The following is a 69,729-nucleotide window of genomic DNA, read 5'->3' as shown; positions in this document are numbered from 1 at the left end:
TTCGTTATATTTTTTTAATTTTGTTTTGGCTATAAATTTGCTTTGTTTATAAATAATTTTTAGCTTTTTATTTACTTATGCACTTTTTATTCTTGTAAATGATGTTTACAATATAAATAATAATAATGTAGTATAAAGGGGGTTAAATTAAGAAGAAATAAATAAATTAAAAAATTATTAATATGGAAAGGAAAATGAAGAAGGGGAAGATAAATGCTCTATTTGTCTAATAGAATACTCTAGTGAATAAATTATTGTAGAAATGCCTTTTTGTAAACATTATTTTCATTAAGAATGTATATAAGTTTGGTTATTAAATAATTAAATATGTCCATTTTGTAGAAATAATATTTTATAAAGTATGTAAAATAATTAATAATAATAATGAAAATATATATATATATATATAATAAAATTTATTTAAATCATTATATTGTATTAATATATTTATCATCTTACCAGATTCCTCTAATTGTATTTGTGTTTTTTTCAACAAAAACACCTTTTCCATTTATTTTATCGAATTTCCAATAGCCTTAAAATTTCTCACCAGAAGACCAAATATATTCTCCTTTACTATGTTTTTAATCACTTAACCAATTTCCTTTATAAATGTCTCCGTTTCTATTATATATATATATGTAATATGTATAATTAATTTTATATATATATATATATTTACTCATATGTCATTTTCCCGAAACCTTTCATTTATCCCAAAACAAAATATCCTTCAAAAACATTACCATTTGCAAAGTAAAGAATTCCATTACCATGCTTTTTATCCATTTTAAATTCACCATCATATTTATCGCCATTAACATAAACATAAACACCTTTTCCTTATCTATACCCTTTACTTACTTATCCTTCATAGACATCTCCATTTTTATATTAAAAAACACCTAAACCTAAAAATATATGAAATATATTTATAAATAAAAATAAAATTATATATAAATATATTAATGTATATAAATATTTATACAAAAAAATATATATATATATATATATATATATATATATATATATTTATTAATAAATATATGATATTTAAATATATCAATTTTTATATTATTTTGTATTTATTTATATATATTTAATGTATAAATTATTATTTATATATATTACCTTCAGGTTCATCTAATTTAAATTTTCCTTAATATGCAGAATTAGCATCTTAATGCAAATAAATTCCATCGTCATTCTTTTATCCAAAACCATAATTTCCTTCATATATATCACCATTTGCATAATTCATTTTACCATTTCCATGAGGATAGTTTTTTTTCCAAAAACCTGTAAAAACACTTCCGTCGGCAAAAAATACTTATCCTCCTCCTTCTTTTAATCCAAAAGCCCATTCTCCATTAAAAACGTCCCCATTCTTGAAATAATAAGAGCCTTATCCATGTCTTAGTCCATCTTTGAAATCTCCGACATATTTTTCTCCAAAAGATGTGAAGTATAAAATTCCATTTCCGCATTTTAAATCATTGACCCAATCTCCCTCATAGACATTCCCGTTTATATAAAAATAAGACCCTCTTCCATTTTTTTAACCCTAATAAAGCTGGCCTTCATATCTATCTCCGGAAGCAAAAAGGTATACTCCATAACCTTCAAATAAGTTATCTTTCCATTCACCGGCATATATTTCTTGGGTTATACCTTCTTTTTTATAATAGTATATTCCACTACCTTATCTTACTCCTTGTTGGTTTAATTCACCTAAATAAATGGAGCCGTCTAGATATTCTTTTCTTACTAGTCCTTCTTTTAGTTTTTGTTCTTGGAAATTCTAGTAGACTAAGTCCTCTTCGAGTTTCCTTATATAATTGGCGAAGAATTCCTTAGAAAATACACACTGATTTAAACTCGTGCGGGAAATACGGTTGTCGTAATAATTTTGAAATTTCTAAGTTTTACATTTAGAAGATTATTAATAACCTTCACTTTAAGGAGTAGTGTAAAAATAATGGCTCTTTTAAGGAATAGCTGCTTGTGTTTTTAAAGGAGTTTAATACTTATTATTATTATTATGGTCGTTTTTTTTGAAAAAAGAACATTTTTTATTACTTAAGCTCTTTATTGGAATGGCTTTTATTTTAACTCTAATATATCTTATTGTATATTTTAGGGAATATTTAAATTTTCAATTTGAACTTTTTAGAAATCTTAATCATCAAAAAGAGTTTCATTTTATTTAAAAACTGTAATATTTTTTAATTTATTATAGACAATTTGCATTTAAATTCTACTTTTTTTATCTTTATTTGTCATTTAAGTCATTAATTCCCAAAATTCCTTAGTATAAGGTATTCTTATATCTATATTATTCTATAATAAAGACTAGAGCATATTTTTATTTGTTTATAGATCTTCCATTTTTCTTTTTGGATGCCTAAAAGAACCTAAAAATAACATTAAAATTCCAAAAGATAAAACATCACAATTTTCCTCGTTTTTAAAAATGTTTAAGTTTACAGAAGAATATGAGGTGCATAAATTAGTTTCTTTGAAATGTGAAAAAATCAGCTTTATTTATTGATTTTCTTTACATATACCTATATTTTCAAGACATATATCACCATGTTTTACACCTTATTACTCCAACCATAATAATCCATAGGATATTTGAGCAAAATACTTTTTACAAGATCCTCCTATACCCTCTTCTTTGATTAAAATAGGCCATTATTTATCTAAAGTATCCGGAAAGTGCTCATAAACTAAATAAAATGTATTTATTTAATCATCATTGTATTAAGGAAGCTCTGTATAGCCTATTAAATGAATCAAATTTGAACATTTGTTCATATTAGTGACTATTTATTGAATTTTTTAGAGTAATTGTTCCCTTTCTTAGACTGAATTTGTGTCAATTTATTTAATTAAAGCTTTCTAATTAGTCTATTATTAAAGATATATTTAGACTTCACCAAATGCATGTGTTTCTATTGTTTCTATAAATGTATAAGTTTTTTTAAATTCAGCTAAATAATGAATTTTATATTTTTATAATTCCATTTAACTTTTTTTTGCTTTGTTTTTTTTTTTTTTGTATATTTATGTATTATTATTTTTTTATTTTTATAAATAAAAATTTAATGTGTTATTTTGTTATTTTATTTAATAATTAATATATTTTTTTGTTTTTTTAATTTTTGTTTTGTTTTATTTTTATATTTTTGTTTTTTTATTTTTTTTTATTTTTTTTTTATTTTTTTTTTTATTATTGTTTAGGTTATTTTTTTTAAACAAAAAATTATTATATATTTGTGTAAAATAAAAATTAATTTTATGAAAAATTATAGTTATAGAATAAATACGGAATCTCCTTTTTTAACCTAAAGATAAAAATCTCCAATAATAAAACTACTATAAGAACATTAAAAATTAGAAAAATGTGTAAAGTCGCCAACAGTATTAAATAAATGGAATTAGTTATTAAAAATACGTATGGTAAATAAAATTGTTTAAAAATTTGAAGAATTTAATATAGTTAGGAGGTTTAAAAATATACCAGAATAATATTTTTAGAGTTTTGGGGACAAGGCTATGAATTTAACTTATGAATTAAATAAAAGTTAAGAAAAAATTAATCTTTTAATTAAAAAAAATGAAACATTTATAATAAATCCAGATAATAAATATTTAATTATTTGGAAAATAATAATTTAAATTTTAAGTTTATTTGAATTAATTTATATTCCATACTCTATAGCCTTTATTAATACCGAAAGTATATTCTTTGAAGAAAAAAGAATGGAAAAATCTATATTAATACCTTTATATACTATTTATTTTATAAATATTTATGTAAATTTTAACTTAGCCTATTTCGAGAAAGGTCATTTAATAAAAGACCGCTTAAAAATAATTAAAAACTACTTGTATACTAAATATTGGGTAAATATAATTTATTTGATTTCAGTTTTATCATTTAAACATAGCATATTAACATTTTTAATTTGTTTATATCTATTTAAAAGTGAAATGAATTTCGTATTTCAATAATTATAAATAGAAGAAAAATATTTTCATAAATATACACTTTTTATGGTTTTTTTTAGAGTTTTTTTACTTTCGCACATTTTAGCATGCTTTTTTTTTGGAGTTTCACGATTAGATTAAGATAACTGGATATAATTTAATTAATTTTAAGATTAAAATAATTTAAAAAAATATATTTAAAGCATTTATTTTATAGTAACAACAATGACAACTATTGGTTATGGAGATATTCATCCTATTTCTTATTATGAAAAAATAGTGTCTTGTATTATTTCTGTTATTTCTAGTGGCATGTTTACTTATTGTATATCAACAGTAAATACTATTGTTTAAAATTATTATAATAAATAAGTTAGTTTAAAGTATATAAATATATAAAATATGTATATATACATTTTGAAATATAATTAAATTTATATATATATATATAAATATAAATATAAATAAATATAAATAAATATAAATATAAATATAAATATAAATATAAAAATAATAAATTATATACTTTAAAATATATAGGAAATAAATTTATAATATATAATAATATATGAGTTAAAGAAATATTAGTAGAGAAATATAAAATAGAATATTATAATAAATATAATATAATAAAAAAATGGAAGAAAAAATATCACAGTTGCCTTAGAATTGTCTTTCTGTATATATATATATATATATATATATATATATATATATATATATATATATATATATATATTATTTTATTATTTATAAGTTTATTTCATGTGATTTAGTAGATTCTTTATTTAAAGAATATTATGGAAACATTCTTAAAACTAATATTTTTTTAAAAAAATATTTTTCTTAATAATTAATTAATAGTTTAGTTTATAAGCTTAAAGAATAATCATATTTTCCTAATAATAATATTTATTAAAAAGGTTAATTTAATAATAAGCTTATGTTTATACGCGAAGGTTAAATTATTGAATATATTCCTAACATATAATAAACTCCTATAATAACTTAAATTAAAGTAAATAATATAAAATAAACAAAATTTTAAATTATTTTTTAAATTATGTTAAAAAAAATATATACATATATATTTATATATAAATATATCTATTTTATTTATATTTATTTTAAATATATATTATTTGTAAAAATTTTATTTTATATCTTATTTAATTTATTTTTAATATCTTTTATTATTTTTTTATTTTTTTAATTAATTATTTTTATAAAAAAATCTTTTTACTTTATATATTAATTAAAACAATTATATTATAAATATAATATCATAAAATTAAAATTTATTTAATAAAAATATTATATATTTATATATAAAAAATATAAATTTTCTTATATTTGTAAAAAATAAATTTTTTAAATATATAAAGTAAAATTAATGGTTTGGTTATTAAGGATTTTTTACTGGTTTACCTTAATAAAATGATAGTAAATGTACAGAATTTACTTTTGTAATATATATAGAAAGAAATGATTTTTTAGAAGTTTTAGAATAATTTCCTTAAGATAAAGAGACATTTTATATGATAAAAGATTAAATTCAATTTTCTAAAAAGAATATTTTTTATTTATAATGTTTTGCATGTAAATCTTTTTAACATTAAATACAGAATTGTTTTTATTTACAGTAAAATAAATATATATATATATGTTTATAATTATATATATATATATATTTATATATATAAAAATATAAATTTATTTATAAATATTTATCATTTTTTTAGTTATCAAAAAAAGAAAGAGTATATTATATCTAGATACAAATATACCTATATTAATTAAAAAAGATAGTTATTTTAAAGAAAAAATTATAAAAAAACTAATACATTATTAATTAGACTAAATATAAGTCAAAAATTAAAATATTTAAGAAAATAGGTCATTTAATAAGTCCTTTAAAGGAAATTTTCTTAAAAAAAAAATATTTATATTAATTAAAATATTAGAAATACATAATAATCTCTTGATTTTATTTAGAATTCTTCAATAACACTTTAAGTAAATCTTTCTTAAGATTCTGAATAAGACATTATATTAGATAACATTTATGAAAAAAATGATCAAATTTTTTATAACTAAAGTGAAAAAATATTATTTTAAAATGGGTAATATGATGTAAAAATGAATAATAAAGAGAAAGTAAATTTTTTGTAAACTTATAATTGTTTAGATGATTAGGTTATTGAAGAAATTTTAGAAGAATCTGAAGATGAAGAAGATGAGGAAAATAAAAGTTTCTATACAGAAAATTTAACTTATTCTATAGAACTAATAAATAAATAATAATAAAATAGTAATTTATAATAATCTCTGTTGTAAGGAATATAAAATTAAATGAATGATATATAAAACAAATTATAATAAATTAAGAATAATAATATTAATAATAATAATAATAATAATAATAATAATAATAATAATAATAATAATAATAATAATAATAATTATAATATAAATTCTATAATTAATAGACAACTTATTAATATATAAAGTTAATAAAATATTTAAGACGAAAAAAATATAATTTCTTCAAATATTTTTAATAAAAATAAGGTTTCATCTATTTTTTAAAATAAGAAATATAATAAGTCACCAAAAATTTAATTTTTAAATAATGATAAAAATATATCTTAATAACAAAAAAATGATGACGTAATTTTATAATAAAAAATTGAGAAAGATAATGTATTTTTATTTTTATTTTTAAATTTTGATAAATTTAATAATTGGAAAAATTATTTCCCTTAATATAATCTTGATTATTAAGTTTATTTATATAAAAAAAAAATTAATAAAATAAAAGCTAATATTCTATTATAAAAATAAAAAAGAATACCTAATTATAAGTATATATTAAATCATTAAATAAAATGATTTTAATATAAAACTAAGATAATATTATTATATATAAAAAAAAATATATATAATAAATTTTTATTTTATTTTAATTTAATTAAAAATTAAATAATATAATATAATATATATATATATATATATATATATATATTATGATATATATATTTTTAAAAAAAAAACTAATAATAAATCAAAAATCTTTAAGTTCCCAAATTTTAACACTTAAATCTACTGATGCACTAGCCAAAACAAAATAAAGTGGATTAAAAATCACACTACTAACAAAATGTGAATGAGCTTCATTAATTTTTCTAATTTACCTAAACTATTCTAAATCCCAAACTCTAATAGTTTTATCATCTGAACACGAATAAATATATTTATTATTACTATGTACACTAATATTTCTAACCCAATTATCATGTCCTAATAAATTTTTTATTAATTATCCATTATTTCCATTCCATATTTTAATACTTTTATCTCTTGAACCAGAAATTATACACTAAAATTGCAAAAAAACATAATTTACGCATTCTACGACATGCTCATGCCCTCTTAAAATTAATATAGGATTATTATTTTCCATATTCCATACCATAACGCACTAATCTGATCCTCCGGAAACAAATTAATTCCCCTAATCGTTTATTTTTAAGCATTTTACCCACTCTTCATGACCCTCAAATGTCTTTTTGCAGTACCCAGATGATATTTCCCACATTTTAATAGTCTTATCTCTAGAAGCACTCAACAGGAAATCACTATTAGGTAAGAATTTTACATCAGAAACATTATGTTCATGTCCATATAGAGTCCTAATGCATTAATACTAATTAAGATCCCAAACCCTTATAGTCAAATCTGATGAACATGAGGCTAAATACTTACCAGAAGAATCAATAGAAACGGAATTTACAGTCCCCATATGTCCTTTTAAAGCCCTTTCGAATTAACCACTTTCAAAATCGCATATCCTAATAGAACCGTCTTCTGAAGAAGAGGCTATTATACTATATGTAGGGTGAAATGCTATATTGGTAACTGAAGATCGATGTCCTTACATTATATGTTTAGGAATTTCTTTAGGTATATAGTTTTCTTCAATTTATTATTATTATTATATATTTTAGGTATTTTTTTAATTTGGGTTGCCTTTTTATTGTCTATGCCTCAGATTTGTGTTTTCTTCTAATAATCGTTAATTATCTTATTCTAATTCCATGACTTTTTTCTATAATCGGATTATACTTAACCATTTTTTTTCTAATATGTCTTTTGTATTTATTTATTAAGATTCATCTTATTTTTGATGTTGCTTTTGAGATATATTTGCTTCTTCTTCGAATTATTTTTATGTAATTGTGTAATTTTACTTTTATAAATATTCTAATATTGCTAAGTTTAATTCTTCTTTCTGTTTTTATGTTAGAACCATTTTATATATTAAATTATATTATATTATATTATATCAATTTTTTTATATTATTTTTCTTTAAATTTTAATTTTATTAATTTTTGTTTAAAAGACTCTATATTTAATATGTTAAATTAAATATATATATATATATATATATATATATATATATATATTTATTTAAATATTTATTTAATAATTTTTTTATATTATTTTTTATATATAATTATAATATCAAAATAATGATTATTAATTTTAAGAATTATAACTTTAGTTTATATTAGATATATTCTACATAACTTTATCATTTTAACTATTTTATTCAAATAATTATTAAAAATCTTAATCACATTATTCACAATCATAACCATTAGATTATTTATTTTAAGAATCAAAATTTTATTCGATAGAATAATTTTATAAATTATTATTCTAGAAATCATATGTAGTTATTAATTCTTTTTATTGATTATTCATTTGATTCTTTTTTTTATTATACTCATTATGGAAGTTGATATTTTAAAACAATTCTATTTATTATGTATCTTCTTATTATTCTTATTTTAAATTAGGAATGTCTTTTAATTATTAAATTTATTTTTCTTAAGTATCGTTTAAAGTACTATTAAAAACTTAAAACTTTTGATTTATTTTAATAATTTGAATCTTATTAATCAAAGATTTATAAAATAAATTAAAATTTTCTTAAAAAATATTAAAATTTTGGTAACTTAAATCTATATTTTATTCAATAAAAACCTTTTAAAAAATAATAAAAATTACATGTTTTATAAAAAAGAATAATAAAAATAAACTTAAATTGAGTTTAAAATTTAATATAGTCTATAATTTTATTAATATAAATTTGCATTTTCTTCTATTTAAACTTCATTTGTTAATTATAAATTAAGGAATTACATTAATACTATCATATTTTATATTCTGAAAATTTTAACATTTTAATTAATATTATCACTGTCAAAAATATTGCCCATTATATTTTAAAATTTAAAAATTAAATCTCTAACTTCAAACTTTAATTCGAAAATTAAAAAATTCCAAATCCAAAAGAAAGAATCTTAATTTTCTTAAAAAAAATTTTAAAAATTAATTAAAATGTCATTAATTTAAATAAAAAATTAGTTTTAATTTAAATAATTTATCTCTTCATAATCAAGGGCATATTAAATTATTAATTCAATATTAAAAAATCTTTATTTATCATCCAAAAATTAATATATTTATCTTAGCTTTGTTTATTATTTATATATATTTAATGTTTTTTGGTAAAAGAAAAAAAAAATTACTTTATTTTAAATATTTTAAGGCCAAAAAATGCTTTCTTTGTAAATTTATTCATTTTCTAAATAAAATTATTACTTAAAAAGTTAAAAATATAAAAATTAAAAATTTTTTCCTATTTTTTATTTTTATAAAAATTTTATTTCTTAAATCATAATTCTGAAATCAAAAAATTCCAATTTTTGAACTATTTCTTTATCTAAATTTTCGATAGTATATACACCATATTCTAAATTAAAAAAACACTTTTTAAACTAAGGCATTATATTTTATTCCAAACCTTAGATTAAATCATGAATTATTGTTTTATAAATTTAACATTTTAATTGTTTTAATATTTCTAAAAATATATAAAAATAAAGATATATATAGATGTATATATATGTATATATATGTATATATACATATATATAGATATATATATGTATATATCTGTTTATTTATGTATATATATGTAAATATAAGTATATTTATGTATATATATTTAATTATTTGTATTTATATGTATATAAATATATGTATAAATATATAAATATAATATATATATATATATATATATATATATATATTTATATATATTATTTTTTTAACATTTATAATTTTTTATTTGATTTTCTTTATTTTTGCAAAATAAAATTAATCTATTTAAGATCAGAGATTATAAAGTTAAAGTTTTTTTACAAGAAATTAATAAAATAAATTATCTTTTATCTATATTTTTTTAATTTAATTTTTATATATTTTTTATTGCAATGTCTATATATTCTAATTTTTGATATAATTATTTTGGGAAATTTTTTGTTGTTGAAAAAGCTAAATTATAATTAATTTATGAAATATTTTAATAATCCTTTTATTATTCTGCTAAAAATAATTGATTTTGTAGTTTGGTTTATGAGTTAACCTATTTCTCTTCTGCTTTAAATTTCTTATAAGAAAACTTATTTATTTTTTGAATGTTTAAAGTTTAAATATATGACCTTAAAGAAATAAAATCTTCATATATCTATTTAAAATCTAATTAAATATAAAAAAGAAAATTACTTTTAAATTATCATTATCAATTCTTTTTAATTCATTTGAAAATCCCAAAGTAAGTTCTTGTTAATTGATTTCAATTTCATTTTTTATTAATTAAAAAATAATATATCCTAAGGACTTTATTATATATTTTTTATAATCTTTATTTAAACTAATGTATTTTTCAATTATATTTTTTTGAATTAATTCTTAGTTTTCTTAAAATAAACAATTTTCGTTATTAAATAATGCATTTCCTAATTTTTTTTATTATTTTAAAAAATATGAATATATATAAAAATAAATAAGTAAATATATATATATATATATATATATATATATATATATATATATATATATATATATAAATTAATTTTAAATTTATATATATATATATATCTATAATAATTCTTTACTAAATTAATTAATAACTATATTCAAATCTTTATAACACTAAATAATACAATAACAAAGCTCAAAAACTTGATTATTTTATTTGAAAATTTTATAAAACTAATAAATTTAGCAAGAAGGTATATAATAGCAATTTTAATGATGTTAATTAGTATATTTTTCAATTTAAATTTTATTTTCTTCTTTATTTTTTTTTAAAAAACATAAATTTAAGTTTTTTTGCATTTCAAGAAGTAATAGAGAATTTTCATCATAAATAAAAGAAAATTTATTAAAAACGTTTTTTTATTTAATAATTTTTTAATATCCGTAATTTATTAAAGTTTTTTTAAAAAAATCATTTTCTAAATAAAGTTTAAAGCTTAAATTATTGATTCCTATATTTTTAAAATCATGTTTTGTTTCTAAATCTTAAATATATTATAATATAAGCTTTTCTATAAAATTTTAATATTGAATTAAACTCAAAATAAATTATTAAATATTCTCAAGAATATATTTTTCGCAAAATTATTCATTTTTTGGTAAAATATTTATAGTTTTTAATATATTTTCGATCATTTAGATTATTTTTTATAATTTTTCAATCAATTACTAGTTATTCTCTTTCAATTTTTCAAACATTCTCTAATTAATATATTAATCTAAGTAATTATTTTTATAAATATTATATATAATTCTGCTCAAATACAATAAAATTCCTTTAGATTTTAAACTTATTTTAGGCTATTGTTTCTCAATAACGCCTCCTATACCTAAATTACAAAAACTTTAATTTTTTATTATTCACAAAGTTTTATATTTCCATACTAAATTTTTTTTTTTATATAATAAATCTTATATATTATTACTTTTTCATATAAAAAATTAATCTTTTATATTATTTATTAATCAACTTCACAAATAAAAATATTCAAAAAGCGTTCTCTCTTAAATTCGACTTCATTTTATTAAATATGCTAGTGTATTTTTTCTAAGAATTAAGAAAAGTTTAAATTTAAAATTTATTCGAAGTATTCTTTATTTGAAATAGTTGACAAAATATTACTTTTTAACATATTATGAGTTTAAACAGTACACTAATAATTTTAAAATTAATAAATAATGAAATAAAATAAAAAATATACATAAAATTGCATTTTTTATTCACATAGAATAACTATTAACATTCCAAAAGTTTCCTAATATCCATACGAAATTAAAAACTCTTCAAAAACATTAAAAAAAAATTATAAATCTTCATTATAGAAATTTAAAAATAAAATCTATTCAGGAATCAATAATATAATCTGAAAAAGAAAATCAATAGGTCTTTATTTAAAGTAAAAAGAAAGTCCATAACATGTTGAAACAATAAAATGTTAAGGGGGACTATACCACTATTTAGTTATTTCATTTAAAAACTAGTGATTAAAATTATTTTTATCATTTATATTTTAATAGAAACAATTATTAATAAACTTTTGTATAAATATATATATATATATAATATATAAATATATATTTATATATTGATATATTATTATATTAAATTTTAATTAATTAATTACATCTTTTGAATTTATAATATAATCAGGAATAAAACTTATTATAATATCTTCTCTTTTTTAATTATTTAATTTTAAACATTTATTATCTTTAAATTGTTTTTTATTTTCTCCCTAACACTAAAATTCAGTATTAATGAATGAAATTTATTCACTTTCAACTATGATATCATGATCAAATTCTTTAATTTAACTTGGTTGAATCGAAAATAAAACAACTTTTTCTTGCTTATTTTATAACATCTATATTTTCTAAAAGATAAAAGTTTAGTTATTAAAATAAAAGAAATCTTATAAATATTCATTATTTATATTTAAATCAATTTTCTTAAATAATAATAATAATATTTATATAATAAATATTAATGTAAATATATATCAAAATAAATAATATTTATTTATATATATATATATTTATTTTTTTACATATATATATTTATTTATTTTTATTTATGTTTACATAGTTCTTTGATAATTAAATGGGTAACTCTTTTATTAATTCAAGCTTAATCTACTTAAATAACCTTACATTATTCTTTTATAGATATGTTTCAACAGAAAGAAAAATTCGAAATCCTTAATCAGTTACAATAAGTAATTGTATTTTTTTACTTTGATATTTTTAGATAGCAGCTATTTTAAAAATATTTTATTAAGAATTTAATTTCTCATCAAAAAGAAGCTTTTAAATATCAGCCTAATAAATACTACATATATACAACAAAGTATCACCTTTAACTCCCAGATCGTATAAATCAATTCTTTTTTCGTAATTTTGACTTGAAATGACAAAAAACTTTTTCTTTTCAAATTATACAAGACTATACAGTAAATTATTACTTTCATCTACACATATTTAATCCACTTTTTATTTATATGAAATAAAAGGAATATTAGAACATATTTTTTAAACAAAAGTAGTATTTAAATTTTCATGTATATAGAAACCGCCTTTGAAATTTAAATTAAATAAGTTACGTGGACTATAGTCTAAATATTTGATTCTGCCAGAATTACCACCAAAAAATATATTTCCGCTTTCAGAAACATTTACCTTTAAAATTATATTTATTTATATATGAATATTATTATTTTTCTTTCTTACACATTATATTTGTTCTTTATTTGTATTTATTGTTATTGATAAATCTCTTATATATATTTCAGAATCTAAAATACTTATTTATTTTAAATAAATTTCAGTTTGAAAAACAATAATAAGAATATCACTAATTTCATTTTATTGAAAAATCATTTATTTAGGCTTTGCATAAGATATTTATAATATTTCATTTTAAAATTATAAAATTTTAAAACTCGTAAAATTTTGTAATTCTTGATTTTCAGAATTATAAACAAAAGTCTAATTATAATGTAAATTTTTTAAATATAAATTTTCGTAAAAATTATAGTTAGTAGGTCCATAAATCCATAAAAAAAAAGTTTTTCCAACAGAAATCCAAGCAATATTAAGGTCAGTTATTAATCCCTATAAATTTGTATATATATGTATAAATAAATAAAAATATAAATATATATATAAATATAAATTAATATATATAAATATATATATATATATTTATATATATACATTTAAATAAAATTATAATTATTTTTATAAAATTTACTTTTTTAACACTCTAATTTTAATTTTAATTTATAAAAGTTTATACTTCTTAAGGTATACATGTATTTCTATACTAAAAGTATTATTAAGGTAAAAACTTGCTATAAGCTTTATTTAATAAATATTTATAATATATAAATATATAAATATATAAATATATATATATATATATATATAAATATATTTTATTTATATATTAAAATATTTATTTATAATTATTTACGATTTAATATTATTTAGTCTAATTAAGATGTAGCTTAATCGTTTTCTTATAATTAGTCAATTAGTTCAATTATTTTTTTATTTATAATTTTTTTTTCTCTTTCAGCTTTTTCTTATAGAATTATTTATTCTAAAATTTTAATTTTGTTAGAATTGTTTTAAATCTATATATCTTTTATTGTTTGTTTTTAGTCTATATTTTTTTGGTTTAGTATCTAATTTTTTAATGTACATTGATCAATTTATTTAAATTTGATAGTTTTGCGTTTTTATATGGTACTATTTTGAATTTGATTAGTTGAATTTTAATATTAGTTTTATTATATTCTAGTTCTTTTTTGAAATTAATTTGAATTGTTTAAATTATTTTATTTCATTTTTTTTTTTGTAATATTTTTTTGTTATATATATATTTTAAGCTTAAATTTACGAAAATTTGCTAACACAACAATTCTAAAATATAGAAAATATAAAATAATTAAAATTATTTATTTTACAAATAATTTTTATTATTAAATTTTTCAAAAATATATAAATAAAATTCATTTTATATATGCCAATTTTTTTTAAATAATATGATAACAGAATTCTCTCAACATATATAATTATCTTCGAACTTTAAACAAAAAAATTTTATTAAAAACCTTAAAAAATTGTCTAAATAATACATTATATATAAATACATTAATATAGTTAATAAATAAAAGAAATATATTAAAAATTTAAATAAAAATAATTACAACTTTTAGAGACATTAATTAAAACTTTAAATTTTAGAATAAAAAAATTATTATATATAAAAGCTTAAAAACTCATAATATGACATATATTATTAAATATAGCTTTTAAATTATAAATACTAATTAATATTAAAATAAAATCTTTTTAAATAGCTATAAATTTGTAATTAAACTCTTTATTAAATTAAAAATTTTGTAATGAAAAAAAAAATGTTACATGCTTGTATAATTAAGCCATATATTACTTTTCTATAGGTATTTAAAAGAAGTTTAAGTTTATATGTTTTTTATCTCCTTTTTTAGTATGTAAAAATGAAGAAAAATATATTTAATTGGCCTTAGTGAATATTTAAATTTAGAAATAATTATTTTCATAAGCATTTTTATTGAAAACTTAGTATTTTTCTTGCTATTTTTTTCATTACTATAATTTTTTTTTTTTTTTTCAGATATTTGTTTAAAGACTAACAAATATTTAGAAAAATTAAATGAATAATTAATATAAAAACACAATTTCTTATGATGTGATATATTTGAACACTTAAAAAAAAAAAATATTTTACTTAATTTAGAAACATAATAATAATTTATTTTAAAGATATTATTAATAGAGAAAAAAGCGGTTATTAAAAAAAAATCTTTTATATTAAATAGATCTTCTTGGATAAAAAATCTAATAATATTCAGCTATATAGAATCGGAAATATTGACTATGAATGGAAATATTTAAATGTTCATATAATAAAGAATTATGCTCTCTCTTGATAATAAGAATAAAATTATGGCTTTATTCAAAATATAATTAATTATGTATTAGAAAAATAATATAAATAAGGTATAAATTCAATGTTTGTAAATAATGCAAATATAATAATAAAGAAAAATAATAAGTAGTATGTATGATCAGAAATATATATTTTTAGTTACCTGTCGAAGAAGAAGTTAATTAAATAGATTTAAATTTAAAAAATTTAAATGGAGTTTGCTATTAGTATAATAATAAAAATATAGTAAAGAATGTATTATAATATTATTTTTAAAAATATATAGAGGAATTTATATTTAAATTTAAAAGATTAGATTAAATCTAATATATATTGATATTTATAATATATAAATTCGATTTTAATATAGTTTATATAATTATAAATATTATATAATTTATATTTATGTAATTATTAACAAATTTTTTTTTTTTTTGAAATATAAAATAAAATTGTTATTATATATAATTAAAAAAAACATTTATTTGAGTAAATCTTTATAATATTTAAATCTATAAAAAAATAAGGCGTTAATTTAAATAATTAAAAAGATTAAACTATAGATTATGTTATAAATATAATATAAAAATACTGATAGTATCTTTTTAAAGTTATTAAAGACAATAATACTTGTATTATCTGTAGAATCAGAAATATAAGTTTCTATAAAAATAAATTGAAAACATTAATTATTTTATAGTTTATGAAAAATGCTAATAAGAATATTTATTATTAGTTATCAATATACAAATATTAGTAAATCTAAGATATAAGAATATAAATAAAATAAAGAATAATAAAATAAATATATTTAATTATATAAATAAATATTTATCTATATTATATTATATTTTATATTTATTAATAATAAAATTATTAAGTTTTTATTTAGAATTAAATAAATATTTATAATATATATATATATATATATATATATATATATATATATATATATATATTATATATGAATTTAGAAGATATAAATAAACTTTATTGAATTAATTTAATATAATAAAATTTTTAATAATAAAATTTTATAAAAAATGCTAAGTAAATAACATGATATTCATAATTCATATTAAATTTAATTTGTGTATTTTTTCTATTGATTTATATATATATAAAAAATTATATATATTAAAATCTTAATTGTATATTATATTATTTTATTTATTTATTTTTTTTTAAAAAAAAAAAATAATTTAAATTTATAAAAAAATAAAAAAAAAAAAACTTACATTTAAAAAAAATCAAATCATTAATTCAAAAAAATTAAGTTTAAAATGGCTGATTTTGATGATGATTTATTAGATGATTTAGATGATATGTAATAAAAAAAAAAAAAAAAAAAAATTATATATAAAAGAGTACCTTATACATAAAATAATTAACCTTAAAAGCAATAACAATAATCTTAAAATTAATAAAAAAAGAAATAATATGACGATTTTTTTAGTGATGATGATGAAGATAATTTTATATAGCCAGTTAAATAGTCAAAATCTAATCTTCCTCCTATAAAAAATAACTTATCACCTTTAAATTATAATAAAAATAATTAAAAAAATGTTTCAAAAGGGAAGTAATAATAAGATGATGATGATATGGAACTAGATGATATAGATAACTTGCCTTAAATATCAAATAGAAATAAAAATTAAGTCAAAAAAGTAGAAAAAGAAGATTATTTGGATGATTTGGATGATTTAGATGATATTGTAAATATTAAATAAGAAGTAAATAATAATAAAAGTGAATAAAATGTAAAAAAATAAGAAAAATAAGAAAAAATTAATATGATGACATTGATCAATATGAAGATAATAATAATTATCAATATGAACATGAAAAAGATGATGATAATAAAACAAATTAGAAATATAAATAAGATGAAGAAAATGAAGATGAAAATGATGATATTTATTAAGATTACGATGATGATTAAGAAAAAGATTAATAATAATAATAATAATAATAATAAAAATAATAATAATAATAATAATAATAATAAATTAAAAATAATAATGATTCAGAATAATATGAAAATAATTATAATTATTAAGAAGATGAAGATGAAGATGAAGAAGAATAAGATTAAAAAGAATATATATAATAAGAATAAGAGGAAATATATGAAGAAAAAATAAGCGAATTATCTGATTTACCAGAATTAGGTATTTATGATAATTCAGGAAAAAAATCTGAAAAAAAGAATAATATTTAAGAAAAAGATAATATTTTTTAATAAGAAAACAATAAAAATATAAGAAATTAATTAAATTAATAATTAAATTAAAATTCTAAAGAAAATATAAAAAAATAAAATTATGAAAAAAAAGAGGAAATTAAAATTTAAAAAAAGAAGAAAAAACTTTAAAAAAAAGAAGAAAATAATTCGAAATTTTTGTCTATTAAAGACTTAGATGATCTTTTATCAGAAAAAAATTACGAAAAAACCACTTTAAAATAATTAAAATAAGAAAATGAAAAATTAAGACAAAAATTAAAAGATTTCAATGAAAAATTAAATTAATAAATTGAAAGTACGAAATTTTAAATGCAAATAAATTTAAATTAATAAAAAAAATTAACCTTTTTTAAAAGATAAAATATAAGAAAATAAATACTCGGAATAAGAAAATAATCAAAAGCAAATCAAATAATATTAAATCGAATTAAATAAATTATAAGATAGATTAAATTTAATTTAAAACCCTCAATATATAGAAGAAGTCGAAAGAAAAATAAAAGCCACGAAAAATTTAATTGAAAAAACAAAAAAGAAATCAAAAGTGTACAATTAGATAACCAAAAATAGGCCAAAAGACTTCAGAATGCAAACGAAGATGAATAATAAAGCAAAGAAATATTTAATTTGAGGAAAGAAATAAATCTATTAGTTTAAAAAAACCATGAAGGTTAAAAAAAAAGGGAAGAAATAGCGAATTAAATAAATGAAATTAACAAAAAAAAATAGTTAATAAACTAAGAATTAAAAAAAAAAATAGAAGAAGCAAAAGATCTTAAAATCGATATATTTTAAAAAAACGAAGAGGAGAAAAATTTAAAGGAAAATAAAGAAAAAATAAATTTATTAAAAAAATAAATTGAAACTTTACAAAAAATGAAAAAAACAAAAGAAAATATATAAAATAGAGAGATTGAAGAATTAAAAAAGAAATATTTACAAAAAATGAAGATATAAATTAAAAATAAATAGAAATTATTACACTTACTCATTAAATTTAAGATAAATTATAAAGAGAAAATATATTAAGTAGGCATTTAAAAGAAGCTTTCGAAAATTAAATATAATAATAAGATAAAAATAAATAAAAATCATAAAGTCCTTAAAAATAATTCAAATCACCATTAAAAAAAAAAATAGTCAGAATTAAAGTATTGATATTACAGAAGAAAATTAGAATAATAATAATAGTAAAAATTTTTAATTAGAATATTAAAATAATGATTCAAGTTAATAATAAAAAGAATCTCTTTAATAAAAAAAAGAATAAGAATAAAATATAAAAGGTGAGTTTAGTAAACCTTTTTCGATTAAAAAATTCAAAAAATTAGAAGAAAATATTTAAGTTGAAGATAATAAAGAAGAAAAATAAGAAGATACAAATATGCCTATTTCTGGCGGAGACTAATTTAAACCAAAATTATTTAATTTTAAAAATAAAATAATAATAATAATAATAATAATAATAATAATAATGATAATAATAATAATAATGATAATAATTATGTTTAATAAAAAAAGAAATAATAGATGATGATTTTATTAATAATATTAAACCTCAAAAAATGTTTAAGTTTAAATTAAATGAATAATAAGAAAATATGTATTAGGATAAATAAGAAAATTAATAATAAGAAAAATAAAATGAATAATAATAAAATTAAAAAAAGAAGATTAAAATTAAAATAATTAAAACACTCAACCTAATGATAACTAATATTAATTTTAATATAATTCTCGTGTAGGAAGAAATAGAAATATAAAAAAATAATAAGATGAAGGTTATTCTTTCACTCATAATTAAGATTAAGAAGAAAAAAAATAAGAAGAATAACAAAAACAAGCAAATTAATAAATACAGGAAACTTAGTAATCTTAAAAAAATGTGAAAAAAAAATTTGATATAAATAATTTATTTGATGACGAAGATTAAAATAAAGATAAATTTAATAAAAATGAAAATACCAATTACAATTAATAAAAAAATGAATAAAATAATTAATAATAACAATAACAATAAAATTAAGTTTAAGAAGAAAATACATATAACTTTAATTAAGGAGTTTCAAGAAGAAACAGAAATTTAGTAAAATAAAATAATGACGAAAACTAAAAAAGTGAAGAATTTAAAATTAATAATAATTAAAATATTAATATTAATAACTATAATAGTAATAATAATAATAATAATAATAATAATAATAATAATAATAATAATACCATTAATAATAATAACAATTTTAATGATAATACAAATTCTTAATAATAAAATAATGGAGGTAAATCATTTAATTTTAAAGCAAATTTATAAAAATAAGAAAATACAAAATTAGAAATTAACAATAATTATAATAATATTAATAATTAAGCATAGAATGAATAATAATAATAATAATAATAAAACATAAATACAACTAATAATAACTAAGATGATAATTTTATGGGTCCAAATAATCGTAATAGAAGAAATAATAAGAAAAATAATTTAAATAATAATTAAAATATAACAAAAGTTGTTAATAGAGATATTTTTACAAACGATTAACCTGCTTATTCTGTATAAATTCCACAAGATGTTTCTTAAAATAATGTTTAAAATAAATAAGAAAATTAATAATATGTATAAAAATAAAAAAATTCTCTTTTAGATGATGATTTGGATGACGGACTTAGTTTTTTGAAAGATAACAATTAAAAAAAAATCAACTATGATGATGATGATTGCTTTAATTTTGGTAAAAAACCTAGTAATAATAATAACAATAGCAATAAAAATACTTAAGCGAAAAAATAATAAGAAAATATATAAGCAAAAGTAATCTTTTTTATCAATAAATAGATATTATTATAAAAAAATAGGAAAAAGCACTAATAGAAAAGGCAAAAAATAATGACTTTTTTGGAGAATTAGACTTTTGATATAAAATTTATTTTTATTTATAATCTTTTTTTTTATAATTTAATATTTTTTTTCATTTAAATAAAGTGAAAATATTTTTCTTTATTGTTTTATAAGAAATAAATATTGAAATTAAAAGAAAATAAATACAAATTAAAATAGATTTTTTTGTTTTATTTGAAAAAAAATATGTTATAAAAAATATTTATTTTAATTATTATAAATTATTTATATATAAAAGAAAAATCTTTTATATAAAGAATTTTTTGATATTATGAATATAAATAAAATATTATTTTAAAATTATATTTATATTAAATAAATTATATAATAAATATTAATATAAATAATGTATTTTCATATATAATTGATTTTAAAAATTTTAAATGTAAATTAAAGTAAAAATAAAATTACATATATAATAAATAAATAAAAATTATAATTACAATATAAAGTTTATTTATATTTAAATTTGCATTAATTTTTTCCATTTTTTTTTTTAAAAAGTATATTATTATGTCAAATTAAAAAAAAATCTATATATGATCATTAATAAAAATAAAAACATAATATCTAAATTTTTTTGATAAATGTATATAAAATTTTATATAAAAAATTATGAATAAAATATATTCTTATTTAGGCTGTTTAAAAATACTTTTAATTCATAAAACTAAATAAATATTTATAAGAAATACATATAAATTAAATCTATAAAAAATTATTTTTTAAATAAATATAAAAATATATAAAATAATATATAAATATATAAATAAATATATATTTTAATATTTTAATAAATGATTGAATAATTTAATTAATTATAGAATTAATGAATTATTTAATGAAATAATGAATTAAGTGAATGAGTATTAATCTATTTAATATATTTATGTATATTATTTTAATTATGATTTTTTTTTTTATTTTTATTTTAAATATAAATATATTTTTTTCATATTATACAAATTTTTTTATTTTTATATTAGTTTTATTTATTTATATTTTATTCTTAGATATTCAAATATTAATTTTATTTTTTATTTATATTTTTTTTTATTTAAATAAAAAAACTTTTATTTTATAAATATAATTATTTTTAATAATGATTATACAAATACTATATATTTTTTGGTTTTTATATTATATTTATATAAATTTATTAATAAACTTTTTTAATATATAAATTTATATATAATCTGAATATTTATACTTTTTATACTATAAACATCTTAACAATTATATAAATTTATATTTAATTGTATAATTATACAATATGTAACATTAATATTCTTATAAATATAACTTTAAGATCTTTTTTATAATTTTTCATTTTTATTAATATTAATTTTATATTAGATATTGATTAACAATTATATTTTTTTTTTTATTTTTTACATTATATTAATATTTAAACATTAAATATTATTTTTTAAATATGTTTTTTTCTTTTTTTTTCTTATATATATATTTATTTACATTAATATATATATATTTTATTTTTTTCTTTTAAGTAAAAATTAATTAAAATTTTAATAAAGATAATTTTTTTTTTTTAACTTATTTTTTTTTTTTTCATTTACATATTTCATATTTTTTTTATTATAATAAACATTATAATTAAATATAAAAAAATGTTAAATATTAATTATTAATAAACCCATAAAAAAAATAGTTTTTATTAAAAATATTCAATTAATCCTTAGTCTTTTCAATTAAATATTAATAATGATTCTATTATATAATAAAAAGAAATATAAAATAATTAAATAAAATAAATTTATAAAAGCAACAGTCTTTAATTAACTAAACAAAACATTAATATAAAATAAAAAAAATCGATTTATTTACCTGAAACTAATTCATTAATTTAAATTAAAATGAGACTTTAATAAAATGTCAATAAAAAAATGATATAAGTAATGATTTTTACTAAGAAGAGGATTTAGCAACAGTCTTTAATTAACTAAACAAAACATTAATATAAAATAAAAAAAATCGATTTATTTACCTGAAACTAATTCATTAATTTTAAATTAAAATGAGACTTTAATAAAATGTCAATAAAAATGATATAAGTAATGATTTTTACTAAGAAGAGGATTTAAATTCTATTTAAAATATAAACAATTTAATTATTAACGATTTAAATGTCAGCAATTATAATAATAACCTATAATCAAATTAGAATATTTAATTTTAAAGTGTTCAAAATACAAGTTTGTACAAAAAAATGTTCGAAAATAGCGAAATTTATAGTTCTATATTTAATGAAAATAACCTAACAAATAGAAAAAGTTAAAAGTAAATATATGATGTTTAAAAAATAGAAAATGAATATAAACAATTGATGAGATAAGGTTTTAATTAAAATAATTGTTAGAAATATGATGGTATTTATGTAAGAAAAGTAAAATTAAATTATGAAAATGACCCTTCTATGTATTATACAGATTAAAAGTTAGTTTTTTAAAAAAACTTAAATAATTAAAATGAAGATATTGAAAAAAAAAAAATTAGGAAGTTTAATAAATATAGTAAAATATTTTATTATATTTTTGTAAAATAAATAAAAAAAGAAATTCATAAAATAATAATTTTTAAGAAAATTTATAAATTTAATAATCTAAAAATGAAATTAAATAAAGTTTAATTAAAAACAAATCTTAGTAGGTTTTTTTGCCTTAATAAAATATTTAAAATTAATACTAAATAAAAAATAACTTTAAAAATAATAATAATATAAGATAAAAAAGGTATATAAAATAAAAAATAAATATTTATAAAATATTAGTAAGAATATGTATTAAAGTATAAATGAAGGAAATAAAAAAAGTTATAATTATTTTTTAATGTAAATTATATTAAAAAAAAAAATAGCTAATTAGTTTAAGTATTTAGAATTAAAATAAATGGAAAAATAAAAAGTAGCATTAACTTAATAGTTAAAAAAATATATAAATGTAAATGAGTAAAAACAACGAAATATAAGTCAATCATTATATAAAGAAAATAAAAGTAAAATATTAAATTATTAAAATTATTTAAATTATTATAAAAAGTAAATGAATAATCTAATAAAACAGATAAATTATTAAATTAAACAGTTGTAAATATATTAAAAAATGTTTAAAACTGTTTTGATAATATAATATATGATACATAAAATATTATATAAAAATAATAATGATATAAAATAAATAGTCTAAAATATACAATAATATAAAAATATAAATATATATATATATATATATATATATATATATATATATATATATATCTATATATATTTTTTTTTTATATTTATAAATATTAAATTAAAAAAAAAAATGTGTTTTTAAAAAAATACATATGAAATAAAATAATAAATATAAAAAGAAGAATATTAATTATAAATAAGAAATAAATTCTTAGAATAATAAAAATAAAATTATAAATAGCTAAATGAACAATAAGAAATTAAATAAAAACATTAATTTTATAGTATTTAAAAAAATCAAACAAATAAATACAATAATTATAAAAAGTCAGATAATAAAAAATCATATAGTTTATAGGAATAAAAATTTTCCAAAAGTAGTCTATAAAATATAAACAATGAATAAAATTGTTCAAAAAAACTATAAAAAAAATACACATTAAATACGACATTTTTAAAACTTCAAAAAATGAATATAAATAAATCATATTTAAACAAAAGTCGATTTTTTCAATAAAATGTAGGTAGCATAATGAGTTTAATACCGAATAAAAGCTAAGCAGATTATAGTTCTTTAATTAGTAATGAAAGTAGAGATATTTTATATGATTTTAATGTAAATAATATATAATAAATGAAAGATTCGGATATGATAGATCCTAAGTTTTCTATATTTATGAAAAAGATAAAAGAGGGAAATTTAATTTATGAAAATGAAAATTAAGGAAAAAAAAGAGAGAAATAATTAAAACAAATAAAAGTAAAATACAATATTTATAATAATACAACTTTTAAAAAATAAGTTATTAATTCATTAAAGCCTAATGTTTAAGAAAATCAAAAAAATATTGAAAATTAGGCATCTTTATATAATTAAAAATTAAAAAATAAGGAAATTGTCTATATTACAAAAAGAGATATATTCTAAGGAAAAAATATAGAAAATTCATATGATAAAAAAGTCTTTTTATATAAAACAACTAAAAATAAAGAAAACTAAGGTTGTATAAAAAGAAATAAACTAGAAAATTAATGGCCACATTCGGAAGATATAGAATTAGATTATTCATTTTAATCATTTACAGAAACTTAATTAGATAATTATTATTAAAAAAGTATTTATATATAAAAATAAATACAAAATTAAAATAATCCGTAAAAATCATTAAAAGGAATTCTTAGATTAGAAAATATATATAAGTAAAAAAAAATAAAAAAAATAATATATATACTTATTTATATATATACATATATATATATATATATTATAATATATGTATATTAATTTTTAATTTTTATTTTTAAATATATATATATATTAAAATTATATTTAATTTTATTTTATATAATATTTAGAAAAGCAAATAAACTTACATTATTTAAAATTTGTTATAAGAAAAAATAGTAAAAAATAGACTGAATAAAAAATTAATGAATACAAAACATTATGTTTTACACATATAATTAAAATAATTTTAAATATACATTAAATTAAACTAATTTTAAATATATAAATATTTTTTAAATAAGATATATATACAAGAAAAAAAACAGAATATTCTAAAAATATAAATAATTCAAAAACTTTTAATAAAAAAAAAAATAAAAAAAAAAAATTATCATTCATTATTTAAATTAATTCCATATATACTCTTAAAATGATCATAAATAGGCATCCATAAAACCGAATTCACACAAGCAATAATTAATCTAGCCGAAAGTCCTTTAAAAAATGCAATATAACCTTCATTATATACTAAATCTTTAATAATTTATATTGTAGATAATTATTTTATATTAGAATCTATTAATTAATATCTAGTAAGTATTAAATCAAATGGGTTTACTAAAAAAGTTGCAAAAAGACTTGAAGTAAAACTTACAAAAAGCTTTTCTTTAAGATTGAGTTGGTTTTAATTTTTATTGTATTTAATTAAATAATATCTTTAAATTTCATATGCCCAAAATAAAAGACCTGTATATAGGATATTTGTGGTGATATAAATATGGGAAGCTCTAAATAGGCGCAAAAATCCTTCGTTTTTCTGCACTTCTTTTAATCCTTGGAACCAGTTTTTGTATTGGAAATGTGAATCATTTACTTATAAACGTGTTCTGACAGTGTCAAAAGGCATCTAAGGAAGTAAACATATAAGTTAAGCGAAGGAAGAGGTAAAAAATGGCATTAAGAGCTTAAAATATAATTAAAATTGTTCATTTTGTATTTTTTTTAGCTATAGTAAGCATTTTTTGTTTAAATTTTCGTAAGTATAAAAATAAATAATTTATGGGAATATATTTTATGGAAAAGTGATACTAAAACCACGATAAAGCTTTTTATATCCTTCCTCTTTTATTATTTATTAAAAACATTTAAAAAATGGCTAAAATTCATTTTAATTAGAAGCAGTTCTGACAGTTACTGTGTCTAAAGGATAAACTAACATATCAGCTACCCAACTACTTATGCTACTAAATAAAGCTATTTTAACTATATATTAATTAATAATTTAGATATTTAATAATTATATTTTTTATTTAGTTTAGTTATTGTTTTTTTTTATTAATATAAATGTTTTTATATTACATGGATTAAAGTTGTTTTAACTTGCTTATTCCATTAACTATTTTATTTTTTAATTATATTTTAATTGTATTTAAAAAAAAAAAAAAAAAAAAAATTAAAATAAATACTTTTATGGTTTTTAATTTATATAGGTTTTTTTTTTAGTATCAAAAAATTTTTATAATTTTTTTTAATATTTATATTTATATTCAAGTTTTTAAGTTTATTTTTGTTTTTATTAATTGAAAAAAATACATAAATATATAAAAATTATTTAAATTTAAAAATATAAATAAATTTATAAAATTGCATATATTATAAAATTTAAATTATTAAATTATATATAAATATATTTAATAAAAAAAATATTACATATATTTATATATATATATATTCATATAAATTTTATTTTAATATTATTTCTATGTATGTTTAGTTTTTTTTTTTATATAAATTTTCTTCATTATAATTTAAAATATAAATGCATATTTTTTTTACTTTCTATATAAAAATTTAAGTAATATAATAAAGGATAATAAACATAATTGCTTTACATACATTAATTTAATAATATTTAATTTATATTTTTATTCAAAAACTTTTTTAATTTACATAACTTTTATATATTTTATAATTATAAAAACAATATTTTAATTAAAACTTTTAAAAATGACGAATAAATAAATTTTCATATTTTTTACATTTGAAAATGCTTAAAAAATATAAAAATAATAATAAAAAATACAAAATAATGAACATACATATTTATATATTATTAACTTAATAAATAAAAAAAAATATAAAATTCATATTAAATTACAGCATTTTTGAAATATAGATTTTTATTCAATATTATATTTTTTCCAATTTTCTACTATAAAAATTTCTTATATATCTTATTTAAATTATAATTTATGTATTTTTGTATTTCCTCTTTGTATTTTATTTCCAAATCCATCTTTTCTATCACTTTCTTGATTACAATTTACGTTACTTTGTTTTTTATATAAATTATTATGATTTTTATCAGGATTATATAAAATGCTTTTCATACTTTTAAGGCTTTTGGCTTTATCTAATTATTCATTTTATTAAGATAATATTGTTTATTAGAGAGGATTAAAATTAGCTATTTTATTAGACATTTTTTATGTTATGTGTGTTTTTAAATTATAAAATAAAACCTATTGAAATTTTTATTCAATAAAAAAAAATATTTACTAAAAAAAAATAGTAATAAAAAAACAAAAGAATCAATGATATTATATTGAATCAGTTTTATTTATTTAATATATATAAAAATAGTAATTTTAAGTATTTATAAATATTTTAAAAATTACATTTAACTATAATATATAAAAAATATATATATAAATATAATAAAATTTAATATATATTAAAGATAATTGAATAAAAAATTTATATATAAATAATTATTTATAAATATATATATATATATATATTTAAATATGATTATATGTATATGAATTTATTTATATATCTATTTATCTAAATATATATACAATTACACATATTTTTATATTTTTTATAGAGTTTCATTTTACTAATTATTTTTATACTAATAATTTTTAAATCAAAAAAGTTTTATTTTTAAAAACTTATTTTTATTGTATTAATTAATATTATAAAAAAATTATTATATAGATTAAATTTTAATAATATTTTTTTTTTCATTCATAAAAAACTAACACTACATTCATTTTTTTAATAAAATATATTTTAAAAATGGAAGAAAGTAAAATATAATTATTTTTGATAATTAAATTTATTAATTATTTTTTATTACTAAAAACGAATAAAGATTTATTTGATAAAGCCTTATGTTTTATATAAGAAAAAACGTAACCAATAGATTTTATTGATTATTTTTATTAACATGAACGAAAAAAGATTTTAAATATTTAAAATGAAATCAATTAAGAAAAGTAAAAAACAAATAAAAATTATGATGATAATTAATATACATATGATAAGAGCTTTCTTAAAACAAAAAGTAATTTTATTTTTCGCAAACTAAAACTTTATAGTTATAAATATTTCTAAAATAAAGATTCAGATTTTTATTTTGGAAATTCAAAAAGAGAAAATTTGAAATAAAACAAAATCAATTTGGAAAAAATAAACTTTATTAAATAAACTTATAATTATAAAAATGAACATTTGTCTTGTTTTGAAAAAAAGAAAGAAATATAAATTGCAGATAATTGTATGCAAAATATAGACGATATTTTTAAAACTAGTAATAATAATATTTTATTGTTTGGAATACCAAGAGTTAACTAATTTATTGATTTAAATAATTTAATTAGTTCTATAGATATTTCTAAATAGATTTAACCAAAATCTTAACGATAAATAAAAAATGTTTAAAGTATTTTCAAAAAACAGGATAATAAAGATAATAAAAGTAATGATAATTATAAATAAAATCATATTTGAGTGTGTTTTTATTTATAAAATATACATAAAATTAATTAGTAAAGGAAAGAAAATAATTATATATTAATAAAAAAAATATTTGTAAATTTTATTTAAAAAGAAAAAAGAAAATATATTTTTTATATATTGAAAATTTAATAATTTTATTTATATGTGTAATTAAATATAAATAAATTTGATTTAATATAAATATTTATTTTATTAGTTTTTCATAAATATTATAAATATTTTTTTTAAGGATGAATTTATATATACTTATTATATCCCTAGTTTATTAATAAATATTTTTTTTAAAAAAAGATATATATTAATATATAATTTTTTTAAAAATATAAATGATTTAAATTAATAAAATTTAATTAATAGAAAATATTTAAGTTTAATAATGTTTATTATATTTAGATAAATATTATATTGTGCTTTTTAAAAATAGTAATGTTTTAGAATTTTATTCAATAAATAATATTAAAAAGAAGCATTATAAAATAAAAGAAAAATAAAAAATATTAAATTTTTATGTAAATAAAGGTTTATTAATGGTAGTTCTTTAAATGGAAATATATTTATATAATAAACAATTAAAAAGGATAAAAATAATAAAGTAAAGTGATTTTTTTTAAGAGTTTGTTTTATTTAAAAATATATTAATAAAAATTAATTAAAATGGATTAATATGTATGGATATATTCAATTAAATATAAATAAATGTATAAAAAAATATTAAAATAAATACCTTTAAAATAACAGAATCAAAAAGGATATTTTTTGGGTTAAAAAATTAATTATTATTATATAATTAAGAAAATTAATTCTAAAAAATAGATTTGAAAAATAATTTCGGATAAATAAAAGAAATAACAAAATTTTAAAAAAATATTTATTTATTAGGTACTTTTTAAAATGTATATATTTTTAATTTAGAAACAAATGAGGAAATTATAAATTAATTTGAAAAAAATATTCATGTTGGTAGTATATTTTGTATTCATAAAATTAATTAAAATTAATTGTTTTCTATATGTGATAGTGGATTGTTAGTAGAATGGAGAATAAATTAAAAAAAATATGTTTAAGTATAGGATTTAGGAAAAACTAATCAAAAGGCTAAGTTTTTATGTAAATAAAATAAAATATGTATTATATTTAGTAATAAATGAAATATAAATAAAATAAATATAAATATACATAATAATATTTATATGAATTTTAATTAATATAATTTTTTTTTTTATATTATTATTAATTTTAAAGAATCAAAAATAATATATATATATATACTCAATTTTATTTTTATAAAATTTATTTAATATTAATTTTTATAAAATAGATTATAGTTTTAATACATTATATACATTTTTTTTTTAAATAAAAATATATATTAAAATTTTTTAATATATAAATATTTTTTTAATTTTTTTTTTTATATTTAATTTATTTTATAAATTGATAACATATTTTTTAAATTATAAATATATATTTTGATGTCGAATATTAAATAAATTATTTTATAAAATAATATTAATAAGTTATAAATATATTTAATTTTAAATATATAAAAATGAAAGAAAATAGAAACTTAATATTATAAATATCATTAAAAAAATAAAATTAATCTTAATAATATATTCAATTAGTTAAAAAAATTTGAATTTTTATAATAATAAAAAACAAATAAATAATAATATTTAGTATATGAAAAAATATAATAATTATAATATTAATATTAAGAAAAAATATAAATAAATAATATATATTTATATATTTATATATAAAATATATTTTTTATATTATAAATATATTTTATATATATTTATATTTTTATATTTAATTAATAACATATTATAGTTTTTATACTATTATAAAATTTTTATAAAATAAAATATATAATTTTGTCAAATTATAGTTTTTTATTTTAAAATGTTAATATTAGAATTTATATACAAAATATATTAGAAATATATATATCGACTATATAATAATATTAATTAAAGTTTCTTTTTATGTAAAATTATTGCGAATTTCAATAAAAAATTTCCTAAAATACACAGTCTAATTAAAATACTTCTAATAAAACTTTATAAGAGTATTATTTTTCACCATAAAAAAAATTCCTTTTTTAAAATTAATATAAAATCTCCTCAAATTTTAGAATCAGAAAACTCAATATTTAATAAACTCTAGAATAACAAAAAAACAATACAGATTAAGTTTCTTTAAAATAACCAACCAAAATTACATCCAGAAAAACTTTTTAACATATACAATATGTATAGAAATAAAAAAAGGACTAAAATTTTCCATAAAATGATATATTGGATATTAATATAAGCAACATAATTGCAGAAAGCATTTAAAATGATACACTTTCAAGTATTGAATTATTGGATATTAGTATTCCCTAATAAAAAGAACTTAATATGGAAGCTATATTAGGCGAAAAAGATGATGAGGACAAATTAAAAGAAATAAAAAGACATTTTTCACTTACTTTTAAGAGGAATTTGATAATAACTCCTTAAAATAAAAAATTGGTAAATAAATAATTTATAAAAGAATAATTAAAAAATCAATCTTAAAATAATTAAAATATTAATATATTGATTTGAAAAAAACAAATATATATATATACATATATAGAAAAAAATAAATCCACAATTTAAAAAACCGAAATCATATTTTGTTGTTAATTTTATATTTATTTTTTTAATTTTTCTTTTAAAAAAAAATCTCGAAAATTATATATTTTTAATGTTTTTTCTCATTTATTTATTTTCTCTAAAATCTTCTTTTATTATTTCTTTCTTTATTATAAATTTTTATTCAAAATAATAAGGTCGCTTTTTTAGACTTTTTAAGCCTAATAGAACCTTTTTTATCACTAAAAAGGAAAAATTAAAGAGTTCTAATAATCTTAGAAGTTATTTTAAGTATTTATATTAGCTAAATAAGATTAATAACTCTAATTTAATAGATTAAAATCTATAAGTGATACTTCATTAAAGGTTCTATACTTGTTCAAAATAATGTTTTTTTTATATATTCATTTTAATCGTATATTTATATATATTTTATATTTATTTATATTCACTTTTTGTTTTTATTTACTCTCTTGATTTATATATAATCTTTATTTAAAGAAAAAACATTATCTTATTTTTTTGATTTTGATTAATCTAATATTTGTTTTATTTTATTTGTTTCTTGTATTTTTTTATTTGACTTATTTTAATTAATTTCAGTTTGTTTTTGGAGTTTTTATAGAGTATTTTTATACGATTTCTTATATATATTTTTAGCTTTTTTATATATTAAATTGTTTCTGTTTTTTAATTGATCCACTTCTAATTTTTAAATTGATTTCAGTTTTTTTTTAAGAATTATCTTTTATATTTTTTGGATTTACTTTAAGTATTTTTTTATATTATTTTCATTTTTTTTTTTTTTTTAGTATTATTTTATATATTATCTTAATTTAATTATTTTTTAAATATTACTTTATTTATATATTTTCTATATTTTTTAGGCTTTTATTTATATTTTTTGTATTTTTCTAATTATTTTTATATTTTGTTCTTTTTATAAAAATTATATAGAATTTTCTTTATAATAAATAAATAATTGAAATATTAATATTTCATTTATATTATTTTAAGTATTATATATACTGTCTTTTTTTATATATACTATTATATATTTATAATGATTTCTAGATTATTTTGTGTATTATTATTACTTTCTTTTATGAATCTTTTTATTAAATATTCTTAATACTATTTCTATATTTTTCTATGTTATTGATATTATTTATATTATGTTATTGATTTATTTTACTTATTTCTTTATTATTTATGTTTCTTTTTTATTTATATTCTATTATTTTAACATTATAATATATTTAAGTAATCTATTTTTATTACTATTATCCATATTAATAAAATTTTCTTTTATATTATGATAAAATTCATTCATTAGTTATGATTATTTTCGATTAACTTTATTGATTTTTTCTTCTCCCCAATCTTGAAAAATTTTCCTTAAAATTCTTTTTTTTAAATTTCTATTTTTATTCTTTATTTTTTTATTAATAAAATAAATGGTTTTATTTTTTAATTTTTCCAATTAATATTCTATTTCGGCAATTTTTATTTAAAGACTGACTTTTTTTTATATTTTTTATCATTTATTAGAGTTCTTAGTGTAGTATTATTAATTAAAGTACTTTCTATATACTTAAATAATTATTTTTATTCTATTATTTTTTCTTCTTCTATGTTATTATATTCTTTATTTTTTATAAAAATATAATTGTTTTCATTCATTTTTCCAAAAACATAATTAGTTCCTTATTTTTTTAAATTTATGTATACTTAAACTATTTTATATATTTACTTTAAAATAAAATATAAACCAATATATGTGCTTTCCTTTTTCTTTTTCTTTTTTTTTTCATCGGAATTTTTTTTTAAAAGTTAAAGATTTTTCAATCTCCATTTCATCTATTTTTCAATAACTTAATATATATGACACTTTTAAATAAAATGTTAAGAATAATCTTATTTTAAGACTTTTTTTATTTAGAGAATCGCTTATATTAAAATTAGAAAGAAATTAATTTAAATTTTATTAAGGGAGATTACTTCTTTTCCTGTTCCTTTTTTATTTATTTTGAAATGGAAAACATGTTTAAGTTAAAAACTATTCATATGATATCTATTTATCTATAATAATCATTTGTTTTTAAATTAAAATAGTAATTAATATGCTATCTAATAAAGAATGTTATAATTAATTCTAATATATAGAAGAATTCCTATAAGATACTAATTTAAAATATACCTTAATTAGCTATTAAAAAATAATTTATTGAAATGTTTCAGAAAAAAGGACTTTATTATAATTTAAAAGTATATGTTATAGAAAAAAACTAAATTACTTTGAGTCTATTTATTCGTTTCCCAATTCAATTATACAAGTCATTATTTAAGATAAACTAATCAATAGATAATAATTAATTTAACTTAGTACTAATTAGAAAAAGGATTATTTAGTTTTTTGTTATTTTGAATTGATGGATAAAATTCAATTGGTTAAAATAAATAATAATATCATTTTTGAAAAAAAATTTTAAGGTATTTTAATATATAAGAAAATTTTTGTATTATAATTCAACTTTTTTTTTTACTAAAATATATAATATTTGAAATATATTAGTTATGAAATTAAGATGTATCATTTATTATTTATTTTTTAATAATCAAAATGAAAATAAATTTAATAATTGCTATATTTTTTCAAATAAGTTATATAATTATTTTTTATTATGAATATTTATAAAGATCATTATTTTTTATATTATATTTGATGGGGGGAAAAGGTAGGGGAAAAGATCTGACTATCGTTTTGATAAATTGTTTATTCAATAGAAGAATATAAATATGTTTAAATCCCATACTAGGTAGATTTTTCATATTAAATGATTCGATTTGAAAAAGGCCCCTTTTATTTAGAGAAACTTTCTCAGATTAAATATAAATTAAGTTGGTTTTTTTATTTTTCATCATATATAACAAAAAATATAAATGAATTTATTTATTTTAAAACTGAATTTAAATGTTTTTAAAACATATTTGTTTTTAGGAATTTTAAGAAAGTCGTTTTATAATATTGTATAGTCTTTATAATTTTTTTTATTTAAAAAAAAACAAAGAAAAAATAAAAATATATAGTTTATATATAAGTAAAATATAGAGTAATAAATATTTAGTTGTTTTTTGTAGAAATAATACTATTTTTCAAAATAATCTGGCGTAATTATATAAATTAAAAATATAATATTAAAATTAGTTATATGTTATTTATAAATGATATTATTTAATTTATATAAAAAGATATATATTTATATATATATATATATATATATATTAATATACATATCTATTTAGAGAAGTGTTCTAACAGTATATATTTTATTTTTTTATTATTTAAAATTTAATATTTTATTTTATTTTTATCAATATAAAATGAATTATATATGTAATATTTATTCACTTTTAAAAACTAGTCTATGAATAAATTATAAAGGCACCTAAATGGGCTTTAAAAATTAAAAACCTCAACATCCTTATTAAATTTTTTTTTTTTATAAAAAAAATATAAAACCAAAAACAATATTTTTAAAAAAAAAAAATTATTTAAATTAATATATGTAAAAAAGATTAAATATCAAATAATAAATGATATCCACAAAAAAAATATTAAACTCAAATTATTTCACATAAATACACTAATTATAACATAAAACTTCTTAAAAAACTACCGAATACATTTGTATATCATTCTCTAACATTTATTACATCCAAAAAACAAAAGAAAACTTCTATTTAAAATCATAAATGGACCTATGTGAGTAAATAATATGCTCTATATTAATAAATATATACGAAAAAGTCTACATTTTAATAGGCAGTGATTAATAGAATTTATTTTTAGTTGAATATGAATTTAATTAATTAAATATTATATCAATAATCTCATATTTATAATATAATAATATTAATTAGAATTTTCCTTTAAAAAATATAGGAAAAAATATTGTTTTATATAAAATTGGAAAAAATAATGAATTTTAATTTATTTTAACTTCTTATTATTAAAAATATGTAAATTTTATATATAAAAATGGACAATTTCATTTTTTGGGAGAAAAAGAATTAGATTTTGAGGGTATTTTTTTAGTTTGGAAATTTTTTTAGTGTTAAAAAAAACCTTTTAAAGTTATTTTTGGATAAAAAGAAGGCTTTTTGGGTATTTTGGAGTTTTCTTTTGAATAATAAGATTTTAGTCTTTTTTTAAGAATAGAGAGTTTATAAAATGAATTAGGGGTAGATTTTGAATTTTTAGATGAAAAAAATTACTTTTTATTAACTAATTTTAGACTATTTTATAATTAAAAAGTTTTTACATTACCTGAAGGGTGCTTAGGGAGGTCTTTGAGGAATTTGAAAGGGAAAAAAAGTATTATTTGTGAAAAAGAAAAAGTATTATATGTAGATTAGGATGGTTTTTTGGAAGAAAAAGTGAGTATAGGGGAAGTTTTGGATGTTTAGGAAGATTATAATGGGGATTTGGTGGTTTTCGAGAATTAAGGAGTATGTGTTTAGGGTAAATAAGGTCTTTTTGAGATTTTTTGGGAAATAACTTTTTCGTGTTTTGATTTTGAAAGTGAAAGAATTTTTTCGGTTTTGAAAAATTAGAAATTTTTAAGAGTTTTCGAAGAAGGTTTAGAAGTTTAAAATGTGGAATTTGTATAAAAAAACGAAATTAAAGACTTTAAGGATGTTTTTTTTTGGGAAGAAAATAGATTTTGTTTTTTATGTTTAAATTAAATATATTTTTTTGATAAAAAAAATGATATTTTTAATGAAAATGAAGAATTTTTAATAGAAACATTAGGAAAAAATGAAGGGAAAATTGAGGAAAAAAATATAGGAAAAAATCCATAATTTTAAGAAAAAAACATAGGAAATAGAGATATTTATAAAGAAAATAATATATATAATGATAATTATATATACAAAGGAATATTTAAAAATAATAATAATAAAGAAATATGGATAATATATGAAAATAAAATTTAATGTATTTAAGATAAGAGAGTTATTTTTTAAAAAAATATATAAAATTTAGGAATTTTTAAAGCATTTTTTTTTTAATTATAAGAAAAAATCATTTTTTGGTAAAAAAATAATTAAATTAGTTTTTTTTGTGTGAAAAAATATGAATTTTTATTAAATAAAATTACTTTTTAAGACTAAATATCCTCTATTTTTTTACCAGAAAATCAACCCAAAATCATTATCGGATTTTTCAATTAAAAAGTAGAAATTTATAACATTTTTTTGGTGCAAAAAGACCTAAATATATACGAAAAAGTTCAAGAATTTAATTTTTAAGATTTCGGTTGTGTCCATGATCTTTTTTGGGACGAAAAAAAACTTATTGTAGTAAACAGAAATGGCTATTTATTATAAGTAGATGAAAAAAATGAATAATTTAGGCTTTTTTTAAACTAAAAATGCCCTTTTTAGATATAAAAAGGTAGTAATTATTTAATAATACATTCTAGAGACCTCATATATATATATTAGAACAATAAAAAATATAAATTAAGGGGTTTTTCTTCATAAAATATATATAAAATAATCGAAAAATGCAATAATAATTTATATTTAATTGAAAAAAATGGTAGAATTTTTGACTTGAAATTTTAGGCTTAGAATAAAGTTGGAATTTAATAAAAATTGGATATTTTTGAAGAATTTTTAGAAAAAAATTCCGAGTTTTTATTAAAGATTTTTTTTTCTAAAAAAATCCAAAAATTAATCTTAATTTCAAATTTTGGTCAAATTTTCACTTTTTAAGGCTTTTTTCCATTCTAAATTTAAAATAAAAAATTGCAAATTTAAATTATTAATTGCAAATTAATCAAAAATACCAAAAATACAGAAATCTTGGTCTTTTTTACAGAAAATTAAGGCACTTTTTTCATCAAAATTAAAAAAAAATAACCTTATTTTGTCATTTAAGAGTGTTTTTAAGGAAAATATATAGATGTGGCTTTTTGTAAGGAAAATTAGATTATTTTTCTCGCCGATTTGGAAGGTGTTTAGTGTTTTAAATATTAGTATAAAGGCAGTTTTAGGTCTTTTTTTTTAGAAAAAATTATATTGAGTAACAGAGTAATGTGTATAGAGGTTAAAAATGAAATTTTATTGATAGGGGATAGTGTAAATAGTGTACTTTTGTATAAATATGAGTGTAAATAATTAGAAAAAAGAAAATTTCAGTTAAATATTTAGCTTGAGATGTGTGAAAAAAAACAAAGGTTTCTGTTTTAGGCTGTTTTTTGGGGAAAAGATAAAATTTTAGGCATAGATAAGTTCGGAAATGTATTTTTAAGTTTTTTTATGGATGAAAATTGGAAGGATTTTAATGGTAATTTAAGTAATTTTTAAGTTTGGGATTTTAATGAATGTGGATATTTGACTAAATATAAAAAAAATGTATATTTATGCGGATTTGGGGGTAATATAAGAAAATTTGAGATTGATAAATGAAAAAAATAAATATTTTAAATTAATTTTATTTTTTTATTTTTATTTTCTTAATATTATTTGGAATATAAAAAAATAATTTTTTCTATTTTTTTCATTATTCGCCTTCTTCTTCAGCTTATTTTTTTTTTTAATAAGCTTTTTCTTTCTTGAAAGCGTAATCATAGGTTCTCTAAAATATATACAAATATATATATACATATATGATTAAATAAATATATATAATTATATATATATATATATAAATATATATATTTTACATTAGCATTATTTGCTTTATATAATTACAACCAAGGATCATAAACAATATGGAACCATGTAAATGAAACTAAAAATTATTTATTTATTTATTTATTAAATATATTTACTTCCTAATAAGAACATTTGCCATAACCAAGGATAATATTATACATTTTGTTGTAAAAATCTCCACATTCTTTTAACTTTAGGATCTGCATTCATTATTCCTACTCTTTAAGGAAGCCTGGCTATATATAATATTATTTTATAAACTATTTTTTATATTTTTTACTAAAAGTTGGTTTAACTGTTTATGAATAAGGAATAGTTTTAATCCAAGACGGAGTATATTCTTTTATATTGTTAAATATGATTTTTCCGTAAGTCATTTTTTTATTTATATATAAATATTTTTATATAATAACTATATATTTTTTATCTTTTTTAATTATTTTTTTTGTTAAGTTTTTTTTTAAAAAAAAAATAAAATAAAAAAAATAAAATTTCTATTTTTCATTTTATTTAATTTTTTTTTTTTTTTTCCCTTTATTTTTAAATAAATATTTATTTTGATTAAAAATATCATATATATATATATAATATTATTTTTTTAAAAAAAAAATCAATTAAATTTTAAATAAAAAACATGCTTATAAAAAAAATATTAAATAATAAAATACATAATATTATTTCAAAACCATATTTAAATAAAAATTTGACTTTCATAACTATTGTTCAAGTCCTTTACTCTAAAATACAATAATCACTATACTAAATACCTTTAAAATCATGGAAATTCTACCTCTTTTTAATCTTAAAAAAGCCTATAAGAGAAATAACCAAAACAATTTTTTTTTAAATAAAGAAAGATGAAAATATTATATATAAAAAATTTAAAAAAATCGGATAAAATAGTCCAAAATTTCACAAAAACTGGTTTCTTTTTTATTATATTAACTAACGTATTTAAATAAAATAAATAAAAAAAAAGTAAAAAAAAGTACAAAATATTATAAAAATCAAAAAAAATAATAACACTAATACTATAATAATAATATAAATGAAAAAATATTTAACATAGATTAAAAAAGATTAAATCTATAATAAATATATATAAGAATATCTTATAAAAAAAAAGCCCTTAAAATATAATAAATAAATATAAGAAAAAAAGACTAAATATATGAATCAAAATGCAACATATATGAAAAAATCCTAAAAATATAATAGTATTATGAACATAAAGTCCGATATTTTTTTAATAAAGAATAATATTTTTTATACTAGTTTTTTTTTTTTTAAAAAAAAAAAAAAAACACCGAAATTATTATTTAGGTAAAAAAACCTTAAAATTATATATATAATTCAAATCCATTATATTCAAAAAAACTCTAACCATCAATTTTATTTTTCGCCCTATTATTAATAAGATTATAATAGAAATAAAGCAAAAAAATAAACTTTATATATTTTCTTTAAAGTAAATATAGCCAAATTTAACCAAAAAATACTCGATTTTTTGCTTAAAGTATCCGAAATAAGCTTCCAATCAATAAAATAATTTCGCAACTAATCTCAATAAGACATAGCAGTCCCATAAATTAAAATAATTCACTCTAAAAAATAGCGACTATAGCTATTTTAAAACTAAAAATAAGATATTTAATATCTACTATTATATTAAAAGGTTTTTTTTTTTTTTTCCAAGAACTTAATTTTTTTCTGAAAAAAGCTCCTTTAATTTTTTTTTTTCTATATAATTATTTTACAAAAAAATCCTATATGTGTATAAATATATAAAAAAAATATTTTATTAACTAATATACTGGTTAATTTTTATACTTATTTCATTTTTTTTATAAGAAATATATACCCAATATACTTATAAAAAGACTCGGATATATTAAAAGATCAACATTTAGGTATATTTGAATAAAATGTTAATAATTTCGAGTCTTTTTTATGTATTTATAATTGATATTATCAACTAAAAAGTGCCTTTATTATCTAATAATAGTTAAATATATAGTATTTGATACACATAATGTAAATTTTTGACTTTATTAGAGAAACCTTATTAGTAAAAAATAAATTAAAGCTTATTCTTAGCTAAAAGTTGAACTAAGAATAATCTTTTGACAGGTTTTTTTAGAAAATAAGATATATATTTATTCCTCTAATAGGAAAAAAAAATATGGATAGAGTGTTTTAAATACTCAATATGTCTATGATTAAATGTTAATTATAAAATATTTTTCATTAATGCTTGAAAAAAAAAAAAAAAACAAAAAAAAACAAAAAAAGATATTTAAAAATTAAATAAAAAAAAATTAAAAAAAAAATATATATACATATATATATAATGTCTGAAGACGAAGAAAATTAATTCATACCATCAAACCTTCATAAAAAAGATAATTAAGACCTTCCTAAAATTCTCGAATAACAAGAAATAAAAAAAGGTCGAAAAAGAAAACAATAAAAGCTCCAAATAGAGCTCCATAGTGATGGTTATGACTCCGAAGGGTATAAAGATGATGAAGAATATATACTTTTGGAACAAATGGACGAAATTAAGCGTCTAGAAATACTTCGGCCGCGTCTAGAAGCTCGAGAAACGCGTAGATTAGATCGAGAAATAGCCGAGAAAGCCAAAAATAGGTAGAATTTGGCATAAACATAATTACTTAATACTAAAGATTCTATAAAAATATAGAATTTTTAATAAGAAATAAAGTTAAGGTAACTAGACTATGAAAAGAAGAAAGAATAACTAAAAGAAAGCAGCAAAAATACACAATAATAAGAAATATAATCATAATATTAACCTTAACATTTATAATAAGTAAACGCAGCCCAAAGAAAAAACTAAGAAAGTGAGGAAATTCAAAAATTAATTAAGTCTTTGTGTTTAAAAAGAGATTTTCTTGAGAAAATAATACTAAGATCGAATTTTAAATAATTAGTTAAAGGTGCTTTTGTTAGAGTTTCTATAGGTAAAACATATGAAATATATAAAATAGAGGAAGTTTAAGTAATTGCAAATATATATATATATATATATATATATATATATATATATATATATATATATATATATAATATATATTGTTTTTAAATGTTTTTTTTTTATATATATGTATTCTTATTTATATACATATATTTATTACTATATTTTTTCTTTTTATTATTTTTAGGTTATTAATAATGGCATTAATTAATAAAGTTAATGTTTTTTTGAATTATATAATGGAGTAAAAAGAAGAAAAATACCTTTAACTAATATTTCTAAAGGAGAAGCTTAGTCTAATGAATTAGTAAATTATGATTTAAAGAATTTGTAGGAAGATATAAATAATTTAAGAATGAAAAAGAAAGAATTCGATTAATTACTTTCTTTTAAAGTAGAGAAGAATTTATAGGATTTTAAATAATAAACTGAATAATAGATTAATAGTAGAATCGAGAGTAAATATTTCGAAGATAAGAAAAATTTAGATATAAATGAATTAAATAAATATGCCGATTTTTTAAAGGAGAGAATCTATGAACTGGAAATGAAAGAATAATAATTTGGGAAATCTGAACATATTGTAAAAATTTAAGAAAAGAAAAAAAACTATAATAGTATACTAGAATATATATAATCAAAATTTAAATAAGTAGAACATCTTTTTGTCCCTATAGATACTAGAAATGTACTCGAAATAGGATAAAAAATTAGCGAATAATCACTTAATAGGAGAGATTAGAAAATTATAGATAAAAATTTAATTAAGAAGGAAAAATTAATTAAATTGGAATATCCTTATATTAATTACGAAAAATAATTCAAAAAATTATTAAGTTATTAAACTGCTTAGTAGTTTAAAGAAGATATTAAAAATATTCATTTAGGTCTTAAGTTAGATAAGAATATTTAGAATTTTATTAACTAATTATAACCTTTGGAAGTAAATATTAGTAGTGTTCTTTTAGGTAAAAAATGATTTTATTATATTTTATTTTATAATTTAGAACAAAAAAAAGAAATCTAAAATTATATATATATTTTAAATAGATATGTATATATATATATTCTACATTTTGTTATTTAAAATTATTCAATTAATACATTAATTAGATATATATATATAATAATTATTCATTTTTTTTTTTAAAAAAAAATATATATATTTTAATAAATTATAAAAAAAATAAAAAAAAATATTTTTCTATTTTTTTTAACATTTTAATAAATAAATAACTTTTCATATTTTTATTTTTTTATCAAAAAATGAATGCTAATAATTAATAACAAGTATAAGAAAAAGTTATTGGCCATTATATAATAGGTTATTATCATATTTTATTTTTTTGATAAAAACATTAAAAACACATATAACTTTACAAATTTTGATAAAAATAATCAATGTTATAAGCATTTAAACTTACTTTTTTTTTATCTTTAAAGGAAAATCAATTGGCTAAGGAACTTTTGGAAAAGTAAAAATAGGAACACATATAGAAACATAAGAAAAAGTGCATTAAAAAAAAAAAAAATATTACAAAATTATAATAAATTGCATAAACATATAAATATTTAAAAAATTAAGGTCGCTGTAAAAATATTAGAAAAGGATAAAATTACGGAATAAGCTGATGTAGAAAGAGTAGCTCGAGAAATTCATATATTAAAAATATTAAGGCATCCACATATAATATAATTATATGAAGTAAATAATAATAAATATATAAAAATAAAATTACAATATAAAAATAAAGATTATTGAAACATCTAAATATCTATATTTAATAATGGAATATGCAATAGGAGGCGAATTATTTGATTATATAGTTACAAATTAAAGGTATATAAATATGAGCAAAATACATAAAAAAAAATAAAAGAGTAAACGAAAAAGAATCATGTAAATTCATGTAATAAATAATTTCTGGCGTAGAATATTTACATAAATTAAACATAGCCCATCGGTATAAATATAAAAATAAATAAAAATTATATATATATATATATATATATATATATATATATATATATATATATATATATATATATATATATATATAAATATATATATTTATAATATTTATAGTGATCTTAAACCCGAAAATCTCCTTTTGGATCACGAAAAGAATCTAAGAATAGTCGATTTCGGTTTATCAAATTTATATAAAAAAGACGAATTATTAAAAACTGCTTGCGGTTCTCCCTGTTATGCAGCCCCGGAAATGATTGCTGGGTAAAAATATGAAGGTTTACGTGTAGATATATGGAGTTCTGGTATTATAATGTTCGCTTTAATATGCGGTTATTTGCCTTTTGAGGATCCTAATACTTCTTTACTATATAAAAAGATAATTAGTGGTGAATTTTAGATACCAAAATATGTATCAGATGAGGCGAGAGATCTATTAAAAAAATACTGAATGTGGATCCTTCTAAAAGGTATTTAATAAATGATATAAGGTAGCATTCTTGGTTTTAAATTCATAAATAGGAAATTAAAGAGGGTATTTTTGTGGGAAAAACGGAAATAGAAATCAATGAAGAAGTTTTGTTTTATTTATAAAATTATGAAATAGATCTTGAATATGGGAGAAAATGTATTTAAATAAATAAACATAACTAGGCGACTACTATATATTATTTATTACTGAATAAATATATCTTAGATTAAAAAAATAATAAAAAAATAATGTTTTCTAAATAGGTAAATAAACCTTTAGCAATGGAAGATAAGGATATTAAAAAATAAGAGGATTAAAATAAAAGTAAGACAAATAAATTATTAGAAAATGGAACATATGATAAAAAAAAAGATTTAGATAAAATCTTAGAGGAGGGTAAATACGAGGAAGAAAAAATAGAGACATATATAAAACAAAATAGTAATAATAAAATAAATATAATAACAGATATAAATAATAAAAATGAAAAATTAACTAAAGTTTAAAACGATATAAAATAATAAACTAAAAATAAATAAAATGAAATTGAAAAATTAAAAAATTAATAATTTTAAAATAATTAATAATAATAGTATAATAAAAATGAATAATCTTCATATGAATAATAAAAATATTAAATATTTTAATAAGAATAATAATAATAATAATAATAATAATAATAATAATAATAATAATAATAATAATAATAATAGTAATAGTAATAGTAATAGTAATAGTAATAGTAATAGTAATAGTAATAGTAATAATAATAATAATAGTAATAGTAATAGTAATAGTCATAGTAATAGTAATAGTAATAATAGTAATAATTATAATATTAATAATTTTAAGAGTTATAATAATTATAATAAGCTTAACAATAAATGTAATAATAAATATAATAAAAAAATAATAATAATTTTAGTAATAATAAATAAATAATTTTACATAATAAAAATAAATATTTACATAGCCTTATCATTTACTTAATATTTAAAATTAAATTTAAAATTAATTAAATGATTAATATCAATAATAAACTAATTTTAATATTCAAAAAAATATTTTAAATGAAAATAATTAACAATAAGATGATCAAGTATAATAAAAATAATTAATATAACAAAATGAATATAATTATTATTAAAAGACACAATTTTAATAATAAAATTAAATAGAAGATACCATCTTATAATAAAAAAATGAATAAATTTTAAAGTAATAAAAATAATAATAATAATTTATTTCTTTTAAACAACGACAATAATAATTTTAATAAGAATATGAATTATTATAACAATAAATTTTACAATAATAATAACAATTTGAATAATAATAAAAAATAGTAAATGGACATATAAATAATTTCTAAGAAATAATGCCTGTAGATAAGATATAAATTTAGTAAGAATAAAAATATTAAATAGAATAAAATTAATTTTATACTTAATAAAACGAAAAATAATTAAATTAATAATTAGATTAAAAAATAAAATAAATAAATCTATAAAAAAACTCTCTTTCTACTAACTATATAAAAAGCAATTATGAAAACAAAATAAATAAATATAAAAAATAATAAATGTATATTACAGAAAACAATGTTAATATTTCATAATAATCAGTTAATATGAAAAAAAATAACAAACCTGTTTAAATAAAAAAAGATTTTCTTGATAAAAATACAATAAAAAATACAAGCAACTTAAAAAGATATACTTCGCATGCATATAGTATAAAATAAATAAATAAATAAATATTTATATATATATATTTATATATATATATAAAAATATTATATATATAAATTTATAATATTTTTAAAAAAGCGGGTATTTAAATATATAAAGGACCCTTCCATATAAGATGTTTAACCAATCGAGATCCTAAATTTTTAATTAAAGAAATAATAAAAGTAGTTGAAATTAATAAAATGAATTACAAACCGGTAAATATTTATTAAAAAATATATCAAAATTTTATTTTTTATTTAAGATTTCTAAATTTGATATTAAAGTCGAAAAAGATTTAATTAAATTTGAAATAGGTGTTTGTATGCTTTAAAATGTAGAGAATTTATATATTATTCGGTTTACAAAAGAATTAGGAGATAATGGTAAATATAATGATATTTGTAATTATATTTTAAATTAAATATAATCATATATAAATTAACCTTTATTAATTAATACACAAAAAATATGAAAATATTTAAATATTATTTATTTTAAAGTTAATTTAAATCTATAAAATATATCAATTTTTAATAAAATATAAATAATTTCTATATATATTTATTTATTAATAAACCTTTTTTTTATTTATATATTTAATAATTAAAATCCTTAAATAATTTATATTTTTAATATATACTAAATAAAATTTATATAATTTTAAAAATGAATTTAATGATTATTTTTTTTTTAATAAAAATTAATATTTTTAATGTAAATTATTAATTATTTATATAATATAAATATCTTTATTAAAAATAATATTATCTTTTATAAAAAAATATAATAAAAAAAAATGGATTCTTAATAAAACGTAAAAGCTGAACTTCTCGAATTAGGTTTCGAAGAAAATTATATAAATTAAGCTTTATAAATAACTTAAGATAAGCAAAAAATAATCGAATTAATAATGCAATATTAAACCGAATGTTTAAATCCTTAATATTTATTAAAAAATAATTCCAGAGGAAGTTCTAAAAACATTTAAATATGCGTTCAAAATATGAGTTATCCATTAGGTGAAGATTGTCATAATTACGTTTATAAAATGGTAGATTACTTTATTTTTTTTTTTAATTAAAAGTAATAATTTAGGTATTTTTAGTAAGAATGGATTTGAAAATGGGCGTTGGAAAAATTGCAGCTTAAACTGGACATGCAGGTATTTATTTTTTTTAATAAAAAATAGTATATATTTTTATATATATGTGTATTTAGTATTAGGTGCATACTAATAATTAGAATAAACATAAGAAACAGAGAGTTTATTAAGTGGTTGGGAAGAAAGTGGATGTCCGAAAATAGTTTATAAAGTAAATTCTAAAGAATAATTACTTGAATTAGAAAAAAAAGCCACATAATAAGGACTAAATTCTTATGTAGTATGTGATGCAGGAAAAACATAGGTATAAATTAGATTAATCAATTTTTTTTTATAATTTTTTGTAAGGTTGAACCTGGAAGTATTACTGTTTGTGCAATTGGACCTGGAAAATCAGAATTAATAGATAAAATAGTAGGGGGACTATAAGAATTATGAAACTTTTATTATTTAGAAATATAAATAGAATTTTTATTTTATTTTTATAAAAAATAAAATAATAATATTTAATATACAATACAAGTATATTTTTTATTATCATATATATATATATAAATATATATATATATAACTAAGTATATATATTATTTTATTTATTCCTATTATTTATTTTTCAGAAGGTTTTTATTATATTAAAAAAAAAATAAAAAAATTTCATCATAAAAATCTTGAAGATTTTAATATTTCTTTAATTTAAAATTCTTCTTATAAATATTCTCTTACATCATCTAAACTACTTAAATAATTTAAACTTTCTTATATTTCTTTAAAAGATTAATCATCATTATTTAATTCTCCAAAATAAGGAGGAATCGGAAAAGCTAATATTTAAATTATTAAAAATTATTATAAATTTTATTTATTTTATATTTAATATATATTTACCATTATCAGGAGCTGTCCAAAAATTGATTGGTTAATTATCTATATAAACGACTTTTTTCATATCTCTACCAAGTCTTTATAAATCTTTTACATATTCATCCATATCTTCCGGTTCGTAAATAACTCTATCGCAATCTTCATTTGTAAGTATATGTGCGAAACTCTTTTCCGGGTCTATTAATTCTAAAACTTTACTACAATATTCTTTAACGCCTCTCGTAAATAATATCGCTTCATGATTTTCTCTTATATATTTCAAAAAATCATCTAAATAAGGTCTTTTATATACGCTTACATATGTATCATATTCTTTTAATTCGAAATAAAAATCATGATCTCTTTTTTTTTTATTATTTATTCTTATTTTTTATAAAAAATACCTTAAAGGGGCATTTAAATATGCTTCATGCTCGTCTGGTTAAAATGTATGCACAAGAATATCATCTAATTCTATTACTAAAGTTAGTTTTCCTTAATATTTGGGGTCTTAAGGGGGTAATAATAGATTTTTATGCTTATTTTTTTCTCTTAATTCTTCTATTAAAAAACCTAAATTATCCCATTATGAAGGATTTTTATTGGCCTCTTTTTATTTTTATTCTTCTTCTTTTTTGTTTATGGGCTTCTTATTAAAAAAAAAATTGTATGAAATTCTCATGTTTTTTAGGCTTTTTATGCCTGGTTTTTAATTTATAAACCTAATGAATTTACTCAGTTTTATCATGTATATTTTTTTTTATTATTTTTATATATATCTTTTAAATTTGATAAAAAATAAAAAAAATATTTTTTTTTGCTAAAAAGGAATTTTAATAATAAACAAAAAACAAAAAAAGTAAAAAAAAAAATTGTAATTTGGAAATTTCCAAAAATAAATAAAAAAAAATTATATAAAAAAAAACTAAACTTATTTTTATTAAGAAATAAATATTATTATATAGTTATTATAAAACATTTATCAAAAGTAGTATTATTATATTTAGGAAAATATAGAAAAAAGTTCACATTAAATACATAATCATATTTATTATTTGTAATTTTAATATTGCAAGAAATACTAAAATTATAAACTATTTCTAAAAATTTAAGTTTAAAAGATTCGATTTCTCATATTAAATTAAATCTGATAATTTTATCTATAACTTATTTTATGATATCCTTTATAAGAAAAAAACAATGTTTCGAAAATAAATTTCTATAATTATTCTTAAGACAAATAAATTAATTTGAATAAACTGAAAAAATTAATTCGATAAAATAAAACAAATCACTAAATAAAATAAATAAAAGAAAAAAATTACAATTATCTAGTTTTAAATACTATAAAAAAAATTTATATAAATATTTTTAAAGTAATTACATTAATATAAAATAAAGAAATGAAAAAAAACTTATTTATTTTATAATTATACTTAAAAGATAAATAAAGAAGGGGGACAAGTATAAATTAAAAAAATTTATAAATAAGTTATATTTATTTATTTTTATTTGATTTTTTTATATCATTCAAAATTTTTTTTGTATATAAGCTTAATAATAATAATTAACTTTAATAAGTTAACAAAAAATTAAAAAATAGAATATATTAATTTTAATATTAAATAGAAAAATAAGTAATTTATTTTTTTTAAAAATAAATTGATTTTAAAAATGTTTTTCTTTATAAAAAAATAATATATTTTTAAATTAAAAATCTTATAAATAATATTTAATAATTATATAAATGAAAATATAAAAATAAAAATTATATTGTATTAAAAATATAAGTATATATTTATTAATATATATAAATATATATATATTTATTTATATATATATATATGTATTTATAAATATATATATATATATTTATAAATACATATATATTGATTTTTAATATATATTTTACAATTTTTTTTTTTTTATTTAATACTAAAAATAAATTCATAATTGATATAATTATAAATAAATTTTTTAATTGCAATTTATTCATATTAAATAAAAAAAACAGTCAAATTTTAATTTTATATAAATTCATCTTTATAATAAGAAATTAATTTTATAAAAAAAAATAAGATAAAAAATAAAATAATATTTTTAATATATTTACAATTAGATTTGATTTAAATATATTATTAAATATTGAATTTTTAATATAAAAATAAAAACATTAATAAATATAATATATATATATATATATATATATATTATATATATATATATATATATATTTTCATAAAATAGATTTTTTCTAATAATTATAAGAATTATTATTTCTATTTTCTTATTTAGATATATAAATTTGACTTTCATTTAATTTTCCTTTCGCTTTTAGTAGTTTATTTATTAGAAATTTTATTTCATTTTTTAAAATTAAAGAACATTCTTCTTATTCTTCATTTTATATAACAGTGTTCATATGTGATTTTTTTAATTCGAATTGTGTTTTTTCTAATTATTATTGAATTTCTTGATACTCATACTAATTTTAATTATCCTCATAATAATCCTATATACAACCTTATCCTTATTTATTAGGGCTTTATAAATTATGACTTTAATAATTTTATTAAGGCAAAAAAGAAGATAAACATTATTAATGAAATATTTCATTGTCTACTTCATCTTGAATATTTGGGTATATTTCGTATTTAAAATGACTTTTTTCTTATAGTTATTATATTAAATTTTCCTGTTCCTTTATTTTTTGAATATTTAGATTATTTTCTAGTAAAAGCTCCTAATATTAAACAAGAAGTTTTTAATATTAATTATTTATTTTAAAATTTTTCTAATTAAAAATCATATATTTTTTAATATATATATAAATATTTTTTACTTATTCATAACTATTAGTAATGTCTTAAATTTATTAATCAAAAAATTCTTTTTATTAATGAATTTTTTAATTCAATGTTTAATTATTTAATATATCTATATTATTTCTTTCAGATTTTTTTTCTTTTTCCACAAGCATTATCTAAAGGTTTTTTATTAAAGCTTTTCCTTATTTATTTAATCTTTTAAACTCCATATTTCTATTTATAAATTTTAAATTGTTTATTTTTATTTGCTTATTTATTCATTTAAATCTTTACAATTTTGTTCATAATTTAATTATATTTCTTTTAACAATTTTCCCTTTTTTTTGAATATTATTATATTTAAATAATTTTTATATTATAATTAACATTTATGCTTGAATTTGATAAATCATTTAAATAGTTCATTATTGTTTCATTAGTTTTAGTAAGATTTTCATCACGCTTTTTTTATTCTTAAAGTTCTAATTTTAATAATTAAATACTTTATTCGAAAATTGCTTTTTCTTTTTTATATTAACATTCTTTTTGAAAAATCTTATTTATTTTTTGTTAATATTATTTATTTTATTTTTTACTAATTTTTCATAATCTTAATTTTAAATCATTTTTTTTTATAAAAAAAAAAATTAAATATTTTAAAATATAAATAATATATTTAAATTTTATTTTATTTAATAATAATTACTATTATTACTAAAAATTTATTAAATAAATAATCTTTTTCAAGAATAATTAATATAATATAATATTTTATTTTTTTTAAAGTTAAAATTGTTTCATTTTAGAAAATATATATTTTATTTTAAAATATTTATTAATTAATTTTAAATATATAATAAATAAAATAACATTATTTAAATATATTAAAACTTTTATTTATAATATTTATATATATATATTATTTTATTTAGATTTATATTTTATTCAAAATAATTAAAACAAAATATTTTTATTATTATTATTATTCAAAAACAAAAAATATTATAAAACAATTGTCTATAAAAATATATATAATGTCTATAAAAATCGATTTATTAAATTAATTTTTAAATTATTTTTAATAATAATAGTATGTCTGCCTCTTTATCATTATCAATATTTTCTTTTAATATTACTGATTTTAAAAAATATAAGGACAATTTACCTGCCCATAGTTTTTAGTATAGTCTAAATATATAAAACTTTAAGATAATCGTTAAAAAAAATGTCTTTTTAATGTAAATTTAAAAAGCAACAAAATTCTTAGTTATTCAATTATAAATATATTATAGTTTAGTTCCTTATTTTAGTTAAAAAATAACTATTCTGGAATAAGTAAATACCGAATTCGAAAAAACAATTTATTAATAATTATCTTTATTACAAAAATAAATTTAAAATCAAAAAGAAATTCAAACAAAAACTTACAAAAAAATAAAAAAATTAACAAAAAATAAAAAAAAAGTTCTTTAAAGATAAATTTTTATTAAATTTTAAAAAAAAGGATAATATTTATTATTTAAATAATTTAAAAAATAATAATATATGTCATTAAATTAATGTTTTTCTAATATTAAGTAAGATAATATTAATATTTAATTATAAGTCTAATATTATCAAGTATATAATTGGAAAATATATGATTAATTATTATGGTCTTTCGAGAATATATGAATATTTGAAACAAATATATTTATATAAATATTTTTTTTATTTTTTTAATATTTTTGGTTTATTATAAATTTATTTTATTTTTTTAAAAAATTAAAAATTAAAAAAAAAATTAATAAATGGAATAAGTAAATAAGGAAAATGCGCTTTCATATACTTATTGGGTTAGAGATTAACCGGATAATAAAAATAAAAGAGAACCTTAAAAAATAGAACAATATTAAAAAGAAAATGCTTAGTACAAATTATATTTATTATTCAACATTAATTTTTTTTTTTTATAAAATAAATAAAAGAAAGCAAATATCTTCTAACTGGAATTAAGTAGGAACATGGTTAATACTTTTATTTTTAATTAAAATAGCAAATAATTGATTAATATATAAATAGGGAAGAAAAAAATTAGAATTATAACCATTAAAAGATATAATTGAATAAAATATTAAATAAAATCCAATTCTAAATGATGATGAAACAATATAATTTTATGCATTATCTAAATTATCTGGAGAAGTATAAATTATTTAAAAAAATACATTCGATTTGTAAATATTTTTTTTATAGATTTCATTAGTTCTTGTAAGAAATAAAAAAAAATAGGTTATAATCTTTAAATAAATTTCAAATATAGAGGTATATAAATATAAAAATGTTTTTAAATTATAAACTATTGGAACTGTAAAAAAAAAAAATAAGGTTAAAATGATTTTAAAGGGGCAAAAGGAGTTTTTAGATTTTAAATTTATTAAGATGATGGAGAAAGAAAAGTGAATAAAAATTTAAAAAAAGTTCTTTTTTTAAAAAAAATAAATTAAAAATAGTTTTAAGTAGAAGGTGCAGGAGATATTTTAAAAGAAGAAAGTAAGAAAAAAGCAGAATAATCTGCAGAAAAACTGGATAATTTTATTAAAGAAAGTTTATAAAAACTACAATATTGATTTTAGGAAAAAACTAAATATATTTATAATTATATATGTCTTTATTTATTAATAAAAGAAAGAAAAAAATATTATGTGCCTTTTAAAACAATTACAATTAAAAAAAAAAAAAAATAGGCAAAAACTTAATATAAAATTTATTTATTTTCTTTCATACATAAACTAATTTAATATTTTAAAAAGAACTAGGAAATTATTGTATTTATTAAGAAATTTTTTAATCGGAAATATTAAATTAAATTTAAGTACTTTTTTATTAAATTGATTAGTATTTCTCATCATTTTTATTCTCATTTATTTCTCTTATTTATTATGATAAATCTTCCAAAACTTAATCTTGTTCATTTTCATCATGTTTTTCAGGACATATTATATGTGAATCAGATAAATTAAAATAAATTATCTAATTTTAAATATATATTTATTTTTTTAATATTAGTATTTTTATTACATTTTCATTTATTGATTATAAAGATTTAGATAATGTAAACTCGTCAGTGTTTTATTCTTATAAATTATATTATTCGCTATTGTAATTTAATAATTTCATAATTTAATTTTTTTTTATTTTATTATGTTTATATTGCTTATTTATATCTAAAACTTTTGTTCCTTTTTTTATTATAAAAATATTTTTTTAATTTTTATATAGCTAATACAACCTTTATTATCTCTCATTTCACAACAATTTCCCATTTTTTTTTGAATAATTTAAAAAAAAATAAAAAAAATAAAAAACGAAAAAAATAATTATAGAAATTAAGAATTTTAATATAATTTTATTTTTAAAATTAAAATAATTATTTTTATGAAAAAAATAAAAATCTTTATATATATATTATATTATTATACCACAAACTTTTAAACATAAACTTTATTTTAATACAATAAAAAGAAAGAAAAAATTATATTAAATTAATTTTTGTACATTTATTTTTAAATCATATATATATTATAGAGTGTTTAATGCAAAAAGTTAAAGCATTTATAATATGATAATAAAAACTAAATTATTATTCAAATTAAAAGAATCTAGTAAAATAAAAAATTAAAATTTTTGATATTATCTGTATAATATATATATTATTTATTTGCATTTCCATATACTAAAATAAAAATTATAGGTAAAAGAATATTGTTTATTTAAAAAATGAATTAAAAGGATTAGAAAAATAATAATATATAAAATTAATTAGAAAATTAAAAATAAATTGAATAATAATATTTCGCTTATATTCCTTTGTAAATAATTATTATAAATATATTTTTTATTATGAAAAATGATACTTATATATATATATATATATATATATATATAATTATATATATATATATTTAATATATTTATAAAATTCTTTTAAGTTAAATATATTTAAAAAATTTATTTTATAAAAAATAAAATGACAAAAGTTCCTAATTTATAAACATTATAATTTTATAGAAGAATGATTCATACAATGATGAAATCATTTTAAGGAGATTATTATATGTTTCATAAATGCAGAATTGAATGCAGGAAAAAAATATTAGAAAATAAAGATGAAACTGATCCAATAAAAATATAAGATCATATATTTTTCGGAGAAGAAGCAAGAGATATGTTAGAAAATAATTTAATGCAAGTTTTTAAAAATTTATTTTTTTTAATTTACTTTTTATTTTTAAGGGAAAATTATAAGATAATGGAAGATATAGGTTTATTGCGAGACCTGAACATGCAATGGGAGAACATGTTAAAAATTGATATTGTTTTTATATTAATATTAAAAATAAATATAAATTAAATATTTTTTAATTTAAAAAATAAAATATTCTTATTTTTATATAATTATTAACAAAATATTAAAATTATTCAATTAAAATAAAAGATTTTCTTAAATTTTCATAAAGAAATATAATTATTTATTTATTTTAATTTTATATATTATAAAGAAATTTAATTTAATAATATTTGTTTTAAATGAAAAATAGTTTTTATTATAATTTTGCTTAATTTATTTATTATAATTAATATCTTTTTTAATAAAATTGTATATTTAAAATAAATAAAATTTTTTGAATAAAAAATAAAGTTTAAACCAATTTATTAATTTAATTATAAAATAAGGTTTTATAATATAAATTCCTCATGAAAATTAACAAATAATATATAAGAATTATTTTTTTAATACATAGAGATAAAAATTCATTATATTTTTATAATAGAGAAATTAAATTTAAATTTAATATATGATTTGAATGGTTTTATGAGAAAATTTAGCAAATAAAATATATTATTAATTTTATTTTTAAAATTATTACTTAATATAATTATATCAATTAGATTAGATTAAAAATAATGCTATTATAAATTATATTTTGATGAAATATTATTTTTAGTATTTTTATTTTATTTTTTCTCTAATATTTTTAAAAACATAATAAAGAAATAAATAGGTCATAAACAATTTTTTATATTTTCTTGCATTTTTAATTGTTGATTAAGTTTTTAAATAAAATCAGAGAAAACATAAAAATAATAAAAATGCTTAAAATTAATATATTTACAATTATAAAATAAAAATTATTTTAAGAATTTTTAATAAATTAATAATTTTAGAAAGTTTAATTTGTAAAATGTGTATATACAAATTTTAATTTTATTAATCTTAAAAAATAATTAAGAAAAAGATAAAAAATTTATTAAAAAGAAAATATTTAAAAAATCAAATAAATATTGAAACATTTAGAAAAATAATATTTATATTTTATAATTTTAATTTTTTAAAAAATTAATTTATTTTTACTGAATAGTGAATTTCTATTTTTTAAATTAAAAAAATATGATTTAAATAAATTAATAAAAAAATTTTATATATAATTTAAAAAATTGCATTAATTTTTTTTTTAATGTATTAATATAAATAAAATCAAATAAAATCAAAAATTAAATTTCAATTTAATTTTTTTTTAACTTCAATTCTGTTTTAGTACTATTTCGAATTTAAAATATATTTGTAAATTATGTAAAAGGTAAAAATATAATTTTTCTTTTAAAAAAAATAAATTAAATAATTTAAATAATTTTTTCTTTAATAATCAAAATTATTATATTTAGTCAATTTAAATTACATAATTAAAATATTATATATTAAAAAGAAATATATAAGAAAAAACAAATTTATGTTTTATTTTTAAATTTCAAGTATAAGAAATAGATTATTTTAAAAATATTTTTTTTAAGAATTTCAATAATTTACATTTTATTTTTTAAATATGAAAATAAATAAATAAATATCTATATTCAAGAAATTTGATTTTACTATTTTTATATTTAAAAATTATCTTATATGTTTTTCTTAATATATTTTTTATTTTATTTTTCTAAATAATTATAATTAAAATATTACATTTTTTTTATAGAAAAAAACTTCTATAAAAATATATAAAAATTAAAGATTTATTTTATTATAATAAAATTTAAGTTTGATTTTTGCTTTAAAATTTAAAATTTAAAATATTGTTATTTTTAATTTTTATAATATTATAAAAACTAAAAAGGAAAATTCTATATATAGATATTTATTTCAATTTAATCTTTTTAAATATAAGTATTATAAATATATATTTAAAAATATTCTTAATTATTTAAAATATAATAAAATTTTCATAAATAAGAAAAAATTAATTAATTACTTTATTTATTAAATTCAAAATAATATTATATTTTATCGATTAAATACCACCAAATAAAAGAAATTAAGTAGTTTATAAACCATAATATAAAAAATTTGGAATTATATAACAAATATAAAAAGCATTGTTAAATAAATAGAATCTTTAATAAAAATATATAATAAAAAGAATAAATAATATTAAATAAAAAAATGGAAGAAAAAAGGAAAGAATTAAAAAAATTATGGAAATAAAAAACATTTAAGTACGAAAAAAAGAAAAATAAAAAAACACGAGAAGAATAAATATAATATTTTATAAATTTTATAAATATATTATTAATATATATTTATTTATATATTTGTAAAATAAATATAATATAATAATATAATATTTTTATAATTGAATATTTAATCTACATTTTATAGTTATTATTTATAATTAAAAACAAAATTATAAAATTAAAATAGATGCTTCTTAAAAATAAAATTGTTTTAAAAAAATTGCTCTATAATGTTATAAAACTAAATTTTAAGTATTATATTGTTATAACTAAGGACTTTAAGTTTTTGAATAATATTAACATCAAAAATTATCTTTAAAAGATTTCTAATAAAAAATAATTAATAAAAAAACATTGAGTTATAACAATTATATATACGAAAATACGAAAAAGGTTTACAGTTTATAAAAATAAAATCCTTTAGAAATAAGAAAATATTAATAAATAACTATTTATTCTAATTCTTTAAATATATTAATACAATTTCAAAGAAATAATAAGTAATTAAAGGATTAAATATAAAAAATAATAATATCAATAATTGATATTAAACATTAAAAATATAATTATCAAACAATAATTATATTAAGTAATTTAAATATATAAAATATTAATTAAATTAAATTTTCATTTTTTTATTTATATACTTTGCTTTAAATATAAGTAAATATTATCAAAATATTTATTTATTATCTATAAATATTAATAAAATTTTACATAATAAATTACTTATTTAATCTCTAATAAAAAAGATACAACTTATTTATAAAAGTCAATTTTATAAAACAACATGTAATAAAGTAATAAAATAATAATAAATGAAAACTTTTTTAATTATCAAAAAGCTTAATATTTTAGAGTTTAACTTTTTGAAGAAAATTATAAATTTGAAATTCACTTATAATCGATTCGAAATAAATATTGGCTCAAATAATTATAAATATTTTTTTTTTGCTAAATTTTTTATTTAAATATAATACAAAATTTTCTATTTCTTAAAATTAGAAAAATTATATAATTTATTATTATCAAAAATATAAAATTTTAAGTTATTTTTATATTTTTTTTTAGTTTATAATTTTTATTTTGGAGATAAAATTAATTTTTAAAATAATCATTATTTTATTTTTTAAAAAAGATATATATATAATTATTTTGGTTAAATCAAAATATTTAAAAAATATCAAATTTAAATATAAATTAATTTTTTTTGATGATTTTTGTTTGTTTTTTAGGATAAAAATATAAAGTTATTAAAATTATTTTGTATATTGTAAGATTTAAAATAATTTATATATGTAATAATGTATATTTATAATCTATTTATACGTTTATACATATTTTTTTATTTTTATCTTTCTTTTATTTTTATAATTAATAAAATATTTTTTACTTATTAATTATTTATTCAACAAAATAAATATATTCAATAATTAAAATAATAAAAAATTATTTTAATTATTTTAAAATTGATAATAAATTATATTTTTTAAATATAATAAAAAATATGGATTATATTTTTATATAAAGATTAAATTAATTAATTAAAATAAATAAATTATTTAGAATAATAAAGCATATATTTTCAAATAAGCCACATTGAATTTCATAAAATATGATATATGTATTTGCCCATTAAAATTTATATTAATTTTATTTAATGCTTTTTAATAAGTCAAATATCATGGTTCTATTTATATAATTTTTAAATATATTTAGATTTGTGAATCAAATAATATTAAACAAATTATATAACAAAATATACAGTAGGTATTTATAATTATTTAAAAAAAATAAGATTATTAAAAAAAAAATGCTTTAAATTTATATTTATAATTTTATTGCAAAATAAAATAATTTTTATTATAATTATCTAGAAAATAAATAAAATTTAATTTATATTTAGATATTTAAATATTAAATATATCTATAGATATTAATTAAAATTTTTTAAAAAAATTATTATAATATTTTTTAATAATGTTTGTATATGTTAGATTATATAAGTTAGTATTAATTACATTCTATATAATAAAAATGAGAATTATTTAAAAATTAAAAATTTTTAAATTAATTTTAAATAAATATATAAATATATACATATATACATATATACATATATACATATATATATATATATTTATATTCGTATATATATATATATATTTAAATATATATTATTTAAATAAATTTATAATTCATTATTAATACTGTATTTTTATAATTTATAAGGTTAAATTTTTATTTTAAATAAATCTAAATATTTTTAATTTATTTAAATTGAAATAATAAATTTTATTATAAATAATTCATATTTATTTATTAATTTATATTTCATATTATTTATTTTTATATATAATATTTTAATATTTTTTATATCTAAAACTTATAATTATTTCTTTTTTTATTTTATTGAATTAATATTTTATATAAAAAATATAAGCATTTATTTAATAATTTTTTAAATTTTTTTTATTTACTTACTTAAGTTATTTTAATTAAAATTATATGATAATATTTATATTTTAAAAATTTATATATACTATTATAATCAAATTAATAATTTTAAACTATTTAAAAACTACATTTTACATTTTTATTTTTAAATAAACTGAATAAAATTAATTTTTTTCTAATTATTATTAATATTAAAAAAACTAAATAATAAGATGGCATATCCCTCAATATAATAATAAATATATATTATTTCTTAAAACTTAAAGGTTGTTTAATGGATAATATATTAATTATAATAATAAAATAATTACTTTTTGATTCCAATAATTCGTAAATATAAAAACAATAAAAAAACAATTATAAAATGTAATGATAATAAATGTAAATTTTCTTTTGTATTAGAAAAAGATTAAAATTAAATTTTATAAATAATACATAAAAACAAAAAACATAACCATAATCAATACACAAACAAATATTAATAAGAAAAAAATATTCATTACTAAATCTAATAATATGAAGACTTAATTAATTAGATTTTTATTTTAAATTAAATCAATTTATAAATAAACTACTCTCCAGTTTAAATTCTTAAAATCTTAGCTTAAGATTATTCAATTGAAGTGTTTTAAAAAGACCTTAGCAAAAAGTAAAAAAAATGTTTGATAATCTAATAAATTAATTAAAAGATAAATAGAATAAAGAAATAAAAACTATAAATAAAATTTGTTAATAAGATGAAAAAACTACATAGTAATGCTAAACTTAATATTTTGTATAATAAAACTTTTAAATAAATAATACTTAATTATTATTAAATACTTAATACTTAATTAATTTACAAAAAGAGGTTAATAATTATTAAATCGAGTAAAAAAAAGTATGCAAACATACTAAATATTAATAAATATAAAATAGTACTTTTGAAAAAAAATTAATTTTTAATGATTAATATTAATAAAATATATTAGTATGATATATAAAAACAATTAAATCAAATAAATTAGAAAAAAAGATAAAAAATATTTTATATCAAAAAAAAAATGAAGTAATTATTTATAATATTAAAAATTATGTAATATTTTTATAATTAATAAATATATATAAATATATATATATATATATATTATTAATATATATATATATATCTGTTATTATAATTTTAAAAATATTAATATTTAAAGATACTATTTATAAATTTTTAAATAAAATATATTATATACCTATTTAATTATATTATAAAATTATATAAATAAAAGTTTGATTTAATAAACATTTATAATTCTTTATAAAATTACTATATTATATAATAATTAATAATTAATAATTATTTATTTTATTTTTATATATATTTAAATTAATTTTTTTTTTATATATAAATAATAAAATAATTTAATTATTTATTTTATATTTAACATATTTTATTTTTAGAAGTAATTATTTAAAATAAAAAATAAAATTAATCATTTTTTTATTTTGATAATTGAATTTCTATTTATTTTGTTAATATAAAACAATTACTAATATTATAGCTCTAAAATTATAATTTTTGTAAAATAAATTTTGGAATACATTCCAAATTATTATAATGATTAATAAAATAAAACAATAATTTTTACCAACTAAAATAATACATAATTGAAAAATAATATATATCTAAATTTACTAAAACTAAATTCTTATTTTCTTAAGTTTAATTAAAACTATATTCTTTTTTTATATTAAACTAGAATCCATAAATTTTTATGAATAAATTTCAAACACATCTTATTTTATATAGAATAACATTAAATACAAATATTTTGTATTATTATATTATTTTCCTATTTTAAAATTAAAATTTTTGGTAATATAGTAAAATAATCTAATAATAAAAATATTTAGATAAATTCTAATATTTTAAAAATGATTAGTAAAATAAATTACTTTAAGAATATATTATGATTTTTTTATTTTTTTTAATCTAATATTTAATTAAATGATTTAAAAAATAAAAATATGTACAGTATATATTTTTATAATATAAATTTTTAATATATAATTAAAAGAATAATATTTTTAATACAAAAAAATGAATTAAAATTTTTAAAAATATTAATTTATAAAAACAAATTATTAAACCTTTTTTTTAAATTATTTAGCTTTTTTATAAAAAAATCTTTTTTAATTATTTTTTAAAAAATTTTGGTAAGTCTTTAATTTTTTGCTATTTTTAATTTTATTCATTAATAAAAACTAATAAATAAAATATATGAAAAAAAAATATTTTAATTTTAAAATTCAGTTAATTTTTAAATTTATAATTCATTGATTCTTTTGTTTAATAGTTAATAAATTAATTATTTATATTTGTTTTTATTAGATAGAATTAATTAAATTAAAAAATAATATATAAATATTTTAAAAATATCAACCAAATAATCTGTTAACAAAAAAATAGTAATTCATGAAAGATTATTATCATAATTATTAAATAATTTAATAATATTAAGAAAATAAAGAATTTTTGACAAAAAGAATTTCTCCAAGTAAAAATCAATAAAAATAATCATTAAAAATATAAAAAAGCATAAATAGCAAAACAATAAAAAATAAAATCTTTTACTCTTTAAAATTCTCCAATAAAATAAAATAGAACTCGTGTAACAAAATGAACAAGCAAAAAAATTATAAAATATTTATAAAAATAAAGGCAAATACACATTATGATATATATAAATAATCCTAAAATAATAATGAAGGGTTTGAATTAAAATATTTAAAATAAAAATACAAAAAATTTAACACATTAAAAGTCGAAACAATAAAAAAAATTGAAAATCAAGTAAATTTTAAACATTCAAATGGCTTAAAAATTGATTAAAAATAAATAAACATCTAAGCAAAAGTTTCTCCGCATAAATTATAGATATAAGAATCAAAAAAGGCAAATAAACAATAATTAAAAAAAAATTTTGAATAAATATAATATTAATGCTTAAAAAAAAAAATATACTAGTTATTTAACAGGATATGATTAATAAAAAAAATAAGAAAGAAACATTTTTATAGATGAAAATAGAAAATAACATTTTGAAGATATTTTTAGTCTTATAAAAAGTCAATTTCAAAACAAAACTAAGCAAAATTAATACGAAAATAAATATCATTTTGATGTGTTTTCAAGTAAAGAAGGTATTTTAAATAAAACTTGTATAAATAATTTATTAGAAGATTAAAATAATTCGCCATATAAGGAAAATTTATATTAAGAATAATTAATAAAATATGAAAACTTAATACATAATATTATATAGGAATTAGAATTTTATAGTAAAAACAAAAAATATTTAAACTTTTTTTATATAAAAAATAAGAATTAAGATTATAAAAAAATCAATAATAAAAAAAATAAATGGATTATGAAATAAAAAATTAAACAAAGAAATAAAATAATTGGAATTAAAAAACGAAATTTTAAATGAAGAAATTAAACTTTATTAAAAACAGGAATATTAATTTTAAGAAAATTTAAATATAATAAAAAATATTAATTATCTAAATAGTAACAATAAAACATTGGAAGAAAAAGATGAAGAAATTAATTATTTTAGATAAAATAATGAAGTTTTAGAAATACAATTAGAAGAATAAAAAAAAGAAATTTTATAATTTTAAAAAGAAATTATTGATATAAAAAATATATATTATAAAAATATAGAAACAGAAGTAAATAGAATATAAAAATATTATGAAAACATTATTCAATAATAAAATGAACTTTTGGAATAATAAAGCAAAAAAAATAATTAATCTTTCGAAGAAACATGTATATTTTTAATATATTATATATTCAAATATATTTAATATAAGATATAGAATTTGAAAGAAGCATTATAGATTAACAAAGTAGATATATAAATATATATAGATATATATTTATATATTTTTATAATTATTTTTAGATTAGTTTAATAAGTAAATATGTAATTTAGAATTATCAATCAATGAAAACTTTTCAAATAGATACTAAAGTTAATAAGCATTAAAAGTTTAAAATCAGAAATATAATGATAATATAATATGATAGAATATAAATTTATTTTTATATTATATATTTTTATTGTAAATATTCATTCATCTTTTATATATATATTAATTATTATAAAAATTAATCTTAAATATTTTTTTTATAATATTTTATATAATAATTTATTATATTATTAATTGTAAATATCTTTGTATCTTTAATTTTATTATTATTTTTTATTTTTTAAATCAATAAGTTATAATTTTTTTTTTCATTTATCAATTTTCGACTTATTAAAATCATAAATCTAATTAAGTTAGAATATGATAAAATATATATATTTTATACAAATTATTAATGCTTATATACTTTTTTTTAAGTTTTTTTCATATTTACTATAAACATTTACTTTAAATACTTTTTAATAAAATAAAATTACCTTAAAATTAAAATCTATATTTTATATTAATTAATTGTAAATTAAAAATATTAATTTTTCTTATTATTATTAATTTATGATATTTTACTTTTATATTATTTTTTATTTTTAAAGTTTTTATTTTCACTATTATTTATTAATAATTTATTATATTCCAATATTTTTTTTGTTAGTTTTGTTCATTTATTATGATTTAATTAAAATTAATATTTTTTTATCAATTTATAAAAAATCACTTCATTTTTCTTTTTTGAATAAAACTTGTATATAATAATGTTAATCTTAATTTTAATTTTATTTTTTATATATATTGTTTATAAATATCTAATTATTTATACTTTAAATAATATTAACTTAATATAATCTGTATAAAACTTTAAAATAATAAATTTTTGTATATAATCAATTATTTTTTGATAAAAAAAATCGATTGTATTATAAAAATAAAAATAAAAAAATAGCAAGAATAAATAAAATATTTCATATAAATTTATTATTATATATATTAATAATAAATGATATTATAATAAAAAAAAAGAGATATTAAATAAAATAAAATAAATATATTTATATAATATAAATATATATATATATATTTATTTATATATATTTATATATATATATTTTTTTTTTTTTTTTCCTAGACGATTCATTTATTTAATTACATATATTTTTATTTAAATCTTTTAAACAGTTATAAGATTCTTATTTAACTATAAAATAAAAAAACTTATATATATTTTTTTATTTAGAGTTTCTAAAACTTTATCTAGTTTCTTAAAAATTCTTATAAATTTTCATTTTGAATATTTTAAGTTTTAGTACATATTACTTTTATTTATAATTTTTTCAAATTTTTATTCATTTTTATATCTTCTTTTATCATTTTAATTCCTTTTTTATCCGATTTTTTTTAAATAGATTTATTTAAAATTGGATTTTATATTTTTCTTTATATTTCTTGCGATTCAAATGTATTTTATTTTGAAGCTTAATCGTAATAAACTTTAGGAAATCTAGATTATAAAATAAATTTAGTATTATTTGGTAAATTTTAAATTTCTTTTTGTATACACTGAGTATTTAGTCATATAAACCGCAATTAATTAATTGATAAAATAAGATATCAATTTATGAAAAATCTAGATGTATTGCTTATAAAAAATTTTAAATGTTAGATGTAATTTAATTTAATGTAAATTTTTAATTGTTTAAAATTTATATATAGGATATTTAAAAAAAATTCACTGAGGATTATATCAAGATTTTTATATATATTATTTAAGAATTAATTTATAATAATACCTTCTATATACTTTTGTATTAATAAATACAATTTTATTGGTTTAAATTTTATAAAAAGATATATATACCCAAAAAACTAATTAACTGTAAAAATAAATATCTGAATATAAATATTTATTTCTAATATAGTGTAAATTAGACTATTATTTGTTTAAAATTTCTTCTTTTTAATTTTTAAAAGAAGTGGGTTTGCTTTTATTTAAATAAACAATAAAATCAGTTTTTTTCTTCGACTTTAATTTGCTTTTATTAATTAAGAATTTTCTAATTTTCTTTTAATTATAAAAAAAGAATATTTAATTTAATTTTTTTAAAAATCATCTTTTTTAAGTCCTTAAAAAATGAGAGTTTTATTGAAAAATCCATATTTTTAATTTTATTTTTAATATAATTGTTAATATATATAAATTTTTTAAATTTATCCATATTTTTTTTAAAAAAAAAAACATTTATTTATTTTTACATATATTAAATAAAAAATCACATTATTCTTTTAAAAAGCAACCCGAAAAAAAATCCATAAAAAATAGCTGATATATGTGCAGCATGACATAAATTATTATTTTTTTCAGAATTTTTTAATTAATAACTTTCATACATCAAAAATGAAGTCACAATTGTATATAAAGGAACTTTTAAAACATTCGCTTTAGGCTAAAAAGCCAAAAAACAAGAAAGAAAAGATAAACTTGTACACCCTCCGTTATTTTTGGGATATAAAAAGTTTAAATTTCCAAATTATTTATCAAAAAGAAAAGTTATAAGTGCTGTAAAAACAGAATTCGTTATAAATAAATAAAACATATGTCTTTATTTCATAAAAAATCCAATCATATTTATTGCATAAAAAAATGGAATTCCATATAAGGCAAGATTTTCCCAATTTTTATGAGAAAGTGCGCCTATTAAAATATATATTATGAAGTATTATTATATATTTACCTGTAAAAATAGCATGTACATTATATTTAGTTTTAATTGTTTCATTTATAGTTGCGTGTGGATAAATTACTTTAAAAGGAATTGATTGCCATTAATAAAATATAAAAATTGTAAAAAAAATCAATAAAAAAGGAAATTTTAAGCCATCTTATACTGATTTTAAAGGCTTTTGTTAAAGTTCTAATTTTATTATTTTTGAAAGGAATTTTTCGTTATTTATTATTTAAAATGCAGGAAGATTATATATGTATTTCCCTTGGAATTCTTATAATGGGTTCTTTTTTGTTTCTGATACTATATCTTTTATTTAAGAACGGGTTTATTTGAATATAGGGAATGTTAATTTGGTTTAAAAATTTTTTAAGGAATGTAAAGAATTTAATTTTGTTGGAGTTAAAAACATTTTTTTATTAATTTTTTTTTTAATATATATATATATTAAATTATTAATATTTTTTTTTTATAAATCTTTTTATTTATTTTTTTATAACAAAAAATAATAATAATAAAATAAAATTACTTTTATTGAAAATAAAATAAAAGAAAATTAATAAATATGATTCATTGTTTATTTTTAATAAGTCGATAAGGAAAAACACGCTTAACAAAATGGTTTTCTTAAACTTTTACGAATAAAGAGAAAATAAAATACTTAAAAGAAGTATACTTTTTATATAAATAAATATGTTAAAAAAAAAAAGATAAATTCAATTGTATTAACAAGAAGTAATAAATTATGTAATTTTTTAGAATGGAATGATTATAAAATAGTATATAAAAGGTAATAAAATACTTATATATACTTTTTTATGTTAAAAATAATATAATATATATATATATATATTTATATATATATATATATATAAATATATATATATAGATATGCCAGTTTATATTTTATAACTATTGTCGACAAAGAAGAAAACGAATTAAACGTACTAGAAATAATTCATCAATATGTTGAATGCTTAGATAAATATTTCATGAACGTATGTGAATTGGATATAATATTTAATTTCCATAAAGCTTATTTTATATTAGACGAAATGATGTTTTCGGGACATTTGATGGAATCAAGCCAAAAAGTAGTTTTAAAATGTGTTTAAAATTAAGAATATATAGAAGACGAAAATTAATTATAATGAAAAATATATATATATGTATATAAATATATATATATAAATTATCAATATTAAATATGTATATATATATTTATATACATGTATATATATAATATAAATACATTTATATATATATTATAATTTCATTTTTTTCTTAATTAATTTATATATTATCTTCTTATTTCTTCATATACTTCATTTTCTCTATAGTCCTGACATTTTATCCATTAATTTTTTAGTTAAATGCATGATGATAATGTATTTAAAACAGGAATCCTATAAATTAAATCATTTTCTTTTATTAGTGGATTCTGTCTTTTACATATTTAATAATTCATATAATCCTCTACACATGAATCTCTATATATATAAGGGACTTCGTATAAATTTAATATTTCTTCATGATATTTTTTTATATTTTAATAATCTTTTTCCATTAATCAATATTTTTATTTTTTAAAAAAAATATAATTAAATAATTAATATATATTTATAATAATTATTTATAATTTTCTTTATATCAAAAATATAAAATTTATTTTATTTCTTTGTAATATAATTAATTCATTTATAACTTAAATAAAATAAAAATATATATTATTTTATAAAAATAATCTAATTTATTTTATTTTAACAATTTGTCTTTAAAAACATGTATTTATAGTTTTTATAGCTTTAATTTAGATTTTCTTAAATTTCAAAGTATGATTTTAAATATAATGGACCATATATGTAAAAACCAATATAAAAAAATAAATGCACTTCCAGACTTAAATAATTATCCCTAAAAATGTAAATTATTTAATGATTATTTTGTTTATCTTATATATATTTTAAAAATTAACAAAGTAATTATATGGTTTATACAAAAAATAGACTAACAAGAAATACTTAAATGTTGAAATTTTAGTTATTTATTGTTTTTTTTATAATTAGAAAAATTTATTAAATTTAAAAAAAAATTGATTTTGAGATATTTTTATTTTTATGAAAAAATAAAAAAAAATCAAAATTTATAAATTATTAAAAAAAATGTAAAAATATTCAATAAAAAATGCATTAAAAAATATGAAAAATCTTCATCTTTTATTACTTATTTTATACCAAATTCCACCAAAAAATTCCACAATGAAAATTATTCCCCTTAATAAGTAAATACAATATTAAATTTTAATAAAATATAAATTTCGCTAACTAATAAAGCAAATAAAATCCATTTTTTACCAAATTTTTAAATTTTCTTTGTAAATTTAACCACATAATCATCCCAAAAATGTAATAAAAACATTAAAACCAGTCCATTAATTCCACCAGCTATAAAAACAAACCCTGGACTTGAGTATATTCTATTAAAATTACACAGAAATAGTGATATTAATGCTATAATAATCAACAAAATGGCCTAAAACGCTAAAAAAAAGCTCCTTTAATTCCTATTAATAGTATTTTTAATTATATATGAATAAAAAGTGCCTAAAAAACAGGTTAAATATGCAGAAAAAGTTGAAAAAATGCCTTCTGAATCAAAAAAAGGGTTTTCCATATAATTTTTGGTGAGTATTTTTTAATCTATAAAAGAAGAGAAATTATCATCTAGTGTATTTTTTTTTTAGAAGAAATATTAAAAAAAAACAAAGAAAAGTAAAATAAATGCAAAAAACATAAACTAATAAAAGATTTTCGCTAAAAAAAACTAATACTAAATTTCATTCAAAATTAAAAAAAAAGCTTGTCTTTAATAAAAACCAAAAACTCTAAAATTTCTCCAAAAAAAATTAGCCTTTTGTAAATTCAAAAAAATTCCAGAAAAAAAAAGTATAAAAAAATTCCTTTTTATTATTGTTTTTTTATTATTTATAATATTCATTTAATTCAATAAATAAAATTAAGGAATTATTATATCAGCAATATTAAATTAGTCCCATATAGATAATTTAAAAGGGAAAAAAATATGAGATTCATTTTATATATTTAGGACTATTATTAAAAAAAATATAGAAATGCCTTTATAAAAATATATAAAGGACTTTAGGGTTTTTAATCTTTTTTTTACTTATAAGAGATTTTTTTCCATTTTTAATTATTATTTTAATTCTATGTTTTTCTTTTCTTTTCTTTTATTTTCTTTTTTCCTTTATTTTTTTTTTGTAAACAGAATTTTTTATTTTTTTTCCAAAAATATATATATATATAATACTTGCTGATAGGTTTAAATATTTTCTGTATTTTTTTAAAAAAAACCCGATTAGAATAAAAATAGGAAATTATCCATTTTTCTTTGCTTTATTTTTGTCGTTGTTTGAGTTTT

At 14.6% G+C, this 69,729-nt stretch overlaps 9 protein-coding genes across 9 annotated transcripts, besides 147 other annotated features; 3 read left to right on the top strand and 6 right to left on the bottom strand. All coding sequences in view use genetic code 6, as the record gives it.

Annotated features, from left to right (window-relative positions):
* Nucleotides 1-425: 425 nt before the first annotated feature.
* Nucleotides 426-2,388, bottom strand: IMG5_176520 (morn domain repeat protein; the record flags this gene model as incomplete). The annotated part of the gene is made up of 4 exons (XM_004027692.1): nt 426-624; nt 683-911; nt 1,132-1,829; nt 2,354-2,388. The coding sequence occupies 4 exons, from the start codon at nt 2,386-2,388 to the stop codon at nt 426-428; spliced, it is 1,161 nt and encodes a 386-aa protein (XP_004027741.1).
* Nucleotides 925-1,027: a microsatellite.
* Nucleotides 995-1,063: a microsatellite.
* Nucleotides 995-1,129: a microsatellite.
* Nucleotides 2,389-3,147: 759 nt separating the features above from the next.
* Nucleotides 3,148-3,233: a microsatellite.
* Nucleotides 3,148-3,234: a microsatellite.
* Nucleotides 3,148-3,237: a microsatellite.
* Nucleotides 3,148-3,258: a microsatellite.
* A 1,117-nt stretch (nt 3,259-4,375) lies between these two features.
* Nucleotides 4,376-4,521: a microsatellite.
* Nucleotides 4,417-4,519: a microsatellite.
* Nucleotides 4,432-4,510: a microsatellite.
* Nucleotides 4,451-4,505: a microsatellite.
* Nucleotides 4,522-4,676: 155 nt separating the features above from the next.
* Nucleotides 4,677-4,735: a microsatellite.
* Nucleotides 4,736-4,805: 70 nt separating this feature from the next.
* Nucleotides 4,806-4,846: a microsatellite.
* Nucleotides 4,847-5,148: 302 nt separating this feature from the next.
* Nucleotides 5,149-5,199: a microsatellite.
* Nucleotides 5,200-5,317: 118 nt separating this feature from the next.
* Nucleotides 5,318-5,380: a microsatellite.
* A 267-nt stretch (nt 5,381-5,647) lies between these two features.
* Nucleotides 5,648-5,698: a microsatellite.
* Nucleotides 5,699-6,371: 673 nt separating this feature from the next.
* Nucleotides 6,372-6,466: a microsatellite.
* Nucleotides 6,467-6,981: 515 nt separating this feature from the next.
* Nucleotides 6,982-7,035: a microsatellite.
* Nucleotides 7,036-7,060: 25 nt separating this feature from the next.
* Nucleotides 7,061-7,936, bottom strand: IMG5_176510 (platelet-activating factor isoform subunit 1, putative; the record flags this gene model as incomplete). Its single annotated transcript, XM_004027691.1, has 1 exon — nt 7,061-7,936. The coding sequence occupies one exon, from the start codon at nt 7,934-7,936 to the stop codon at nt 7,061-7,063; it is 876 nt and encodes a 291-aa protein (XP_004027740.1).
* A 376-nt stretch (nt 7,937-8,312) lies between these two features.
* Nucleotides 8,313-8,342: a microsatellite.
* Nucleotides 8,343-8,425: 83 nt separating this feature from the next.
* Nucleotides 8,426-8,463: a microsatellite.
* Nucleotides 8,455-8,515: a microsatellite.
* A 457-nt stretch (nt 8,516-8,972) lies between these two features.
* Nucleotides 8,973-9,012: a microsatellite.
* A 656-nt stretch (nt 9,013-9,668) lies between these two features.
* Nucleotides 9,669-9,698: a microsatellite.
* Nucleotides 9,699-9,951: 253 nt separating this feature from the next.
* Nucleotides 9,952-10,168: a microsatellite.
* Nucleotides 9,955-10,168: a microsatellite.
* A 753-nt stretch (nt 10,169-10,921) lies between these two features.
* Nucleotides 10,922-11,013: a microsatellite.
* Nucleotides 11,014-12,489: 1,476 nt separating this feature from the next.
* Nucleotides 12,490-12,551: a microsatellite.
* Nucleotides 12,497-12,535: a microsatellite.
* Nucleotides 12,552-12,961: 410 nt separating the features above from the next.
* Nucleotides 12,962-13,017: a microsatellite.
* Nucleotides 12,962-13,018: a microsatellite.
* Nucleotides 12,979-13,013: a microsatellite.
* A 1,042-nt stretch (nt 13,019-14,060) lies between the features above and the next one.
* Nucleotides 14,061-14,160: a microsatellite.
* Nucleotides 14,071-14,160: a microsatellite.
* Nucleotides 14,096-14,166: a microsatellite.
* Nucleotides 14,167-14,314: 148 nt separating this feature from the next.
* Nucleotides 14,315-14,381: a microsatellite.
* Nucleotides 14,319-14,394: a microsatellite.
* Nucleotides 14,344-14,415: a microsatellite.
* Nucleotides 14,416-16,287: 1,872 nt separating this feature from the next.
* Nucleotides 16,288-16,338: a microsatellite.
* Nucleotides 16,339-16,825: 487 nt separating this feature from the next.
* Nucleotides 16,826-16,889: a microsatellite.
* Nucleotides 16,890-17,110: 221 nt separating this feature from the next.
* Nucleotides 17,111-17,174: a microsatellite.
* Nucleotides 17,175-17,877: 703 nt separating this feature from the next.
* Nucleotides 17,878-17,949: a microsatellite.
* Nucleotides 17,950-18,253: 304 nt separating this feature from the next.
* Nucleotides 18,254-18,314: a microsatellite.
* Nucleotides 18,315-18,519: 205 nt separating this feature from the next.
* On the bottom strand, nt 18,520-19,295 carry IMG5_176500 (hypothetical protein). The gene has a single exon (XM_004027690.1). The coding sequence runs from the start codon at nt 19,264-19,266 to the stop codon at nt 18,640-18,642; it is 627 nt and encodes a 208-aa protein (XP_004027739.1). The 5' UTR covers nt 19,267-19,295; the 3' UTR covers nt 18,520-18,639.
* Nucleotides 18,873-18,931: a microsatellite.
* Nucleotides 19,113-19,149: a microsatellite.
* A 311-nt stretch (nt 19,296-19,606) lies between the features above and the next one.
* Nucleotides 19,607-19,674: a microsatellite.
* Nucleotides 19,675-19,782: 108 nt separating this feature from the next.
* Nucleotides 19,783-19,837: a microsatellite.
* A 465-nt stretch (nt 19,838-20,302) lies between these two features.
* Nucleotides 20,303-20,444: a microsatellite.
* Nucleotides 20,305-20,406: a microsatellite.
* A 61-nt stretch (nt 20,445-20,505) lies between the features above and the next one.
* Nucleotides 20,506-20,567: a microsatellite.
* Nucleotides 20,513-20,572: a microsatellite.
* Nucleotides 20,573-21,101: 529 nt separating this feature from the next.
* Nucleotides 21,102-21,144: a microsatellite.
* A 315-nt stretch (nt 21,145-21,459) lies between these two features.
* Nucleotides 21,460-21,523: a microsatellite.
* Nucleotides 21,524-21,799: 276 nt separating this feature from the next.
* Nucleotides 21,800-21,853: a microsatellite.
* Nucleotides 21,807-21,854: a microsatellite.
* A 3-nt stretch (nt 21,855-21,857) lies between these two features.
* Nucleotides 21,858-21,900: a microsatellite.
* Nucleotides 21,886-21,931: a microsatellite.
* A 517-nt stretch (nt 21,932-22,448) lies between these two features.
* Nucleotides 22,449-22,569: a microsatellite.
* A 288-nt stretch (nt 22,570-22,857) lies between these two features.
* Nucleotides 22,858-23,177: a microsatellite.
* A 1,044-nt stretch (nt 23,178-24,221) lies between these two features.
* Nucleotides 24,222-24,360: a microsatellite.
* Nucleotides 24,299-24,360: a microsatellite.
* Nucleotides 24,361-24,430: 70 nt separating this feature from the next.
* Nucleotides 24,431-24,472: a microsatellite.
* Nucleotides 24,473-25,491: 1,019 nt separating this feature from the next.
* Nucleotides 25,492-25,551: a microsatellite.
* Nucleotides 25,552-25,858: 307 nt separating this feature from the next.
* Nucleotides 25,859-25,884: a microsatellite.
* Nucleotides 25,862-25,886: a microsatellite.
* Nucleotides 25,887-27,549: 1,663 nt separating this feature from the next.
* Nucleotides 27,550-27,588: a microsatellite.
* Nucleotides 27,589-28,032: 444 nt separating this feature from the next.
* Nucleotides 28,033-28,080: a microsatellite.
* A 102-nt stretch (nt 28,081-28,182) lies between these two features.
* Nucleotides 28,183-28,231: a microsatellite.
* Nucleotides 28,232-28,252: 21 nt separating this feature from the next.
* Nucleotides 28,253-28,356: a microsatellite.
* Nucleotides 28,255-28,299: a microsatellite.
* Nucleotides 28,256-28,357: a microsatellite.
* A 40-nt stretch (nt 28,358-28,397) lies between these two features.
* Nucleotides 28,398-28,427: a microsatellite.
* Nucleotides 28,428-30,446: 2,019 nt separating this feature from the next.
* Nucleotides 30,447-30,477: a microsatellite.
* Nucleotides 30,478-30,577: 100 nt separating this feature from the next.
* Nucleotides 30,578-30,636: a microsatellite.
* Nucleotides 30,637-30,651: 15 nt separating this feature from the next.
* Nucleotides 30,652-30,713: a microsatellite.
* Nucleotides 30,669-30,703: a microsatellite.
* A 14-nt stretch (nt 30,714-30,727) lies between the features above and the next one.
* Nucleotides 30,728-30,768: a microsatellite.
* Nucleotides 30,769-30,957: 189 nt separating this feature from the next.
* Nucleotides 30,958-31,057: a microsatellite.
* Nucleotides 31,030-31,112: a microsatellite.
* Nucleotides 31,042-31,119: a microsatellite.
* Nucleotides 31,057-31,105: a microsatellite.
* Nucleotides 31,120-32,347: 1,228 nt separating the features above from the next.
* Nucleotides 32,348-32,380: a microsatellite.
* Nucleotides 32,381-32,738: 358 nt separating this feature from the next.
* Nucleotides 32,739-32,812: a microsatellite.
* Nucleotides 32,794-32,864: a microsatellite.
* Nucleotides 32,865-33,129: 265 nt separating this feature from the next.
* Nucleotides 33,130-33,162: a microsatellite.
* A 1,984-nt stretch (nt 33,163-35,146) lies between these two features.
* Nucleotides 35,147-35,218: a microsatellite.
* Nucleotides 35,184-35,229: a microsatellite.
* A 1,596-nt stretch (nt 35,230-36,825) lies between these two features.
* Nucleotides 36,826-36,873: a microsatellite.
* An 858-nt stretch (nt 36,874-37,731) lies between these two features.
* Nucleotides 37,732-37,777: a microsatellite.
* A 653-nt stretch (nt 37,778-38,430) lies between these two features.
* Nucleotides 38,431-38,470: a microsatellite.
* Nucleotides 38,471-38,502: 32 nt separating this feature from the next.
* IMG5_176490 (hypothetical protein) lies at nt 38,503-39,037 on the bottom strand (the record flags this gene model as incomplete). The annotated part of the gene is made up of 4 exons (XM_004027689.1): nt 38,503-38,580; nt 38,669-38,736; nt 38,777-38,896; nt 38,941-39,037. 4 exons carry the CDS (start codon nt 39,035-39,037, stop codon nt 38,503-38,505), a joined length of 363 nt encoding a protein of 120 aa, XP_004027738.1.
* Nucleotides 38,582-38,663: a microsatellite.
* Nucleotides 38,584-38,662: a microsatellite.
* Nucleotides 38,586-38,663: a microsatellite.
* Nucleotides 39,038-39,124: 87 nt separating the features above from the next.
* Nucleotides 39,125-39,152: a microsatellite.
* Nucleotides 39,153-40,917: 1,765 nt separating this feature from the next.
* Nucleotides 40,918-40,951: a microsatellite.
* Nucleotides 40,918-40,989: a microsatellite.
* Nucleotides 40,959-40,990: a microsatellite.
* Nucleotides 40,991-41,692: 702 nt separating this feature from the next.
* Nucleotides 41,693-41,757: a microsatellite.
* A 1,167-nt stretch (nt 41,758-42,924) lies between these two features.
* Nucleotides 42,925-44,369, top strand: IMG5_176480 (protein kinase domain protein; the record flags this gene model as incomplete). Its single annotated transcript, XM_004027688.1, has 6 exons — nt 42,925-42,982; nt 43,102-43,169; nt 43,244-43,363; nt 43,413-43,498; nt 43,539-43,622; nt 43,745-44,369. The coding sequence occupies 6 exons, from the start codon at nt 42,925-42,927 to the stop codon at nt 44,076-44,078; spliced, it is 750 nt and encodes a 249-aa protein (XP_004027737.1). The 3' UTR covers nt 44,079-44,369.
* Nucleotides 43,624-43,729: a microsatellite.
* Nucleotides 43,649-43,743: a microsatellite.
* A 284-nt stretch (nt 44,370-44,653) lies between the features above and the next one.
* Nucleotides 44,654-44,687: a microsatellite.
* Nucleotides 44,663-45,017: a microsatellite.
* Nucleotides 44,744-45,033: a microsatellite.
* Nucleotides 45,001-45,071: a microsatellite.
* Nucleotides 45,014-45,071: a microsatellite.
* A 14-nt stretch (nt 45,072-45,085) lies between these two features.
* Nucleotides 45,086-45,115: a microsatellite.
* A 246-nt stretch (nt 45,116-45,361) lies between these two features.
* Nucleotides 45,362-45,438: a microsatellite.
* Nucleotides 45,439-45,855: 417 nt separating this feature from the next.
* Nucleotides 45,856-45,887: a microsatellite.
* Nucleotides 45,856-45,905: a microsatellite.
* A 671-nt stretch (nt 45,906-46,576) lies between these two features.
* Nucleotides 46,577-46,617: a microsatellite.
* An 11-nt stretch (nt 46,618-46,628) lies between these two features.
* On the top strand, nt 46,629-47,372 carry IMG5_176470 (peptidyl-tRNA hydrolase, putative; the record flags this gene model as incomplete). The annotated part of the gene is made up of 4 exons (XM_004027687.1): nt 46,629-46,883; nt 46,928-46,994; nt 47,051-47,238; nt 47,283-47,372. The coding sequence occupies 4 exons, from the start codon at nt 46,629-46,631 to the stop codon at nt 47,370-47,372; spliced, it is 600 nt and encodes a 199-aa protein (XP_004027736.1).
* Nucleotides 47,373-47,473: 101 nt separating this feature from the next.
* Nucleotides 47,474-47,504: a microsatellite.
* Nucleotides 47,474-47,519: a microsatellite.
* Nucleotides 47,520-47,591: 72 nt separating this feature from the next.
* Nucleotides 47,592-48,477, bottom strand: IMG5_176460 (NLI interacting factor-like phosphatase family protein, putative; the record flags this gene model as incomplete). The annotated part of the gene is made up of 2 exons (XM_004027686.1): nt 47,592-47,755; nt 47,820-48,477. 2 exons carry the CDS (start codon nt 48,475-48,477, stop codon nt 47,592-47,594), a joined length of 822 nt encoding a protein of 273 aa, XP_004027735.1.
* Nucleotides 48,478-48,686: 209 nt separating this feature from the next.
* Nucleotides 48,687-48,725: a microsatellite.
* A 780-nt stretch (nt 48,726-49,505) lies between these two features.
* Nucleotides 49,506-49,558: a microsatellite.
* Nucleotides 49,552-49,671: a microsatellite.
* Nucleotides 49,581-49,702: a microsatellite.
* Nucleotides 49,587-49,685: a microsatellite.
* Nucleotides 49,703-49,975: 273 nt separating the features above from the next.
* Nucleotides 49,976-50,029: a microsatellite.
* Nucleotides 50,030-50,605: 576 nt separating this feature from the next.
* Nucleotides 50,606-50,652: a microsatellite.
* Nucleotides 50,653-51,505: 853 nt separating this feature from the next.
* Nucleotides 51,506-51,548: a microsatellite.
* A 472-nt stretch (nt 51,549-52,020) lies between these two features.
* Nucleotides 52,021-52,063: a microsatellite.
* A 13-nt stretch (nt 52,064-52,076) lies between these two features.
* Nucleotides 52,077-52,138: a microsatellite.
* Nucleotides 52,139-52,302: 164 nt separating this feature from the next.
* Nucleotides 52,303-52,362: a microsatellite.
* A 1,565-nt stretch (nt 52,363-53,927) lies between these two features.
* Nucleotides 53,928-53,961: a microsatellite.
* Nucleotides 53,962-54,499: 538 nt separating this feature from the next.
* Nucleotides 54,500-54,560: a microsatellite.
* A 2,472-nt stretch (nt 54,561-57,032) lies between these two features.
* Nucleotides 57,033-57,076: a microsatellite.
* A 90-nt stretch (nt 57,077-57,166) lies between these two features.
* Nucleotides 57,167-57,216: a microsatellite.
* Nucleotides 57,189-57,226: a microsatellite.
* A 1,454-nt stretch (nt 57,227-58,680) lies between these two features.
* Nucleotides 58,681-58,723: a microsatellite.
* A 506-nt stretch (nt 58,724-59,229) lies between these two features.
* Nucleotides 59,230-59,336: a microsatellite.
* Nucleotides 59,233-59,311: a microsatellite.
* Nucleotides 59,233-59,326: a microsatellite.
* A 1,362-nt stretch (nt 59,337-60,698) lies between the features above and the next one.
* Nucleotides 60,699-60,731: a microsatellite.
* Nucleotides 60,703-60,753: a microsatellite.
* Nucleotides 60,712-60,762: a microsatellite.
* Nucleotides 60,763-61,611: 849 nt separating this feature from the next.
* Nucleotides 61,612-61,648: a microsatellite.
* Nucleotides 61,625-61,694: a microsatellite.
* Nucleotides 61,695-63,494: 1,800 nt separating this feature from the next.
* Nucleotides 63,495-63,531: a microsatellite.
* A 1,039-nt stretch (nt 63,532-64,570) lies between these two features.
* Nucleotides 64,571-64,611: a microsatellite.
* A 3-nt stretch (nt 64,612-64,614) lies between these two features.
* Nucleotides 64,615-64,677: a microsatellite.
* Nucleotides 64,615-64,679: a microsatellite.
* Nucleotides 64,680-66,909: 2,230 nt separating this feature from the next.
* Nucleotides 66,910-67,445, top strand: IMG5_176450 (hypothetical protein; the record flags this gene model as incomplete). Its single annotated transcript, XM_004027685.1, has 3 exons — nt 66,910-66,961; nt 67,002-67,026; nt 67,181-67,445. The coding sequence occupies 3 exons, from the start codon at nt 66,910-66,912 to the stop codon at nt 67,443-67,445; spliced, it is 342 nt and encodes a 113-aa protein (XP_004027734.1).
* Nucleotides 67,122-67,184: a microsatellite.
* A 3-nt stretch (nt 67,446-67,448) lies between the features above and the next one.
* Nucleotides 67,449-67,561: a microsatellite.
* Nucleotides 67,502-67,570: a microsatellite.
* A 316-nt stretch (nt 67,571-67,886) lies between these two features.
* Nucleotides 67,887-67,923: a microsatellite.
* Nucleotides 67,924-68,429: 506 nt separating this feature from the next.
* Nucleotides 68,430-68,478: a microsatellite.
* Nucleotides 68,479-68,575: 97 nt separating this feature from the next.
* Nucleotides 68,576-68,609: a microsatellite.
* Nucleotides 68,610-68,621: 12 nt separating this feature from the next.
* On the bottom strand, nt 68,622-69,148 carry IMG5_176440 (hypothetical protein). Its single transcript, XM_004027684.1, has one exon. It carries the CDS (start codon nt 69,129-69,131, stop codon nt 68,811-68,813), a length of 321 nt encoding a protein of 106 aa, XP_004027733.1. The 5' UTR covers nt 69,132-69,148; the 3' UTR covers nt 68,622-68,810.
* Nucleotides 69,149-69,526: 378 nt separating this feature from the next.
* Nucleotides 69,527-69,568: a microsatellite.
* Nucleotides 69,569-69,729: the final 161 nt, after the last annotated feature.

The sequence above is a fragment of the Ichthyophthirius multifiliis genome, assembly GCF_000220395.1.
Source record: "Ichthyophthirius multifiliis unplaced genomic scaffold scaff_1120509251289, whole genome shotgun sequence".
Lineage (NCBI taxonomy): Eukaryota > Ciliophora > Oligohymenophorea > Hymenostomatida > Ichthyophthirius > Ichthyophthirius multifiliis.
The sequence above is the reverse complement of the archived record's forward strand: the minus strand, read 5'-3'. Positions and strand labels throughout refer to the sequence as shown.